Source organism: Pinus tabuliformis, chromosome 7, assembly GCF_031772625.1.
Source record: "Pinus tabuliformis cultivar Carrire ecotype Pingquan chromosome 7, CPIR1, whole genome shotgun sequence".
Taxonomy (NCBI): Eukaryota; Viridiplantae; Streptophyta; class Pinopsida; order Pinales; family Pinaceae; genus Pinus; species Pinus tabuliformis.
The window spans coordinates 2,023,276,931-2,023,349,019 of NC_142293.1; positions in this window are offsets into that span (position 1 = coordinate 2,023,276,931).

A 72,089-nucleotide genomic window follows, 5' to 3' on the forward strand; every position below is an offset into this window, starting at 1 on the left:
ATTGAGGCTGACTATATCCCTCTATTAGAATTTAATAACGAAGAAGAAAGAAGTAATCCTACAACCCCACGATATTCCCCTACCCATCCTTAAGGTGTTTTGAAATCAAGAGCTGAAAAGAATTAGGGAGTCTTTTGGATTCCCCACTCACACCCCATCCCCCTCCCCATACTTCCACTGCACCTCCACCTCCACCTCCATCTCCACCTAGACCCTCGAGAAGACATTAAGCTACATGTCTTTAGAGGACTGGGAATATAGGACCTTGACCATTTTTGGTCCGTAGTTGATGCAGTATGGATGGAAAGATAGATTAATAATGATGATGTAAAGAAGGCACAACTTGTCACATCGCTGAGGGAGAGGGCGCTGACATGGTATATGAAATAATCCACAAGTAAGACGAATTCTACATTTGATGAAATTAATAAAGCCTTGGTAGTAGAGTTTAAGAAGCAAAAATTAGAATAACAATGTATCATAGAGCTAAAAGAGATCAAGAAAGCACCGACTGAATCTATGTGGGAATTGGATCAGCGATTCAAGGTGTTGATGGGTCAAGTGAGCTTTGAGATACCCCCACAACAGCATAAGGAATGGTTCATAGTCACGCTACTGCCACATATTAGGTTACCATTGATGCAATAGAAGATCGCGACACAAGTTGAAGCATTGGAGATCGCGATGAAGCTGGAAGCTTCGCTGGTTGGAGATACTCATGTAGGAGTACAACATATATAGAATTAGCTAGCTACGTTGACCTTAGAATTGTAGGATCTAAATAAGGGTAAATAATTCAGACCAGAAAGATCAAAAGTGTGGTGTACGAAATGTAAATTGGAAGGTCATTATAAGGATCAATGCCCTGTGTTTAGAGATTATATTGCAAGTGGAGCGCCGAATCCAGTGAATCTAGGTCTGTGGTGCGAGATTTGTAGGAAGTGAGGTCAGCATCACTCTGAAGACAACTACCTGTTACATAAATATATATAGACCTCAAAGCAACTATTTTTTAACTTTTGTAGATTAGTAGGCCATGATGAGAAAAATTGTCGAAGTTATGACATAATGATGGAGTGCATTGCTGATAGTTATAAACTACAAGTTAAAGGGCACGCACATGAAGAGAAAGGGCCAACATGTTGGTCGAGGAGGATTTTGAGGATGAGGATCTTGTCAAGGACGAGGCCGGGTTATATGTTATAACTGTGGGCATGTAGGACACTTCGCAAGAGATTGTCAGAACCCCATGACAACCTTCAATTATTGTAAGTCTTTTGATCATGTCATAGAAGAATGTCTCGTCCTTATTGTGAAGATGCAGGAGAAGGGAAATTAGTAGCATACATCAAATGTCCAAATGATGACTGTTGAGCCAAGAGAAGATCAACCACACATTGGCATTGTGACAAGAAGCGGAACCACGATTGGGAATGATAAGGCCGATGGGAAAAAGGAAGTTGAAGCTACATGGATAAGGAAGACTACTGAAAAATCTCATGCATTTGATATATTGAATTAAAATAAAGCATTCATGGAGGCGAGGTGAAGCTTTATGGATGATGGGGCCTCAACCTCTACTGTGCAGCCGAATCAGAAGGATAATCGGGAGATAGTACTAGTTGTGACACAGGAGGTAGATACAAATGTCTTGAAGTCTTTTCTACATACCTGGATGAAGTTGTTGAGGAATCAGAAGGTTGTGGAGGGATTACAGGAAATGATAGACTCTTTTACTTCTAAGGAGGTACCACAGAGAGAGATGCGTGCAGTGAATAATTTGCATAGACACAAGAAGAGAATGGGGAAAGAAATGAGGCTTACAGTGCAAATTTGAGAGTATGACATGGATCAGGTTACCTTAGATCTGGGATCTGATGCCAATGTCTTACTAAGGCAGAATTTGGAATCAACGGCTAAGACGAAGCTACAATGGTCTACTATTCAACAGAATATGGCAAATCAACAGAAAATATTACGCCTAGGAAGGTTGTCTAATGTCATAATGGACATCGACGGGGTGTGCACTACCACTGAATTCGAAGTGATTGAGATAGTAGATGATATTAATCCTTACCCCACTTCGCTAGGATTGGATTGGGAATTTTCTAACATGGCTATAATTAATCTGCAAAAAAAAATGATATTCAAAGAAATAATTTGAGGGTTATTGTTCCATAGGATCCATCAGAAGGGGCGAGGTATATAGAGCCTATCAAAGAGGAATATAGCGTGGATGGCGTTGATAATATCTATCAAATCATGACGAAGGAAGAGGAATGGGTCAATCCACTGTAGATGGAAAGCTGAATTGGGAGCAAGATAGTTCATGTACCTTAGATTCAGAAGAAGAATTGGAGAACTGGAAGAACAGATTGCATGAAGTGTCTACAAGGCGATGCGCAAGGATTACTAAAGTAGTGCGTTGCATGACAACTGAGGTACATGACTTTCCTTTATATTATGGTTTGGGTGATGTGAATACTTTCTTTAGAGATTATGAAAGACAGGTACCAGAATTTCAGAGACTGTTAGCTTTGGATCAAGCGTTGAGGGCTATGCCTGCTACATGGTGGGGTACACATAAGAAGAATATAGGAGATTGGTAAAAATGTAGAAGGTTGATGTGGATAAGATTTGGACAAGTAGAAACAGAGCACGCAGACAAGTATGATGGCTAGAATGATCCTAGAGACCATATATAGCTCTGTATGCTAGCTTGGGGAGAAATTCCGCGAGAGGAATAGGTGCATGGCTCCATCCATACCTTAGAAACAATCCATCAAAACTGGTATTTGCAAACTGAACTTCGGCATGGCACTACTAGTTGGGTGGAGATGGTGGATGGATTTATTATGACATTCAAATTTGAAGAGGATTATCCACATATAGATGCAAATCTGAATATAGTTAAGAAAATGATTTTTGAAAATGAAGTTCTATTTATCTGGAAACCTGATTGGGTTGTGCAGGTACGAAATGTGATAGAATGTTATAATCTCACTACAGAAGAGGACCAAGATCCTCGCAACAATGATATCAAAGAGTCAGAGAGACACTGCGAAGTAAATGGACCTGAGAGAGATGCCCGATATAACAAAGCCATTGAAAACGAGAAAGGTGAATATAAGGTAAGAAGTTTGGCTGAAGTATGTGACCATAAGATATCACTGGGATGAAGACATTGTTAACAAGATAACATATTTGTTGCAGGAATACCAAGAGTTATTTCCCACCAAATTTTCAGACATGCAAGGCATCATAGAGGATTTGAGAGTTATGCGGATTCCTTTGAAGCATGATGTGAAACTTGTTAAGCAGAGGCCTTATAGACTGAACCCAAAGTATAAGGAAAAGGTAAAATAAGAATTGGACAAGATGTTAACAAAAAGGATAATTGAACCTGTCAAATAGTCTGAATGGGTAAGTCCCATGGTAGTTCAGGAGAGGAAGGTGAAAGGGGAAATTATAATTTGCATGGACTTGAGGAAGTTGAATGATGCATGCCTACATGACCCTTTCCCTACACCATTTACAGATGAAGTGTTGGATAATGTAGGAGGACAAGAGGCTTACACTTTTACATATGGCTTCTTAGGGTATCATCATATTAGAATTACACTAAAAGACATACATAAGACAATGTTTTCCATAGAATGGGGCTCCTATTAGTATACAATAATTCCTTTTTGGTTGAAGAAAGCGCCTATTATTTTCTTTAGAGTTGTAATTGCAGCTTTCAAGGAATACATACACAAAATTCTGGAAGTTTACTTCGACAATTGGATAGTATTTAGGCTATTAAAGAAGCACGTGGTGAGTTTAATATTGATGTTGGATACATGTAGGAAGTATCTGATATCTTGGAACCTAAAGAAGTGCATATTTTGTGCACCATTTGGAATATTGTTAGGACATGTGGTTTGTAAACAAGGATTGATGATGGATCTGTCGAAGATCGCAGTCATTTTGAACCTTCTAGCACCAAAAATAGTAAGACAACTGTGTACTACACTAGGACACACTAGTTACCATAGAAAGTTTACAAAAGGGTATGAGCAGATAACTGCATCAATGGAGAATTTATTGAAGAAGGATGTGATGTTGGGTCCCTATAATACTAGTGATTACCCCATTACTATTGTAGTTATACCCCTTATTTATATTGTTGTGCCACCATTTCCCCCATATTGTTATTAATGTGCCCATAGAATCCCTCTATTGTTATTTTTGTGGCTTTATATTATTATTGTTAGGTCGGCTAGATTATATTGTGACTCCTTAGACTCCTATATATAGAAAGGAGGTTTTTTCATTTGAATCATCCAAGAATTGTTCATTTATGTAATGTAAAGGATGTTGCCCCCTCGAAGTGGCTGAATTCTAAGGCGTGGATCTCTCTTTTCTATCTTTTTGTGAGCTGGTTTCATAACATTTGGTATCAGAGCTTTGGATTCTAGGGTTTCGCTGCTCCAAACAGGTCATCGTGGCATTTTCGCTATAACTTTTTTTCTGTGACGTTTCAGAAGTCGCAAAAAAAAACCATTTGAGAAGAAATCGCGCTGAACCTTGGGTCCGAACTTCAGAGCTTTTTGCACGACATTTTTGGAGATATGATCTGAGGAAGTTGGTCTTTTTGCAGACTCCTGAATTACACTCAAAAAAGGTGACCTGGGGAAAATCGTCATAACTTTCTTTCTGAGCATCAGATTGAAATTTCGTAAGAAGGTACAGAAAGAGCACGGACTGTAGTTTTCTTTTGTATATTTTTCATAGTCAAAGGTTGAAACAGTGACACGTGGCACTTCATACAAGTTCGCTCTACTGAACTAGTCTATAATCAGGTCACTGCGGGAGATTGTGCATAACTCTTTCTTGAAGAATCCAATTTGGATCAGACTAGTGGCATTGGAAAGAGGGCATAGAAGGCTACTACAGGTCACAATTTCAGAACTAGATGATTCGAAATTATAGAGATACATCAGATTCAATATCAGGCTTCTACAAAGAAAAAAAAAGGTGTGTAGTTTTTTTTTTTAAATTTTTGCATAAGCTTGGTTTGAAGGAATTCAAAGGGCATAGTAAAGCATTATTATCGGTAATTGATGCCCCGAGCAAAGAAAATGAAAACACCTAGTAAGGAACCTGAAAGCTCTAGCATGACTCATGAAGAAGAGGAAGAAATGCTACATGATATATCAAAATTACAAGAACAAGTGCAACAAATGTCACGCTCACAAAAGCTAACAGATGCTAAGATAAATGGCGTGGTTTCTAAGATAAAGGGCATGGAAGCTAAGATGGATGATCTGAAGGCAGATTTGAGGACGAATTTGAAGACAGACATGGCAGATTTGAAGACAGATTTGACAATTTTTCTACAAGAAATACTTACTAATGGTGAAAAGGTTGTAAAGGAAACTCATGATGTGAACAAAAGAAATGTTAATCATGATTCCATAGACTCTAATGTTGGATCGAAGACCCACCATATTCCAAAAATCGATATGAGGAAGTTTGATGGCAAGGATCCCACCACATGGATATTACAGATGGAGTAGTTCTTCGATCTCAATAATGTGCAAAACACACAAAAGGTACGTATGGCAACTTTATATTTGGAACCAAATCAGTTTGTATGGTATCAATGGCTTTGCTCTCGTAAACAATTTATCACTTGGGAAATTTTTATGGAAGAATTGATAGCACATTATGAGGATACAAAAAGCAACACTTTTTTTAGCCAATTGATAAGTCTCAAACAAAAGGGTTCAATAATGGAGCACATTGAGGAGTTCCAAAAATTGAACATAAGGGTAAAAGATATTCCAGAGGAGCATAGGATTGATGTGTTCATAGGGTCTTTAAAGGATAATATCCAACATGATATTCAACTTTGGGAACCCGATTCATTAGAGAAGACATTCAGGTTAGCAAGAAAAATGGAAAGCAACATTATGGCAACCAAGAAGCATACCACTCACAACTATAAAGACGGAAGTGCAGTTGCCCCTAGTCTTCCACAACCTATAAGGTTGACACCACAACAATTCGAAGAAAAAAGAGAAAAAGGGCTTTGTTATAGTTGTGATAGCAAATACACTAAAGGTCATAAGTGTGCTGAGAAGAAACTATTCTACATAGATTGTGAAGAGGAAGAAGAAAAGGAGCAAGAAAGGTCAAAAGAACAGGATATGCTCCAGGAACAAAGCCTAGATGAAGAACAAATAAATCCGACCATATCTTGAAATGCATTGGTGGGAATTACCACTCCTCAAACCATCAAGATAGAAGGACAAATCAAGAAGAAAAAGGTAATAGTGTTGATTGATTCAGGAAGCACCCACAATTTTATTCATTGTAGGGTAGCAAAAGAATTGAATTGCTTCCTATATCCAGCACTAGAGTGTCAAGTGATGATTGCAAATGGAGGAACAATAAATTGCTCTGGAAAGTGCCATAATATCAAGCTATCCATGGGAGAATATGTATTGACTAGCCCAATGCTTTCCATTCCAATGGGAGGTACTGATGTTGTACTAGGAGTCCAATGGCTACAATCCTTGGGTACAATAGCTTTTAATTTTCAAGAACTTTTCATCAAGTTTTCTACAGAAGGAAAGGAAGTTGAATTAAGGGGTATTGCAGGGAAACCAGGAAAGATAATCATCTCTAATGGTATGACAAAGCTTCTAAAAAAGGAGCAAAGGGGTGTAATTGCACAATTATGTTCACTAGATGTTTCCACATTAGAATCATCTATTTCTCCAGATCTCCAAAAAGTCCTGGACAATCATTCCAAGGTATTTGAGACTCCCAAAGGTCTCCCACCTATGCGTGATCATGATCATGCTATTCATCTGATTCCAGGAAGTGTTCCTCCAAACATCAGGCTGTACGGATATCCCTATGTCCAAAAAAGTGAAATTGAACGTATGGTTGCAGAAATGCTAGAGGCTGGTATAATTCAACTGAGTCAAAGTTCTTTCTCTGCTCAAGTAGTATTGGTGCACAAGAAAGATGGATCATGGCGCATGTGTCCGGATTATAGGGAGCTCAACAAGCTCACTATTAAAGATAAGTTCCCCATTCCTGTCATTGATGAATTACTGGATGAATTGCATGGATCAATTTACTTCACCAAGTTGGATCTTCGTTCAGGATATCATCAAATCAGAATGAAGATTGAAGACATTCCAAAAACGGCATTTAGAACTCATGAGGGTCATTATGAATTTTTGGTCATGCCTTTTGGCCTTACCAATGCACCTTCAACATTTCAAGGTTTGATGAATTCAATTTTCAAACCATTCCTTAGAAAATTTGTGTTAGTATTTTTTGATGATATACTTATCTACAGCAAGTCTTGGAAGGATCATGTTGAACATGTTGACAGGGTGCTACAACTATTGGAGGAGAAACAATTATATGCCAAAAGATCCAAAAAAAATTTGGAGTACAAGAGGTGGAATATTTGGGTCATATTGTATCTCATGAAGGAGTTAAGGTAGACCCTAGCAAAATTAAAGCCATTAAGGAATGGAAAAACCCCACATCCATAAAGCATTTGCGCGGATTTCTTGGGTTGACAGGGTATTATCCCAAGTTTGTTAAGAATTATGGGAGAATAGCAGCACCTCTAACGAAATTATTGAAGAAAGATGCATTTTCATGGACTCCAGAAGCAACAAAGGCCTTTGAACATCTTAAAGAGGCAATGTGCCAAGCACCAGTCTTAGCTACATCGAACTTCACAAAAACCTTTATTGTGGAATGTGATGCTTCAGGAAATGGAATTGGTGTTGTTCTAATGCAAGTTGAAAGACCCATTTCTTTTGAAAGTCGTCCAATCAAGGGAAAGTTTCTAAGAAAAGCTATTTATGAGAAGGAAATGTTGGCGATACTCCATGCACTTAAGAAATTGCGACCCTACCTAATGGGAAGACACTTCAAGGTAAAAACGGATCATGATAGCCTTAAATATTTTTTAGAACAAAGATTATCCTCTGAAGAGCAACAAAAGTGGGTAACAAAGATGTTGGGTTATGATTTTGAAATCATCTACAAAAAAGGGAAGCAAAATGTGGTGGCAGATGCACTCTCAAGAAAGGATGAGGATGTGGAAGCATTGTTGTGCGCTATTTCTATCATCCAACCAGATTGGGTAAATGAAGCAAGGGAGGAATGGAAGAATGACGAAGAAGTGTGGGCACTTATTCGAAAGCTACAACAAGATTCCAGTACGTCTGATACATTTAGCTGGAAAAATGATTCGTTATGGTACAAAGATCGCTTATACCTCTGTAAGAATTCCCAGCTAAAACAAAAGATTCTTATGGAATTGCACACTTCTCCCTTAGGAGGGCACTCAGGATTTTTAAAAACTTACCACAGGGTTAAGAAGGAATTTTTTTGGGATGGCCTTAAATCAGATATTCAAAAGTTTGTGGCAGAATGTTTGGTTTTCCAACAAAATAAAGTTGAAACAATTAAGACACCATGTCTATTACAACCTTTATCCATTCCAAGCCAACATTGGGAGGAGGTATCAATGGATTTTATCACAGGTTTACCCAAGTCTGAGGGAAAGAGTGTCATCATGGTGGTAGTTGACAGACTTACCAAGTATGCACACTTTTGTACATTATCACATCCATTTAGAGCCAGTACAGTTTCTACTGCATTTATGGAAACAATTCAAAAGCTACATGGAAACCCAAAGTTTATTGTAAGTGACAGAGATCCCATTTTCACTGGAAATTTTTGGACAGAATTATTTTCTCGTCTTGGTACTCAGTTAGCTCATAGCTCATCTTATCATCCTCAATCTAATGGGCAAACTGAGATAGTAAACAAATGTTTGGAAGGATATCTTCGTTGCTTTGTATCTGATAAACAGACACAATGGGTCAAATGGTTGCCTCTGGCTGAATGGTGGTATAACACTTCCTTTCATACAGCAACAAAAATGACCCCATTTATGGCACTTTATGGGTATCAACCACCATCCATCACATCATATTTAAGAGAAAATTCTAAGGTTCAGGCAGTGGAACATCACATCGAACATCAACAACAAGTCCTCCAACTCTTAAAGGATAACCTCATGTTGGCACAGAATAGAATGAAACAACAGGCAGATCAACATCGCAGTGAAAGAAGTTTTAACGTAGGTGATTGGGTATTCCTACGGCTACAACCATATAAGCAAATGTACCTCAAGCAAGCGAAGAAGGATAATAAATTATCACCAAAGTATTATGGTTCGTACAAGGTGTTGCAAAAGATTGGTACTATGGCATACAAATTGGAGCTTCCTGCAGCTTCTCGATTGCACCCAGTTTTCCATGTTTCATTCTTAAAGAAGGTTATAGGTGACAAGCTCCTAGTTCAAACAATATTGCCAGAACTTGATGAGGAAGGAAAAATTATATTGGAACCGGAAGCAGTTATAGAAACAAGAACTCGACAGCTACGAAATCGATCAATTTCAGAGTACCTTATCAAGTGGAAGAACTTATCCGCAGAAGATTCCACATGGGAGGATGAGAATTTTATGCAGAAATATCCAGAACTACTCAAGCGTTGAGGACAACACTTTTTTGAAGGAGAGGGGCATGTTGGGTCCCTATAATACTAGTGATTACCCCATTACTATTGTAGTTATACCCCTTATTTATATTGTTGTGCCACCATTGCCCCCATATTGTTATTAATGTGCCCATAGAATCCCTCTATTGTTATTTTTGTGGCTTTATATTATTATTGTTAGGTCGGCTAGATTATATTGTGACTCCTTAGACTCCTATATATAGAAAGGAGGTTTTGTCATTTGAATCATCCAAGAATTGTTCATTTATGTAATGTAAAGGAGGTTGCCCCCTCGAAGAGGCTGAATTCTAAGGCATGGATCTCTCTTTTCTATCTTTTTGTGAGCTGGTTTCATAACATGTGACCTTCCAGTGGGATGAAGAATGCCATAAGATCTTGGACGTACTGAACGAAAATATGGAAATTGCATCAATCCTAGTTTTCCCGGACTGGAAGAAAGCATTTCATGTGCATATTGATGCATCTTGCATAACTTTGGGAGTAGTACTAACGCAACTGGGAGCAGGGGATATTGATCATCCCATAGAATTTGCAAGTAGGAACTTGTCTAAGCCAAAAAATAATTACAGCACGACAGAAAGGGAAGGATTAGCTATGGTGTATGCACTGTAGAAGTTCAGACATTACTTGTTAGGATCACATTTTAAAATGTTCATAGATCATTATGCGTTGAAGTAGTTGGTGAATAAGCCTATTTTGGGAGGAAATATATGTCGATGGTTGTTATTATTCCAAGTCTAATATGACTTCGAAGTTATAGTGAATTCGGGAAGATTGAATGTTGGGCTTGATCATCTATCCAGGATAGAGAAAGGAGAAGAACCTACGAATATTGAAGACAATTTACCCAATGCACAGTTGTTTGGGATTAAAGTTGTAGATGATCACTTCGTGGATATTATTTAGTTTTTGTCCACAGTAATGGTGCTCGCGGAGTACATTACAAAATAAAAGAAGGAATTGGTGGTTAGAGTAGCTGATTTCTCATTGATCGTGCAAAACTTGTATAAAATGGGACCGGATGAAGTATTGCGCAAATATGTCGCTAAACATGAAAGACAGAGAATTCTGACAGAATCTCATGGAGGAGTCGTAGTTGGGAATCATGTAGGAAAATCCACTGTGCAGAATATTTTGAGAGTCAGGTTTGGTGGCCTATAGTGCATAAGGAAGCAAAACACTTTTGTCAAGCATGTGATGTATGTCAAAGGAAAGGAAATCCATCCAAAAGAGATGAAATGCCATTAGTACCACAGGTGACATTGCAGGCTTTTGAAAAATGGGCAATTGACTTTGTTGGACCTATCAGTCCACCGGGGAAAAGGATTTGTGTAAGATATATCATCACCACGACTGATTATTTGACAAGATGGGCCGAGGAAAAATTGGTAAATGATTGTAGCGCAAAAACCACTGTGAAGTTCATTTTCGAGTATATATTGTCCAGATTTGGTTGTCCGAAGATCTTGATGAGCAACCGGTGAACACATTTTTTGAATAAGATGATTGAAGCACTAATTGAGGAATTTCAAGTTTACCATCAAAAGAGAACTCTCTATCATCCTGAGGAAATGGGACAATGGAAGATTTCAATAAGATTTTGGAGAATGCATTGACCAAGGTGTGCAATGTAAACAAAGATGATTGGGACTTGAGGATTCCAACGATGTTGTGGGCATATAGAATGACATGCAAGAAATTGATTGGGAAGACACTTTTAGATTGCTATATGGATAAGAACTAGTTATGCCTATGGAATACATTGTGCCGAGTTTGAGAATCACAACTATCACAGATATGGAAGACCCTAACATGATGAACAAAAGAATGTCATAGATACTAGCTTTAGAAGAAGACAGATTCATAGTATGATTCCATCAGCAGGTGCAAAAATCAAGGGAGAAAGCCTAGCATGACAGACACATAAAGAAGAATATATTTTGCGAAGGGGATCTTGTACTATTATATGACAGTAAGTTCACGAAGTTCTCGGGAAAATGAAAAATGCATTGGTTGGGGCCATATATTGTCAAGAGCATTTTAGATGGTGGTGTTGTTCAACTTGCAAATTTGGATGGTCAGATGATTCCAGGATGAGTGAATGGTAGTAGATTGGAGATATACAAGGACTACTATGTCCTTGGAGCTTTGCATTGAAAAATAAAGGACATGAAGTCTTAGTGCCACCTGTAGTTAAAAGTGGGCATGGGACTATAAACTACTCTACAGGAAGGGACTTCGTCGAAGGAATATTGTTGCGTGATACTTAGAAGTATGATGAAGTCTGAAGGAGCTACGAGAAAGAAGAGGTGATTGTGCCAAAGTGGAAATATAACCGATGGAAGGAAAAAGGTCACCGTTAAAAAGAATTTACCATTGAGAGGCATGGGAGAAAATAATTTATTAAGCAAAGTTGGTTGTATCTAGCCCATACATGCATTAAATGAGCCAAATCTAAGCAAATCAAGAGCTTAGGAATTCAAAATTGTTATAAAAACCGCATCTTACGCCACATTTTACACTTGATTCCTAGAGAGATAAGAAATTACGCATAAGTGAAGAAGAGCTATTGCATCTCTGAGAGGATTTGGGAGGAGTTGGTGAGGATATTTACAAAGAAAGGGATAGCTAGCATCATGGAGTCATAAGCAGGAAATACTGTAGGGTGAATGTACCCATGTCCCCGATGTGTTTAAGGTCTCCAAGAAAGGTGCATGTATAGTCGCAAGCACAACCACAAATGCAGGCACACCCACAATCGCAGTTGCAGAAGATGAAGGAGAAGAGACCAGCGGAGCTATCTGCATTATAATTAAGAACATCATTGCGGAAGAAGATGTAGAAGGAAGTGCAGGTGAAGAAAGCGGAGGATAAAGGAAAAAATCCAATGCATAAAGGAAAGATACCGATGTAGCAGGAAGGACCTCAGTAGGTCCATGACAATGAGGAAGAAGTTGAGTTTTAGCGGAAGGAGATAGAGGATGTGGAGATTCCCTCTGTGCTCCCAGTGTACATGCCACGGAGAAAGTTGGGCGCAAAACCGGTTAGGGAGCCAAAAGAAGGGAAATTTGCTACCTACATGCCATTATTGCCAGAGGATGTGCCTTTTGAAGGAGAAATGTTGGGGAAGATCCCCTAGCTCAAAATGGAAGACTTGGAGTTCAATGACAGAAGAAAATTCCTGTAGTTTGAATCTAGTAGTTACCTATAGAAATTTTACCCAGATAGTGAAGTTATAAGATTGGAACTGCAAGAATGGGTTGTGGGAGTGCAGAGAGCAGGGCTTTTGAAAATGATAAATGTTCCACACTTCAGTCTAAGCCCATTTAGTACAATATGTGTGTGGAAGCTCCTCGCACTAGTGCATGATGATTTTGTTTGGCTAGGGACGAGGATCCTAATTGATGAGATGCTCATTAGAAGAATTACAACGCTTCCATATTAAGGAAAAGACACCGCAGATGAATTCATGGGTAGAAACAAAGACAAGGAGATGGCCCAGATGATGAAAGAAAATTTTGGGTTAGTAAAGAAATCCGGCGAATATGAGATAAACTCCATTGAGGATCAGGGTATGCACTTCGCTAAACGTATCTTAGCGGGGAAGATCATGAGGAAGTGCAGGTCCAGTGAGGGACCTACAACAGTAGTGTCATTATCAGAGAAGTGTAGCATAGGGGTCTAGTTCAACTAGGCTTATTATCTATGTATGGAGTTTTTGATGGATTGTAGGGAAGCATAGGAAGAAGACAAGACCTTCCATTATGCCTGGTTGCTAATTCTTATTGCACTTATTGCATGGAAGGAGCTGGAAGATTCGTAATTTTTTACTGCTGAGGTGGATGTATGTGAAGCATCAAGGTATGCTTCACTATGGTTTATGAAGGAGTTGACATGCGCAACAAAGAACAAGATTTTCTTTGTTGTCATGGAAATGGATTTGCATATGGTGGTGAACCAATATCCTATACTATCACCGAGCTTGTATAAATAGTACCATCACATCACGGAGTTCAAGGAAGAATTTCACAGGGCATATGTGAAAGCAAGGAATGATCTAATGGAGACATGGAATCCATTGCCATACATGGTAACAGAAGATGATCTCCTCGTGGTAGTGCAGGATTGGCCCGAGGAATGGATGAATCCACCCAGTGGAACGGTTGGAGCAGTTGGGACAAATAATGGTACTTTGCAAGGTGCGAGTATGAGTAGGAAGGATGCCAATGAAGAGACATAAGAAACAGGGTGAGGACAGGAACATGAAGAACACCTCAGCAATGCAAAGGTATCATAATATTTTCCCTTTGTGGTGAAAAAGCGACCAAGAAAGAAGAAAAAGGTGGATAAGAGTAAGGGAGCAGTGTTGCTCGTCCTCACTTATGGGGACATCAACGAGATAGTAGAAAAGATCCAGGAGATCAACACGAAAACTTGGGACGAGATTGATGATCATTATAAGATGATCTTAGCTGAGGTACAACAGGGCATTGTGGAGATGAAGGCGTTTCTACAGGTAGTGAGGTAAACAGAGAAAGTAACCCATTCGTTGCAGCTAGAACAAATACTGGAAACAACCTACAGAGTTAGGATGTTACACATGCCATTTTGGGCAATAAAATTTGAAGCAACAACAGATAGAGAGAAAGCCAAAGCATGGCATAGTGTCTAGATGAATTTCGTTGCGCTACCCCTCCAGATGCTACATGAATTTCACCAAATTGTCACCATATAATTGCAGGAACGAGAGCAGTGTATGTCATTGTTAAAAGAAAAGATGGAGTCAAAGAAGGAAACAATGCAAAAGGAACTGAATTAATTGGCCAAGGATAGGGAGGAAGTAAGATATCAATGCGAACAGTTGGAGAAAGCCATTGCTAAGAATTGCAGCACAGTTCCAGACGTGTAGGTCTGTGAGGATGAACCACCAACAGAAAAGGATGCAAATCTCGCCCTCGCGATCAAAGACTAAAATAATGTTATGGCTAAGTTGAAATTTGATTACAAAGTAAAGATATCAGAGTTGAAAATAAGGTTGCATCCAAGTACACCACCAGAGGATCAGGAGAAGAGACAAAGGGACTTGAACGCAACATTGAAAGGCATACCTGATATGGTGGTAGATTGTGGAAAGTTGCTCAAGGATAAGATGAAGATTTGGACCTCACTATAGGAGGATCCAAACATCCTAAAGATTGAGGATGAACTGCAGGCCAAGAAGAAGAAACATGATGAGAACCTGGCAGTTGTGAAGACCTTACCAGTCTTGTAGAGGCTTGCTAACATTTCCGAATGAAAGAACCTCCAGACGCAAATAGATGATCTTCGAAGGAAAGCACAGAGCTTGCAAGAGAGGACTCAACCATGGCAGGAGGAAGCCTTAGAACTTTCCTAGGTAGTGGACGAAAGGCTGAAGGAATTGAAGAGAAGAGAAGCATAGTTACTGCAGAAGATTGTTGGCCCTACTCCAAAATTTTTGCTGAAGGAAGTACGTTAGGAAGAATTTTTTTTGGTAGAAACACATCAGCATTACAATGCAGTATACAATGGGATCGCAGCAAAAAATCAAGGACATCGAGGCTGAGTGACTCAAGACAAGTCATGGGTGACTGTTGGGGGCCTATTAGGCATGGACCAACTTGGTCCAAGTTTTGGGTAAAAGACCTCACAAAAGGAGCAGGCCACGCGGAGCTGGCGAAGATATATTCATCGCGCGGACTTTTAGGACTTTGGGGATGGGATAAAGCCCTTATTTTGTAACGAGTATTAGGTATTAGTCCTTGTTTTGTGTATCCATGGTATGTGGACCATGGTTTTTGTAAATATGAAATGTATTTAAGGAGGTGTAATACCTTAGCGAAAGGCAATCATGTAATCAAATATCATAAGTGAATTGAATCTTTGTATTCGCGTCTGTAGTCTATAGTTTTGGGGAAGGCTCCACAACTGAGTGCACAGAGGCCTGGAAGAGTCTGCAGCTGAGTGTGCAAACCACCTGCAGGTGGTTGCACAGGTCGGAGACGTATTTGTACTTAAGACTTATATTAATAAAGAATTAGTTTTGGCAAAGAATTGTATATATTTCGATGTTTAGTCTATGTTGTTCATATCGTTATGTATGTTTTTCACTGAATTATATGAAGAACAGTAAGATATATTGTTGATTCATGATCCGGATTAACCACAATCTTTAGTTCATTCTGCCAACGTTGGCAGAATGAACTGAAGAGTGTGGTTAATCCGGATCATGAATCAAAAAACTCCCACAGAAGCCTAAAATCTAAGATATATTGTTATTTGTTAGAGTTTATAAGTTTAATGTGATTCTATTAAATTAATCATCTGCGTGAATTTCTTATGCATGTGAAGTTACACGATCAATATAGAGTAGAAGTAGACACACGGTGCCACTGCGCGGATATCCCTTCGGTTGCAAAAGCCTGGTTTTGTAGTCTCCCTGTTGTAACAGTTACAACCACCCTCCAAAATTTTGCCTTAGCTTTGTTTTGGAGCCTCCCTACCAACCATATTTGCAGCATGTCTTGCACTTTCAAGTACATAGGCTTCATTGGTTTCTCATCAGCTTGCTAGCATATGCATGTTAGTTTGCTTCACTCCCCTCACAGGCTGCCATTCCAGACTTGGGCTAGTTGCTGGCTAAGCAACTCCCTCAAAAAAATTGTGCAATTATGGAGGGGAACCAGCCTTCCCTCCAGAAATTACACAAATTTGCTTGGCAGCCTGTTGGGCTCAGAAATTGTGCAATGCAGTCAGACATTCTTCCTTGGTAAAATTGCGTAATTTGGCCCAGCACTGCAGCTCAACCCAGAAATTGCACAATTCTGGGAAGTAGTAACCTGCTCCTCCTAGAAATTGTGTAATCCCTCTGGGGTAGCCAGCCCAGCTCTTCCTAGAAATTGTGTAATTCTAGGCAGTAGTTGCATGTTCTTCCCAAAAATTGTGCAATCCCTCTAGGACAGCCATCTCAGTTCCTCTCAGAAATTGCGCAATCCCTCTCTCAGTCAAGCAGGTTGTTGTATGTGCCTTCAGGTTGACCAATTCCCTCTGGGACCGAGCAAAACTGATTCGCATGCATGGGCTGCTCTTCCCGAAATAGCAAAAGGCAGCATGCAAAAGGCATTCCTAGATCTAGGGATCTATTCATAGCAGATGGAGGTTACATGAAAAGCTCATTTTAGATACCTCTCGCTAAGTGTCGATTTTTCCTAGATTTGTGGCATGTGCATCATAACCTCGATCTTATCAAAAATTATGAGCCAGACGCTGCAGAGCTCATTCCTCACATCGATCTTGCAGCTCTGATATCCCACATCGCATCCAGGAGTCTTCAACAATTTCAGCTTAGTTGTTTTAGGGTAAGTCTTCTTTTCATTTCTTGCACTGCATTTCTGTCACTTTGTTTGTTTCACTTTGTGTGAGTTTTGTCTGCTTGATTTCAATGAGCACTTGCTATCGTTTCAATGTATGTTAGCTTGTAGAAGCATTGTTTCAATTTTCATTCACATCTCACTACTGTCACATGCATGACACTATTTTTGCACTGATGGTCGTTGTTACGGCAACTTGCTTCACACACATGCATGCTTTCCCATTTTATGAATCCTACACTTAATATTTGCATGCATGGTCATTCACTCTTGTTTACACTCAGTATCACAATGCATTCAGACTTCTCATGTTTTTAGTCGCCCATCGGCGGGTCTGGGTTACCTTAGCTCAGACCTTGACTTGCTCGGCTAGCATTTTGCATTTTTGGAAGTGAAGGTTCTGCCTTCCCTCCAGAAATTGTGCAAGTTTGGCCCAACACTAACCTCTAGGCTTGCATTGTGCAATTCTGGGAGGCAGTGGTTTGCTGGCCCTAGAAACTGCGCAATGTAGTTTGTTGGTTTGCATGTCACTGTTGACTGAAATTGGGCATTGTGCATTTTCAGTCCTCAGCAGGCTAGGTTGGACTATGCATTGCACAGTTCTAGCAATCAGTCAGCCTCCTGACAACCCAGACTATGCCTTGCTCAGTTTTGGCAGTCAGTCTCCCAGCTTCCCAGTGAAAATTGCACAATCTTCACAAACAGTCACACAGGTATGTTGCATGTCAGTCCTCCAATTTGTTTTGGTTTTCAACTGAATAATTGCTTGTCATGAGTGTTTCTATATATCCAGGTATCACAGGTGTTCATCTTCCTCTCAGAAACATAGGAACAATGGCTTTCAGGAGAGAAGAGTCAAAGACACCATTCAGACCACAACTAGGGATAGATTCGATCAAGTGTCTATGAACTTGCCTATCTATGAAGACATCAAGTTGTTCATGGACAAGGATATCAAGATGAAATAGCAGTGGCATCATCGCAAGCAACACCATTAGCAACAGTAGAAGGTAGCACACATGCATGTGAAAAATGCAAGAGGAAGGTTGTTGACGGTGCAGAGGCAGAACAAAGTTGCAAGCTCAAGCATATCCACTTGTGATGAAATCAGCTTTGGAGATTGAGGCTATGAGGCAACGACGCGACAAGAGGATTGCATGAAGGCAGATAGAGAAACAGAGAAGGAGTTGTAGGTGCTGAAGCAACAACTCAAGGAAGAACAAGAGTTGCACATACGAGAGGAGTTGTAGTAGGAATAGGCACAACGGGAGGTGCACAGACCGATGAAATTGCACCCATACAAGTTATGGACCCATCCAGTAGCTGGCATGGAGCAGACAGGGTGAGCAGTGTTGTCGATCACTTGCAAGGGTATCCAAGAGCATGGATGTCATTATACGCACGCATGCAATGCCACCCATTTGGCACACTCACCAAAGAAAAGACAAGAAGCAAGTCCGACTAAAGTTGAATATGTATTTTGACAAGTTGATGTGCATGGTCACCAACACACACTCGGAGATCAACACAGACACTATGCATCAATATGTTTCTATTCCAACTGCACTCAAGATGGTGATGTGCATATTATCAGACGAGTTGGATAGAGGAGCCATATCAGTGTACTCGGATGCAGCAGATGCAATAGTTCGCTTTCAGCAGGATGTCACCATTGAAGTGCACGAACACCATCACAAACGACCAACTTGGCATCAGTTCGCCACCGTTGATCATTGCAAGGATGTCTAAGAGTTCGTCTTACCACAATTGTTTGAGTGTTAGTGATGTCTTGCATGGCTATCTCAAGCCTATTTTGTCTCACATGGGTACATGTGCAAATTGTATGTAACATCTTGTCAAGTGGAAGTTCAAGTGTATATAGTTGGATGTAATAGTCATAGAGTAGTTCAAGAGTCATGAGGGTAGGTGAATAGTCACAAAGGGGAATGTTAAGGGTCACCCCACCCTTTGCTATATATAGTACCTCATAACTCATTGTAGAGGCTTTTGGTCATCGAAGCTTCCGATAGGAATATCTTAGAGAAAGCTTGGAGAGTATTGTAACGAGCTTTGGCTTCTCCATTGTGCAAAGCTAGTATATCTATTTGGAGGAACAGGCGACAATGACTGTAATGTTCCACTATCGGGACTAGTGGTTGGTCATGGTTGTACTGTATGATTGGAACTTTCACTTCTTAATATAACGGAACCAGCACGTTTCCTGCATATGTTGTTACTATCTTGTTTACTTTAATGATATATGTATCTGTTTGCTTACACATGCATGTATGGACTCTTTCTATATAAGTATGTATGAATATTATTTGAGATGTGTTTCTGGTTTAACCATCACTTTGGATTGTTAGCTTACTTGATTTCCAGTTTGTGATGCATCTTTGTTCGTGTGTCCCCTTCTTAGCCATGTGCTTTCACAAGTTTCCAAGGGGTGCACCCACCTCACTTTTCGTGTGTTGGAACCGTTCATACACTTTCCTTGGCTTGCTTCACATGTCACACCCTTGCTACCAATAGGGACATATTACTTGCCTCTGTGTGCAACCACGGTCAAGGAGATATTGTACGACCCATTGCTAGGACTCCTACACCAAATGGTCTGAGGTCTAGTTGGGACTTCTTACTGGGGAGATCCCCTAACATGTTGGCAAGTCCAACACCATCAACATTTTGGTGCTAGAAGGAGGGCAAGATGACAAGCATATTCGTCACAATATATTTTGAATCTTTGCATATCTATCATGACCAACTACAGAGTTTCTCTTTCAGAGTGTATGTATTATGGAAACAACTATGAAATCTCGGAAGAGATCTAGGATAACTTTTCACATAAAACATACGATGGTGGAGGCTACACAGCCTTTGCTAGGCACACGTTTGGTGTTGTAGGCTCATGTGAAAGACATAGAATCTTTAGAGAATACATGACTTGCACGTTGTTCGTCTACACGCTTTGAGGGCACCCAATGCACTAGTGTGCCATGCTGCCTAAAAAATATATTCATTCTCTTTCTCATCTGGTGACAAATATAGACTGTGCTTTCAATCATTTTGACTATAAAGCACTCAATAAAGAAATTCTAAAATTACAGAAGGCACCCGATGAATCCATTAAACAGTTTGACACACGCTTTTGTAATCTTGCATATTGATTTCCCAAATATGAAATTGATTAGGAATTTATCGATGGAAGATTGGAGTATCTTCTTTACATATTTGAAAATCCACAATTCTTGAAATCATCTGAACCTCGCTCAGCACACTTCGGTAATGGAGCTACGCAATCACAGGCAGGCACAGTTGCTGTCACAAGTGACTGTCTGCCTTCACCTCATCAAACAGCTCCACCACCGCAGAGTGATGTGGGAGAACATGCACACACATTTGTTGAATTGTCACATCCTCCCACCCCACTTGCTCTTGATATCTGCGTAGATTTGGCTTGTAAGCCTGTTGGTTGTCACCTGGATTCGGTCCCCCAACCTCCATCCCCACATTATGTTGATCCTCCAGATTGTACTATCTTGTGCTCTTTCATTTCGGACTCCACACTTGTTGTGAATGAGGATCAAGTTGTTGATGGAGTTGGTGTTGTGCAGCCAACTTGTGCCATCATTTATGAAGACTATGTGTGGGAATCTCAATAAGAACCCATGGTGAAGGATGACTCCCTTCCATCCATGCCTCACCCGCTCTATCCTAACATCCCTTGTGATTCTGCCACTACTGATTTCCCCTATGAAAACTCATTTCCAGATGTTTCTACTTCTGACCATTCACAGAACACGTTAGATGTCAGTCTGTCATTACATTGCGGAGAGGACACATCTTCCTCTGAAACTTTGTCCAATCCGTCATCTGTCATTTCTGAAAACATAGAGGGTGAGCATCCTTGCTTCTCATCTACCCCTATGCACGATTCATCAAATCATGAGGATGCCGACGAACATCCCGAATTTTCTAATCGTGCTTGTTGTGATCTCTGTACTTCTTCATTCGATCACGATGTTGATTCACTTGCTGTTAATTTTTCTAAGACACTAGTATACGATGATCTATTTGTTGATGAAGTTGAAACCCCATAGACTATCTAGGCACTTCAACCCGAGCTGATGGTTATGTCAGGTCCTCGCTGTCCTGAGGTTGATTTCACTCCCAATCAGGAAATTGTTGAAACACACAAGGCTCCTCATCACTCTTTTCTTTGCATTGAAGATCAACCAAGCACCCAGATTTCGCTTCCTCCACTCAAATTACATAATCCCATCACTCTTGCATTGGAGGAATCTTACATAGCAAGCACACTTGTGCAATGTAAGTGGTCTACCTTCCTCACGTTTTCTTGCATATCACAGTCAAGAGAATGCATACACTTAACATCTGCACATAGTGTAGCACAACACCATGGTAAGTCCACAGATTGCATGTCATGTGTTTGCACTCACTTATGTACTGTGGACACATTTAAACTTGGAATGCATTTGTCTTCATTGTTACATATTTTATGTTTGTTGTTTCGCACTGCTGTGATGTTCGTGAACCATACCTTCACCAACATGGGTCAATCAATGCGTCGATGGTTGCATTGGAAGTATCACTTCACATGAGCAGAACCATGCACTGTTAGCTTAGGATTAGGAGTAGTGTTTTCTTTTGGTTTTTTTTCTTGCATATATGTTTTGTTATTACCTTGCATGTTTGTTTGCTTGCATGCTTGTTTTCTTATTTGTTGTGTTTATGCATTTACTTATGCTTTTGTTTTGTTTTGTTACTTGTATGCTTGTTTCCGCCCATAGGTTAGCTGCACATGAAACCGTGTGCGAGTCTTGAAACAAGGTGGGTAAAGTACAAGAGGACTTGTATATTTATCAATACTTGGTTATCTGTCGTCCTGCCTCTGTATGAAGAACTTTTTGTCTTCAGTCCATGATACATCAATGGAAAATACGTATTGTTCGAAGTGAACCTTGGTGAAAACACAACGCTTGCACACTAACTAGTATCACCTACTCTAGTCAGTTGTTTTTGGGTTAATCCTTGTTAGCTCAGTCAAGTAGAGTAAGGTGAGGGGGAAAACCTTAACAAGCATGTTAGAGGTATATATAAACTACTTCTCTGAAGGAAAAACCTCTTCTGCTCTCAATAAGTCGGGATCCCTCTTCTGCCTATGAAATGAATAAGTTCTATGCACAGTTACGAAAAATGAAAAATGAAAATGTGAAAAAAAAAAAAAATGTAAAATGAATAATGTGAAAGAAGAGAAAGGTTTCCTGCATAGAGAGGTGATGCAAGTAACTCTGCTGGGGTACTGACCAGGCTTGCTGGTAGTGGAGTGATGTTTGTGTTCCTACGTGACTCCATCGGGGTAATATCCAGGCCTGTTGGCAGCGGAGCAACACCAGAGATGAAAATAAAACTCTGACGACCATAAAGATTGTGCACCAATATACCCCTCATCCCCAATTGAAACAACTGTATTGGTTTGTCTTGGAATGCGTGTCGATTGACCAAGAGCTTGGCAGATGCTACATATTACAATATAGCAAGTGTGGAAACCATGATGAACAAATAACTAAACAATACTTCCAAAGGTGTTAGACTTGCTTTTCATGAACAAGGTCCATTCAGAGAGCTGGAGTTCTACCAGTGTGTTGCCAAGTGTTGTAGCAGCTACAACCACCCTCCAAAATTTTGCCTTATCTTCGTTTTGGAAGCTCCCTACCAACCATCTTCGCAGCACATCTTGCACTATCAAGTACATAGGCTTCATTGGTTTCTCAGTAGCTTGCCAGCCTGTGCATGTTAGTTTTCTTCACTCCCCTCACAGGCTGCCATTCCGGACTTGGGCTAGTTGCTAGCTAAATAGCTCCCTCAAAAAAATTGCAAAATTCTGGAGGGGAACCAGCCTTCCCTATAGAAATTGTGCAAATCTGTTGGGCAGCCTGCTAGGCTCAGAAATTGTGCAATGCAGTCAAACAGTCTTCCTTGGGAAAATTGCGCAATCTGGCCCAACACTGCAGCTCAGCCCAGAAATTGCACAATTTTGGGCAGCAGTCACCTGCTCCTCCCAGAAATTGTGCAATCCCTCTAGGCCAACCAGCCCAGCTCCTCCCAGAAATTACTCTATTCTAGGAAGCAGTCACCCTTTCCTCCCAAAAATTGTGCAATCCCTCTAGGACAACCAACCCAGTTCCTCTCAGAAATTGCACAAATCCCTCTCTCAGTCAAGCAGACTATTGCATGTGCCTTCAGGTTGAGTGATTCCCTCCAGGACTAAGAAAAACTGATTTGCATGCTTGGGTTGCTCTTCTCGAAATAGCAAAATGCATCCCTAGATATAGGGATCTGTTCTTAGCAGCTAGAGGTTACATGCAAAGATCATTTTAGAAACCTCTCGCTGAGTGTTGCTTTTTCCTAGATTTTTGGCATGCGTGTCATAACCTCGATCTTATAAAAAATTATTAGTTGAACGCAAAGCTCATTCCTCACATCAATCTTGTAGCTCTGACATCCCACATCACATCCAGGAGTCTTCGACACTTTCAGCTTAGTTGTTTTAGGGTAAGTCTGCTTTTCATGTCTTATGTTGTGTTTCTGTTGATTTTTGTGTTTCGCTTTGTGTGAGTGTTGTCTACTTGATTTCAATGAGCTTTTGTTATCGTTTCAGTGTATGTTAGCTTGTAGAAGCATTGTTTCAGTTTTTGTTCGCATCTCACTACTGTCGCATGCATGGCACTGGTTTTGCACCAACAATCATCGTTGCGGTGACTCGCTTCACACACATGCATGTTTTTGTGTTTTCTGAATCCTGCACTTACTATTTGCATGCATGATCATTCACTCTTGTCTACACTCAGTATCGCCATGCATTCAGACTTCTCATGTTTTCAGTCGCCCGTTGACGGGTCAGGGCTGACTTAGCTCAGACCTTGCCTTTCCCAGCTAGCATTGCACATTTTTGGAAGTGAAGGCTCTGCCTTCCCTCCAGAAATTGTACAATTTTGGCCCAACACTGACTTCCAGGCTTGCATTGTGCAATTATGGGAGGCAGTGCCTTGCTGGCTCCAAAAACTGCGTAATGCAGCTTGGTGGTTTGCATGTCACTACTAACTGAAATTGCTTGTTGTGCATTTTCAGTCCTTAGTAGGCCAAGCTAGATTGTGCATTACATAGTTCTAGTAGTCAGTCAGCCTCCTGACAGCCCATACTATGCCTTATGCAGTTTTGGTAGTCAGTCCCCCAGCCTCCTGGTGAAAATTATGCAATCTTCACAAACAGTCACACAGGTATGTTGCATGTCAGTGCTCTAGTTTGTTTTGGTTTTCGACTGACAGATTGCTTGTCATGAGTGTTTCTATATCTCCAGTTATCATAGGTGTTCATCTGCCTCTCAGCAACACAGATACAATGGCTTCCAGGAGAGCAGAGTTGAAGAGCATAATTGGGGATACAGTCGATCAAGTCGATCAAGTGTCTATCAACTTGCCTATCTATGAAGACATCAAGTTGTTCATGGATAAGGATATCAAGATGAAATAGCAATGGCATCATAGCAAGAAGCACCATCAGGAGTAGCAGAAGGTAGCACACCTGCATGCGACAAATGCAAGAGGAAGGTTGTTGATGGTGCAGAGGTGGAACAAAGTTGCAAGCTCAAGCATATCCACTTGTGATGAAATCAGCTTTGGATATTGAGGCTATGAGGTGACGGCGCGACAAGAGTGTTATGAAACCAGCTCAAGAAAAGATAGAAAAGATAGATCAACGCCTTAGAATTCAGCCTCTTCGAGGGGGAAACCTCCTTTACATTACATAAATGAACAATTCTTGGATGATACAAATGACAAAACCTCCTTTCTATATATAGGAGTCTAAGGAGTCACAATATAATCCAGCCGACCTAACAATAATAATATAAAGCCACAAAAATAACAATAGAGGGATTCTATGGGGCACAGAAATAACAATATGGGGGTAATAGGGGCACAACAATATAAATAAGGGGTATAACTACAATAGTAATGGGGTAATCACTAGTATTATAGGGACCCAACATGCCACTCTCCTTCAAAAAAGTGTTGTCCTCAACGCTTGAGCAGTTCTGGATACTTCTGCATAAAATTCTCATCCTCCCATGTGGAATCCTCAGCGGATAAGTTCTTCCACTTGATAAGATACTCTGAAATTGATCGATTTCGTAGCTATAGAGTTCTTGTTTCTGTGACTGCTTCCGGTTCCAATATAATTTTTCCTTCCTTGTCAAGTTCTGGAAATATTGTTTGAATTGGGAGCTTGTCGCCTATAACCTTCTTTAAACATGAAACATGGAAAACTGGGTGCAATCGAGAAGCTGCAGGAAGCTCCAATTTGTATGCCATAGTACCAATCTTTTCCAACACCTTGTACGGACCATAATACTTTGGTGATAATTTATTATCCTTCTTAGCTTGCTTTAGGGACATTTGCTTATATGGTTGTAGCCATAGGAATACCCAATCACCTACATCAAACTTCTTTCACTGCGATGTTGATCTGCCTGTTGTTTCATTCTATTTTGTGCCAACACGAGGTTATCCTTTAAGAGTTGGAGGACTTGTTGTTTATGTTCGATGTGATGTTCCACTACCTGAACCTTAGAATTTTCTCTTAAATATGATGTGATTGATGGTGGTTGGTACCGATAAAGTGCCATAAATGGGATCATTTTTGTTGCTGTATGGAAGGAAGTGTTATACCACCATTCAGCCAGAGGCAATCATTTGACCCATTGTGTCTGTTTATCAGATACAAAGCAACGAAGATATCCTTCCAAACATTTGTTTACTATCTCAGTTTGCCCATCAGATTGAGGATGATAAGATGAGCTATGAGCTAACTGAGTACCAAGACAAGAAAATAATTCTGTCCAAAAATTTCCAGTGAAAATGGGATCTCTGTCACTTACAATAATCTTTGGGTTTCCATGTAGCTTTTGAATTGTTTCCATAAATGCAGTAGAAACTGTACTGGCTTTAAATGGATGTGATAATGCACAAAAGTGTGCATACTTGGTAAATCTGTCAACTACCACCATGATGACACTCTTTCCCTCAGACTTGGGTAAACCTGTGATAAAATCCATTGAAACCTCCTCCCAACGTTGGCTTGGAATGGATAAAGGTTGTAATAGACCCGGTGTCTTAATTGTTTCAACTTTATTTTGTTGGCAAACCAAACATTCCGCCACAAACTTTTGAATATCTGATTTAAGGCCATCCCAAAAAAATTCCTTCTTAACCCTGTGGTAAGTTTTTAAAAATCCTGAGTGCCCTCCTAAGGGAGAAGTGTGCAATTCCATAAGAATCTTTTGTTTTAGCTGGGAATTCTTACAGAGGTATAAGCGATCTTTGTACCATAACGAATCATTTTGCCAGCTAAATGTATCAGAAGTACTGGAATCTTGTTGTAGCTTTCGAATAAGTGCCCACACTTCTTCGTCATTCTTCCATTCCTCCTTTGCTTCGTTTATCCAATCTGGTTGGATAATAGAAATGGCACACAACAATGCTTCCATATCCTCATCCTTTCTTGAGAGTGCATCTACCACCACATTTTGCTTCCCTTTTTTGTAGATGATTTCAAAGTCATAACCCAACATCTTTGTGACCCACTTTTGTTGCTCTTCAGAGGATAATCTTTGTTCTAAAAAGTATTTAAGGCTATCATGATCCGTTTTTACCTTGAAGTGTCTTCCCATTAGGTAGGGTCGCCATTTCTTAAGTGCATGGAGTATTGCCAACATTTCCTTCTCATAAATAGCTTTTCTTAAAAACTTTCCCTTGATTGGACGACTTTCAAAAGCAATGGGTCTTTCATCTTGCATTAGAACAGCACCAATTCCATTTCCTGAAGCATCACATTCCACAATAAAGGTTTTTGTGAAGTCCGGTGTAGCTAAGACCGGTGCTTGGCACATTGCCTCTTTAAGATGTTTAAAGGCCTTTGTTGCTTCCGGAGTCCATGAAAATGAATCTTTCTTCAATAATGTTGTTAGAGGTGCTGCTATTCTCCCATAATTCTTAACGAACTTGCGATAATACCCTGTCAAACCAAGAAATCCTCGCAGATGCTTTATGGATGTGGGGATTTTCCATTCCTTAATGGCTTTAATTTTGCTAGGGTCTACCTTAACTCCTTCATGAGATACAATATGACCCAAATATTCCACCTCCTGGACTCCAAAGAAACATTTGGATCTTTTTGCATATAATTGTTTCTCCTCCAATAGTTGTAGCACCTTGTCAACATGTTCAACATGATCCTTCCAAGACTTGTTGTAGATTAGTATATCATCAAAAAATACTAACACAAATTTTCTAAGGAATGGTTTGAAAATTGAATTCATCAAACCTTGAAATGTTGAAGGTGCATTGGTAAGGCCAAAAGGCATGACCAAAAATTCATAATGACCCTCATGAGTTCTAAATGTCGTTTTCGGAATGTCTTCAATCTTCATTCTGATTTGATGATATCCCGAACGAAGATCCAACTTGGTGAAGTAAATTGATCCATGCAATTCATCCAGTAATTCATCAATGACAGGAATGGGGAACTTATCTTTAATAGTGAGCTTGTTGAGCTCCCTATAATCTGGACACATGCGCCATGATCCATCCTTCTTGTGCAATAATACTATTGGAGCTGAGAAATAACTTTGACTCGGTTGAATTATACCAGCCTCTAGCATTTCTGCAACCATACGTTCAATTTCACTTTTTTGGACATATGGATATCTGTACGGCCTGATGTTTGGAGGAACACTTCCTGGAATCAGATGAATAGCATGATCATGATCACGCATAGGTGGGAGACCTTTGGGAGTCTCAAATACCTTGGAATGATTTTCCAGGACTTTTTGGAGATCTGGAGAAATAGATGATTCCAATGTGGAAACATCTAGTGAACATAATTGTGCAATTACACCTCTTTGCTCCTTTTTTAGAAGCTTTGTCATGCCATTAGAGCTGATTATCTTTCCTGGTTTCCCTGCAATACCCCTTAATTCAACTTCCTTTCCTTCCACAGAAAATTTCATGAAAAGTTCTTGAAAATTAAAAGCTATTGTACCCAAGGATTGTAGCCATTGGACTCCTAGTACAACATCAGCACCTCCCATTGGAATGGAAAGCATTGGGCTAGTCAATACATATTCTCCCATGGATAGCTTGATATTATGGCACTTTCCAGAACAATTTATTGTTCCTCCATTTGCAATCATCACTTGACACTCTGGTGCTGGATATAGGAAGCAATTCAATTCTTTTTCTACCCTACAATGAATAAAATTGTGGGTGCTTCCTGAATCAATCAACACTATTACCTTTTTCTTCTTGATTTGTCCTTCTATCTTGATGGTTTGAGGAGTGGTAATTCCCGCCAATGCATTACAAGATATCGTCGGATTTATTTGTTCTTCATCTAGGCTTTGTTCCTGGAATATATCCTCTTCTTTTGACCTTTCTTGCTCCTTTTCTTCTTCCTCTTCACAATCTATGTAGAATAATTTCTTCTCAGCACACTTATGACCTTTTGTGTATTTGCTATCACAATTGTAACAAAGCCCTTTTGCTCTTTTTTCTTCCAATTGTTGTGGTGTCAACCTTGTAGGTTGTGGAAGACTATGAGCAACAACACTTCCGTCTTTATAGTTGTGAATGGTATGCTTCCTAGTTGCCATAATTTTGCTTTCCATTTTTCTTGCTAACCTAAATGCCTTCTCTAATGAATCAGGTTCCCAAAGGCGCACATCATGTTGGATATTATCCTTTAAAGGCCCTATGAACACATCAATCCTATGCTCCTCTGGAATATCTTTTACCCTTATGTTCAATTTTTGGAACTCCTCAATGTGCTCCATTATTGAACCCTTTTGTTTGAGACTTATCAATTGGCTAAAAAAAGTGTTGCTTTTTGTATCCTCATAATGTGCTATCAATTCTTTCGTAAAAATTGCCCAAGTGATAAACTGTTTACGAGAACAAAGCCATTGATACCATACAAACTGATTTGGTTCCAAATATAAAGTTTCCATACGTACCCTTTGTGTGTTTTGCACATTATTGAGATCGAAGAATTGCTCCATCTGTAATATCCATGTGGCGGGATCCTTGCCATCAAACTTCCTCATATCAATTTTTGGAACATGGTGAGTCTTCGATCCAACATTAGAGTCTATGGAATCATGATTAACATTTCTTTTGTTCTCATCATGAGTTTCCTTTAGTACTCTTTCACCCTTAGTGACCATTTCTTGTAGCAACTTATTCATATTTATCTTCAATTCTTCCATCTTATCATCCATGCCATCAATTTTAGCATCCATGCCATTCACCTTAGCTTCCATGCCATCCATCTTAGCTTCTATGCCTTTCTTTAAACAGTCCATCTTAGCTTCTACACCTTTCTTTAAACCATCCATCTTAGCTTCTACATCTTTCTTTAAACCATCCATATTAGATTATGTTCCTTTTTGTGCAAGGGACAGTTGTTGCAATTGGTCTTGTAATTTTGATATATCATGTTGCATTTCTTCCTCTTCTTCATGAGTCATGCTAGAGCTTTCAGGTTCCTTACTAGGTGTTTGCATTTTCTTTCCTCGGGGCATCAGTTACCGATAATAATGCTCTACTATGCCCTTTGAATTCCTTCAAAATAAATTTTCAAACCAAGCTTAAGAAAAAATTTAAAAAAATCTACACACCTTTTTTCACTTTGTAGGAGCTTGATATTGCCTCTGATGTATCTCTGTACTTTCCAATCATCTAGTTCTGAAATTGTGACTTGTAGTAGCTCTCTGTGTCCTCTTTCCAATGCCACCAGTCTGATCCAAATTGGATTCTCCAAGAAAGAGTTATGCACAATCTCCCAAGATGACCTGATTATAGACCTTTCCAGAAGAGTGAACTTGTATGAAGTGCCACGTGTACAATTTTCGACCTTTGGTTCTAAAAAAGATGTACAAGAAACTGCAGTCCGTCCTCTTTCTATACCTTCTTACGAAATTTCAATCCGATCCCCAGAGAGAAATTTATGACGATTTTCCCTAGGTCACCTATTTTGAATGTAATTCAGGAGGCTGTAAAAAGACCAACTTCCTCAGAGCATATCTCCGCAAATATCGCACAAAAAGATTTGAAATTCAGACCCAAGGTTCACCGCGATTGCTTCTCAAATGGGTTTTTTTTGCGACTTCTGAAACATCACAGAAAAAAAGTATAGCGAAAATGCCACGATGGCCTATTTGGAGCAGCGAAACCCTAGAATCCAAAGCTTTGATACCAAATGTTATGAAACCAGCTCAAGAAAAGATAGAAAAGATAGATCAACGCCTTAGCATTCAGCCTCTTCGAGGGGGAAACCTCCTTTACATTACATAAATGAACAATTCTTGGATGATACAAATGACAAAACCTCCTTTCTATATATAGGAGTCTAAGGAGTCACAATATAATCCAGCCGACCTAACAATAATAATATAAAGCCACAAAAATAACAATAGAGGGATTCTATGGGGCACAGAAATAACAATATGGGGGTAATAGGGGCACAACAATATAAATAAGGGGTATAACTACAATAGTAATGGGGTAATCACTAGTATTATAGGGACCCAACAAAGAGGATCACACAAAGGCAGATAGAGAAACAGAGAAGGAGTTGCAGGTGCTAAAGCAACAACTCAAGGAAGAACAAGAGCTACACAGACGAGATAAGGAGTTGCAGTAGGAACATGCACAACAAGAGGAACAACATGCACAGACTGATGAAATTGCACCCATATAGGTTATGGACCCATCCAACAACTAGCATGGAGCAGACAGGGTGAGCAGTGTTGTCGATCGTATGCAAGGGTATTCAAGGGCATGGATGTCATTGTGTGCATGCATGCAATCCCACCCATTTGGCACACTCACCAAAGAAAAGACAAGAAGAAAGTCCGACTGAAGCTGAATATGTATTTTGACAAGTTGATGTGCATGGTCAGCAACACACGCTTGGAGATCAGCACAAACACTATGCATCAGTATGTTTCTGTTCCAACTGCACTCAAGACAGTGATGCGCATATTTTCAGACGAGTTGGACATAGGAGCCATATCAGTGTAACCGGATGCAATGAAGGCAAGAGTTCGTTTTCAGCAGGATGTCACCATTGAAGCACACAGACACCATCATAAACGACCAAGCTTGGCATCAGTTCGCCACCGTCGATCATCGCAAGGATGTCGAAGAGTTCGTCTTACTACAACTGTCTGAGTGTTAGTGATGTGTTGCATGGCTTGCTTAAGCCTATTTTGTCTCACATGGGTACATGTGAAAATTGTATGTAACATCTTGTCAAATGGAAGTTCAAGTGTCAATAGTTGGATGTAATAGTCATAAAGTAGTTGAAGAGTCATGAGTGTAGATGAATAGTCACAAAGGGGAATGTCAAGGGTCACCCCACCCTTTGCTATATATAGTACCTCATAACTCATTGTAGAGGCTTTTGGTCATCGAAGCTTTCGATAGGAGTATCTTAGAGAAATCTTGGAGAGTATTGTAATGAGCCTTGGCTTCTCCACTGTGCAATGCTAGTATATATATTTGGAGGAGCAGGCGGCAGTGATTGTAATGTTCCGCTATCGGGACTAGTGGTTGGTCATGGTCGTACTATATGATTGGAACTTTCACTTCTTAATATAACAGATCCAGCATGTTTCATGCATATGTTGTTATTGTATTTCAGCTATCTTGTTTACTCTAATGATATATGTATATGTTTGATTATGCATGCATGTATGGACTCTTTCTGTATAAGTATGTATGAATCTTATTTGAGATGTGCTATTGGTTTAACCATAAATTTGTATTGTTAGCTTGCTTTCTTTCCATTTTGTGATGCATCTTTGTTCATGTGTCCCCTTCTTAGTTGCATGCTTTCACAAGTTTGCAAGGGGCTCACCCACCTCACTTTCCGTGTGTTAGAACCGTTCATACACCTTCCTTGGCTTGTTGTGCATGTCACACCCTTTATACCAACAGGGACATCTTACTTTCCTCTATGTGCAACCGTGGTCAAGGCGATACTCTACGACCCACTGTTGGGACTCCTACACCAAACGGTCTGAGGTCTAGTTGGGACTTCTTACCGGGGAGATCCCCTGACAGTTAGCGGCTCTAGCACCATCAACACTCCCATAACTACTTTGGATGAGACTTCATTCTACTTGCAGGTCATTGCTGAAAGGGGCTAGTAGTTGAGGGTTTTGTTGGTGCACATCACACTTTGAACTAGGGTCAAGCCCCCCTCATACCAACAATTGTGTCCCTGTTCTTTTACTCCTCCTAAGTTATCATTCCATTTTGGGCAGTGACCTGGGCTCTGGGCCTGAAAAATTAGCTCAAACCCTGGGGTCGCTAGCATAACACTCGAAAATTGGGTCTCTGGATGCTGGCAGGCAAGCCTGTGAGAGCGACTTTGGGTTTTTGGATGCTTTCATGCCTATAGCATGAGATCCACTGAGGCTTAAGATGTCTAGAACACCATTGGGACCCAGGGAAAGGATTTCTGAGTGGCTGGCATGTCTCCAGAGATTTCTATTGCTAATGTGGATAGGCTTGTTAATGTGTTTCATCGATTCTACTTCCTTAAGGTCACATAGGAGGTCGAATCCAATCATAGTAGTCTCTCGTCACAGGTTTTCCCTGGTTGGATGGTTACTTGGGTAGATGTGTGAGGAGGGTGTTACATCTTCCAAAAAAGCACATTCGCACAAGAGCATAAACAAAAAAATATTCAAAAAACTTGAAAGCTTCTTCCTCACAATGAACATTCTTCACACTTCCGCATGCCCTATAAACAAATCTTTTGCTCAAGGAAATTTGGTTTTGTAAACACTGCATAATTTTTACTCAATTGACTGCTAATATGCATTATTTATAACTAAAATATTAATAATAATATTAGTAGTTAGTGCAAAGTGTGTACATGCACACAAAGTGTAGACGTCGTTGTGCGGACCAAGAAATGCGAAACAATCATGCTCTGAGACAGAAATGTAGATGAAATGCGGACCTCTCCGCACAGTGTACAGAAAAAGTTGTGCAGGCATCGTTGTGTGGAGCAAGCAGTGTGGCACAAGCATGGACTAAAACAAAATCGACGAAATGGGGACCTCTCCGCATAATCGAGTTCTTCCGCACTTCCAGCACCTATGCCTAACTTGAAACATATAAGGAAATACAAAAAGTTGTTCATAATTACAAAGACAACCATAATTTACACTTAAAATATCACGAATAATATTGTATACGTCAATTGGTTACTAAAATATTAACAATAAAATCCTTTAATGCCAACATATTTATCAATTGATGATATGGCTGACCAAAAGGTGTTATTGAATACAAAAATAGCATCCATTGTATGAAAAGCTTTATGCAAAAAGAATAAATTAAATAGCAGTAGAGGTAGGGACTATGTTGCATCACAGTTATTCTTCTTGTTTATCCATATTGTAACATACATCATTACTCATTAACACACCTTTAATTATTTCCCTTTGGCTGAATTTTTTCATGCAAGCTTCCTCCCACTACGAATATGGCAGTTTTTAATGTTTACACAGTTGAACAATAGCGTGGGGTTATAATCTCATAATCTTCACACTTACGATGATTAAGTAATCTGGTTGAGCAAACATGGTAATTTAATTTGGATCTCTTTTTCTTTAATATATCAGTCTAAAGAATTGTAGGTTTTAACCCCGTACAGAAATTACATGCATACAGATTCTAAAACCAAAAAATAAACAAAGGCAAGAGCATAACACATAAAACAAATATATACAAATATTTGGATCCCAAAACCAAGACTACTAGATTAATTTTTCATTATGTTCCTTTCAATGTTACAATACATATATATACATGCGAAAGCATCCATAAACCTTGGATCAGAACATAAGAGTAGTTTCCTTGATCGGATCTACAAAATACCATGGATCGAAAACCATCCCGCCCAAAACCATGTGTGAAATCAATGCATAAAACCATAGGTAGGTTTGCCCACCTAATATAGGGTCCAAAAAAAATTTCTCTCAGGCGACTACCTTGGACTCGTAGAGGGGGGCTACCGCCCCCCTCAAAGCCCCCCCTGTGACCCCCTCGTTGCGCATCGGCACAAAGAAGGGGGGGCTCCACCCCTCCTCTAATCCCCCGGTTCGACTATTAGGGCTAGTTGTGGAAAGAATATAACACAACCCAATATTTTCCCACTTGTTGTTTTCTTTCCATAGGGGACCACAGGAGAGCTTAGTCATTGATCCAACCTTGCAACACCAATTGTTTCTCTACACCAAAAGAACTTCTCAGAGCTCATAGACTTTTTCAATGCATCTACAGTATTTTTCAAAGTGTCCACCTTTACCAACAACACCTTTTTATATTCTACCATATCCCTCACAAAGTGATACTGAACATCAATGTGCTTTGTCTTTGAATGATAAGCAGGGTTCTTTGCCAAGAAAATTGCACTTTGGTTGTTACATTCTATCCTTATAGCTCGTTGTACTAACTCCATACTTGAACACAATCTCTTCAAAAAAATTGCTTCCTTGCTTGCATGAGTGGCTGCCATGTATTCTGCCTTTGTAGTTGACAATGCCACTACAGATTGTCTCTTACTCATCCAACTAACTACACCTCCAAATAGGTTAAACACATACCCATTGGTAGATCTTCTCTGATCCATATCTCCAGCCCGGTCTGCATCAACAAAGCCATATATGTCCAAAACTCTGTCCAATCCTGGTATTCCTTGGTAGCACAAAACATAATCACTAGTGCCACGCAAATACCTGAAAACCCACTTCACTAAGGTCCAATACTCCTTCCTTGGTTTTGACATAACCCTGCTCAATACTCCCACTGCATGTGCAATGTCTAGTCTAGTACAGACCATTGCATTCATCAGACTCCCGACTGCACTTGCATGTGGAACATGGGACATGTCCTCTTCCTCTTCTTGTGTCTTGGGAACCTGTTCAGTAAATAACTTTACACCTACAAGAATAGGACCTTCATCGGTTTACTACCCTGCATATTAAACCTTTGCAGTATAGTCTCGACATACTTCCTCTAGTTTAATAGAGCTTCATCTTTTCCCGATCACTCTTAATTTCTATGCCCAAAATATAGTTTGCAACACCAAGATCTTTCATGTCGAATTTGGAGGACAATTGGGTCTTCAAATCCTAGATAATTTCTTTGTCATTTCCAACCAGTAACATATCATCCACATACAAGACCAGATAAATAACACGGTCACAAATTAATTTAAAATACACATAGTGATCTTCTTTTATTCTGGTGAAGCCAAGTCCCCGTATAAATGTATCAAATTTCTGATACCACATCCTTGGTGATTGTTTTAATCCATACAAAGACTTCTTTAACTTGCATACCAGTTCTTTCTTACCCTTCACCACAAAGCCTTCAGGTTGCTTCATGTACATCTCTTCTTCCAGATCCCCGTGAAGAAATGTTGTCTTCACATCCATCTATTTTACCTCAAAATCAAAAGCAACATCAACATATAAAAGTAATCTAATAGAAGCTACCTTGGCAATAGGAGAAAAAATTATCACCAAAATCAATTCCCGACACCTAGGTATAACCTTTTGCTACCAACCGAGCTTTTTATTTCTCCACATTTCCTTCTGCATTCGTCTTCTTCTTGAACACCCATTTGCTGCCAATGAGTTTCCTTCCAGCGAGCAACTCCACCAAATCCCAAGCCTCATTTTTGTGTAAAGATGCCACTTCATCAACCATGGCCTTTCTCCAGAGTTTGTCATCCTTTGAATCTACTACTTCCTTCATATTTTTAGGATCATCATCAGTAATAGATAAAGCAAAATTTGAACAGAAAGCAGATGGACTATACCTTTCTGGCTGCCTTATTTCTCGAACTGATATTCTCACAACAAGAGTTTGTGGCTCTTCATCTTCTGATTTCTCTTCTGCTATAGAGTCTGATTCTTCCTCCTTTAGCTCAAACTCTATCTTCTCAGGTTCCTTTGGTAGGACTTCATGTTTAATAACATCTTTCACCTCTCTAAACACCACATCCTAGTTGTACACAACCTTCCTTGTTATTGGGTTCCTATAACCTTTTAAACCATCCTTATACCCAATAAAGATGCACTTTTTAGGTTTACTATCCAACTTTGTTCTTTTCTCCTTTGGAACATGTACATATGCATCACATCCAAATACCCTTAGATGTGAAAGAGAAGTTTTCTTACCAATCCATACTTCCTGTGAATTTTTATCCTCCAACGTTGATTAAGGTGATCTGTTGACTAGGTAACATGATGTCTCCACCACCTCTACCTAGAATTCTTGTCCGAACCCAACACCACTGAATATGCTTCTTTCCCTTTCCATAAACGTCTTGTTCATTCTTTCTGTAGCTCCATTTTGCTCGGGTGTGTATGGAGTAGTATTCTGTCGTGCTATACCATACTTCTTACAGAACTCTTCAAATTCCTTTTTGCAAAACTCTCCATCATTATCTGTCCTTGACACCTTTATCTTCTTCTCTATCTGGTTTTCCACCAGAGCCTTAAATTCTTTAAACTTTTCAAAGACTTCAGATTTCTTCTTGAGGAAATATATCCATGTATTCCTTGAGAATTCATCTCTAAATGATACATAGTACACAAACTTACCTAGTGATGGAACCTTCACAGGTCCAGACACATCACTATGCACAAGCTATAATATCTGTTTCGCCCTCTTACCTTGTAGTTTGTATAGAGTTCCAATCCGAACTCCCCACAATAATACCAATGCTCCTTCAACCATCTTGCAGGTATCTTTCTCGAACACTGTTTTTAAACTTGCATCATCCAACTTGCTTATAGAAATCAAGTTTCTGGTTAATGCAGGAATCTGCAGAACACCCGGAAGTGTTCTAATCCTTCCACCTTGCAACTTCAACTTGACTTTTCCGCGACCAATGATTCTAGCCTTCATGTCGTCCCCTAAAAAGACATCACCACCATTATATTTCTCATCCTCGCAGAACCACTCTCTACGGGGAGTGAAGTGAAGGATGCACCTGAGTCAGTCAACCATGCCTCATGATCTACATGTGTACTTAAAGAAGAAGCCAAGTACACATCCCCACCTTCATATGAGGTGGTTTTCGCCTCTTCGGAAGGAGCATTATGAGATCCCTTTCCTTTCTTAGGAGATTTAGATTTACAGTCCCTTTTGTAGTGCCCTTCCTTTCCGCATTTCTAGCACACCTTTACAGGTTTTCCTGGAGATTAAGATCTCCCTCTAGATTTAGATCTCCCACTCGAGGACTTATTTTTGTTTCTGTTCTGGGACCGTCCTCGTACAGACAAGGCATCACCATTCTGGCTCTCCATATTTTTCCATCTCATCTCCTCCATCAGCAAGGCTGAGACTATTTCATCAAACTGCAAAGCAGTTGCATTCCTACCTATTGCAACAACCAGACTATCCCACAAATCTGGGAGAGAACACAACAAACAGATGCACTTATCTTCATATGAAATTTTAATATAAATAGATAATAATTGACTTACCACAATATTAAATGTGTTCAGATGCTCTGTCACCGAGTCTCCATCTTTCATCCTTATGCTATACATATTTTTCTGTAAGAACAATTTATTCACCAGAGACTTAGATTGGTACAAAGTCCCTAGCTTGTCCCATAAAGCCTTCGTCGTAGCTTACCCTGATACATTAAACAATACTGAATCTGAGACACACAATCATATTGTGCTTTTTGCCTTCCGATCCAACTTCTTCCATTCTTCAGCGGACATTCCCGTTGGTTTAGTACCATGATCTACCGTGATCCACTAATCTTTATCCACCTACAGATCCTCCATCTTGAGTTTCCACAACTCAAAACTCTCACCATTAAAATTCTCGTTCTCTATCTATCCATTGCTCGTCATCCTCTTTCACCACAAGAATCAATCCTGCAGATCTCCCACTAAACAGGATCTACCACAAGCCCAAGTAAAACCCCTCAACAGCAAAGGCGTCCCCTTGAAGTCGAAACAACTCTGATACCAAATGTAGGTCCTAATCCCGTACAGAAATTACCTACATACGAATTCTAAAACTAGAAAATAAACAAAGGAGAAAGCATAACACATAAAAAAAATACACACAAATATTTTCACCTAGATCCCAAAATCGGGACTACCAGATTGATTTTTCATTATGTTCCTTTCAATGTTACAATACATATATATACATGTCGAAGCATCCATAAACCCCAATCCATTAACCCTGGATTAGAACATAATTGTAGTTCACTTGACCGAATCTACAAAATACCATGGAACGAAAACCATCGCACCCAAAATCGTGTGCGAAATCCATGCACAAAACCATAGGTAGGTCCGCCCACCTAATATAGGGTCCAAAAAAAAATTCCCCGGGGTGCTGGCTCGAACCCCGTAGAGGGGGGCTGTTGCCCTGTTGTGCATCGACACAATGAAGGGGGGACTCTGCCCCCCTTAGTTCAACTACTGGGGCTAGTCATGGAAAGAATATAATACAACCCAACAAGAACATTATTAGAAAAAAGTGTACGTCATGGACTTTAAATACTAATCCAGAGGTGTATGTTAGATTGCCAACTATTTTCACCTTTGTAGTTGGTCCTTTCTCGACATTCTCCACTGATTTTTGTTAAATCCGTATTTTTGGGATTCTATTCCTCTACCGATATAACCATTGTTTCAACGTTTGATCAACGTCAGCATGGCCCTTCAACAACTTAAAAAACAATGGCGATAGGTCGTATTAATGGTGTTTGGCTCAACGAGTGGCCGAAGAATGCATGGCCGGAATCAAAGGTGAGAGAACATATCAGAAAGGTATAAATTGTTACAATTTAGGTTGTGTTTCCATTAAATAATGGAAAGAAAAGGTTGTGGTGTTTATCTTTAAGCATATGGAGGAGGCTAGTCTGGTGCTCTTGCTTATTATACATTTCGACATCGAACGAATATGGAGTAAGTTAGATGGTTGTATGGTGCCTCTAAGTTTATTTCATTGGTATATTTAGTTAATTATCCAACAGTTGAGTGGTTAATTTTTTTCAATGTACATTGCATACACATAATTATAATGAAAATAAAGGTGAACATGTAATGCTAATGATTCTAGTTACTTATGCATGAAGTTAAATAAAAGAGGAAGATGTCTTCTTTCTTAAAACAAAAGAAAAATAAAATATAAGAGATACAAATAAATATTAGTAATAATTTGTAAGCAATAGCCATTGCATATTTAAAATACTCTAAAATCTAATAGACATGATCGAAAAAGCATAGATACTTAATGGGGGTGTAGATCTCGAGGCCATTTATTGCGGTCAACTCACATGCCTTGGCCAACCTATGTCCTCATCTCCTAAATATGTGCATGCCTTCATGGTTGGGGTGGCAGAGTATAGTTGAGGAGAGACGCGAGGGTGAGGCATTCTCCCCCCCTTACACCCCTAACATTCTAGTTCTACTAAGTTGTGTTTGGATTACAATGGAGGGAGAGATATTCACCTGTTGTTGAGTTAGTGTTAGTGGTTTGTGGTCTAAGGACTTGAGGATGATGGGTCTGCAATTTTAGGTGACAGTTGGTGGTTTTTGGTCTAAGGAACTGAGGGTGGCGGGTCTGCAATTTTAGTGACAGTTGGTGGTTTTTAGCCTATTTTTGTGACGGTGGCAAATCTACATTTTTTGGTGATACTGTGTTTCTTAGGGAATTGTGACACCCTGCTCCTGCTTTAGGGTAGCGAAGTTATATTTCTCAATGGGCTTTGTTATATTGTGGATGGTGGAGTGTATATCTCAGGGTGCCTTTTATTTCAATCAATGGTCCTTGTAGTCTTCTTGCATAATTATGAACGAAGCCTAATCTTTGAACTAGTGGTCATTCTCTCTAGTTCTATACCCCTGGTTCACGACTCTAGTGGTATTTCATTCCTATGCGCCATCTTGGTTAGTGGGTGTTGGTACTATGGAAGTTTCTGTATATGGTATAAGGGTTGAGTTTTTGCTTATATTTTTTGGTTGACCCATCAATTGAACATATTTAGGTACCTTCTCTCTTGCAAATTCGTGTTCTTTAATAGCTTGGAATATTGGGTGTTTGCTAGTTCTATTGCTAACTTTTTGTCTTCTTTCACACTGTGTCACTCGGTTACCTCATCCATTGTAGATATTTTTTGGCTCCTATTTCTAGGTTGGTTTTAGTTTAGGGGTAGTAAGTGACCACTTTTGGTATTGTCTTCCCATTTTGGTACAAGAAATAAAGGATATATTTTCTTCACTCCTTGTCGTTCTACCATAAACTAGGCACCCTGTTTTGAATGGTCTTACGAGACAAATAGGTGAATAACTACAAACTCTTTGCTAGTGAGGAGGATATAAAATGAATTATATGTAACCTAAGGTATTGTTTGGACGATATAAATGCTCGGTTGGTGAGGGTGGAAGGTTGTGTGGCCTTTGATTATACATTGGGAGACTCGTCTGACCTCCCCAGTGGCACCATGGTTCCTTCAATTGACAATCTGCATAACCTAACAGTCATCTCTTCTTACTAGCTTTATCACAGGTTATTGGATTTTTGGACTTGATCTGATAGTTCAAATGGCTCCTAGTATTTATGTTTTTGTTATTGTTCAAGGATTTCAGTGGTAACAAGGTGACATACTCTTTTGGAAATGGTTTTAGCTCCTGTTGTTTATGTTTTTGTTCTTATTCAGGTATTCTAATCACTATAAGGCGACAAACACTAGGATCTTATATTTTTGCAGTTTCCTTTGAATCCAATACAAGCACTCATGGCTCAACTAGTTGTGACTTATGCTTATGCGTGGAATGCCAAATCTTTAAAGTCTCTCCAATGTTTCTTGGTCGTTGGATTCTGATACTCCAGTCTCTGTCTATGGTTTATATGTTGGTCTCCTTTGGGTCCAAGTTGTCAATGCATTACTAGGTTTATGTTTTTGCAAGCCCGAAGGTGGCTTATGGTGCCTATGTCTACACCAACACAATGGTGTTGTCAATTTATTATTGGGTCAATGGTTTTGAAAGTTCTGAGGTACTGTGCTCATGTCATGTTTCTAACCTCAAATTCTATCAAATGTATATGCAATCTTTTTTTATATTAATAGAAATCCCTCGTATTAGTTTACAAAAAAAAAAAGAACAAGTGTAGAAATCAGAGAAGCCATATCTATTTTACATTATATCTTCTTGCCATTTCTGCTTTGGCTTTTGGCAAACGCTGAAGTTCACACAATTTGAGACAATCATACAATGTGTAATAAAATGTGAAACGTAGGCCAATTGTTAGGAATAATGTTTTTTAGAAGCGTGGTTTGATGACTATTGGAGTTTGTTGAAAGATTTTCTCAACAAACAATCTCCTAATTTAAAATATTTTGGTTCGTATAAGCACTATATATATATATATGTATTTTTATTTTATAGGAAATATACAAATAGTATTTTGTGTGTAATCTCTATATTATGTTTTCTCCTTAAATTGCTAATACGGTATCAAAGTCAATTTTGGCTTAACTCCCTCATAAGAGTGCCACGAAAACGTAGTGCCATGATAACTAACCCTCCTGTGTAAATAAGTAGCTTAGAATAGAAGAATGATTGGTTGTGAGTGCTCTTTATGTAGTTAATTTCCTATGAACGAGCCACACTCATGCCAGAATTCTAGGACAACACGTCATCAATGGGACTATATGAACTGTGGTTCATGCAGGCACTACAAATCAGATCAAATGGTCGGGCTATCTAGTGATTAATAGCTCCAACGGGGGAATTCAATTTACAGTCTCATGATTCAATGCCACGGTCCTATCAATTGTCGCATACATTGGAGGTGGGAATAATATATATATGGAAAAATGACATGCTTATATCCTAGATGTACAGAGAAAAAACATTACAGAAATATAGTTCCCTTGACGAAAAAGAATGCATTCCAGAGCACTATGATCTCTGCATATCCGTGTTACATTCGGGTTATTATGATCAAATTAAAAGAGCATTATGTGGTTTTGTTTTTGCCTACGAAGGCGGTTGGAAAAGCCTCTGCAAATTTTCTGGATTTCGTAGCTCTAATTTTCATCCTCCGTTTTTTGTTTTTTGGGGTTGGAATGGGTCATAAATTATCATTTTAGGAAGATAATTACTTAATGAGTGGACTGATGTTTCAATAGATCTAGACTCGTTTAATTATTAATTATAATTAATTATAAATATAAATATAGCTATTAATTTTATATTTTATATTTTATTTTTATCAAATAAAAATGTTAAAGATTACAATATCTCTACTCAAATGTTTACTTAGTAGTTAATTTTACTTATAAATTTCAAATATAAATATTTTTTCTAATAAAAATTGAAATGGGTGAGGGGAAATTTTGGATAAAAAATAATATTACAATATTATATGTTACCCAATCTTTATTACCACTCCCATCCAATAAAAAGTGGCCATGGGTAGAATGAAATAATAATTAAAATGTAATAGTATTACATTTTACTCAATATTTCCCCACCCCTACTAATTTTATAGTTTAGTTTGTTTACTTTGAAACTTCAAATATAAGAAAAATTACAAAAAGAAGTGGACCACTAGAGGGGAAATATTAGGTAAAATGAATATTATTGCATGGAGAGGTGCTCTATAGACAAGTATGGGGGTAGATCTCACGTAAACATGTAATTGTTAACATTTAATATTTAATGATTTTTAATCTAATGTTGGTCCTATTTAAAAATCAATCACATATGGTAAATAAATAAAAATATAAATAAACCAAAGGTATGGTAAATAAAGAAAACTTTTAAATCTCAGACTTTTGTGATCCATATTGTAGATAAATGTCTTTTGGAATAATCACATCATTAGGATGAACCACATTGGTTGGTTCGAAACGTCTACCAAATCCTAATGATGTGATTATTCTAAAAGAAAACTTTTGTTTATACTTACTCTATAGGCACCGTAATTAAATAAAAATATAAATAAAATAGAGGTATGGTAAATAAATAAAAACTTTTTTTTATTTTTACGAAAACTCATAAAAGAGGTTTTATTTAGGTGAAGCCTATGGGCCAAATACCATGGTACAAATTATGATTAAAACTATGGGCCACGTACCATATTTATAAAAGAGGTATGGTAAAATAAATAAATATAAAGGAGATATGGTAAATAAATAAAAATATAAATAAAATAGAGGTATGGTAAATAAATAAAAACTCTTTTTATTTTTACGAAAACTCAAAAAAGAGGTTTTATTTAGGTGAAGCCTATGGGCCAAATACCATGGTACAAATTATGATTAAAACTATGGGCCACATACCATATTTATAAAAGAGGTATGGTAAATAAATAAATATAAAGGAGATATGGTAAATAATTAAAAAAATATCAAATATGATTAGAAATCAATATCTAATTATATACCAAAACTATGGGCCAAATTATTATTAATACCATGCAAAATAAACATTATTAACCCTAATATTAATATTATTATTAAGTCTAATATTCATATTATAATATTGATATTATTAAATTTAATAACTTTGGATTAATACAATACTAAATTTGCTATATTATAATATATATTAATATATCATGATATATATTAACTCTACATATATGGGAGGGAAGAACAAAGACATAAAGTGATACAGGTGGAGAGATAGGGGGAGTGACTAGGGAGAGATGGACATAAACTAAAAGAAAGGGGAGAGGAAGAATGAAAAGAGGGAGAGGGAGAGGAGTGAGAGAGGGAGAGAAGGGTAAGAGAAGGAGAGGGCGACACAAAGATGGACGAGGGAGAGAGAGAAGGAGAGAGCGAGGGAGATAGTGAGAGGATTGGAGGGGAGAGAGAGAGAGAGATGGGGGAAGAGAGTGGAATTGAGAGAGAGGAGTAGAGAGGAAGGGATAGAGAGATGCAATTGGAGGGGGGGAGAAGGAGGGAAGAAGAAAGACATAGAGAGTGAGAAGTGGAGAGAGAGAGGAAGTGACAAGGGAGAGATGGAGATAGAGAGAGAGTATGTTTAGTGGTGAGATAAAGAGAAAAATAAGGAGGGATGGAGAGAAGGGGGGAGATAAGGAGAGAGGGAGGGATATAGTAACATAGTTAGAGAGAGAGAGAGAGATGGAGGAAGAGAAAGGATTGGAAGGAAAAGAGAGAGAGAGAGAGAGAGTGATGGGGGGAGAGAGAGGGAGGTAGGAGAGAAAGAGGGAGAGAGGAATGATGAGAGACGGGACTTGAGAGAGAGGAGAAGAGTGATGGGGGAAGAGAGAGGATTGGAGGGAAAAGGGAGAGAGAGAGAGAGAGTGATGGGGGAGGAGAGAGGGAGGGATAGAGAGATGGAGTTGGAGGGGGAGAAAGGGAGGGAAAATGAAATCCATAGAGAGTGGCAAGTGGGGAGAGAGGGAGTGACAAGGGAGATATGGAGAGAGAGTGTGTATGGGGGTTAGATAAAGAGACAAATAAGGAGAGATGGATAGAATGGTGTAGAGAAGGAGAGTGGGAGGGATATAGTAACATAGTTAAGGGGTGGAGAGAGAGAGAGAGAGAGAGAGAGAGAGAGGTGGGAAAAAAAGGGAGAGAGAGGAAGGAAGAGAGAGAGATTGTGTTGGGTCCCTATAATACTAGTGATTACCCCATTAATATTGTAGTTACACCCCTTATTTATATTGTTGTGCCCCTATTACCCCCATATTGTTATTTCTGTGCCCCATAGAATCCATCTATTGTTATTTTTGTGGCTTTATATTATTATTGTTAGGTCGGCTGGATTATATTGTGACTCCTTAGACTCCTATATATAGAAAGGAGGTTTTGTCATTTGTATCATCCAAGAATTGTTCATTTATGTAATGTAAAGGAGGTTTCCCCCTCGAAGAGGCTGAATTCTAAGGCGTTGATCTATCTTTTCTATCTTTTCTTGAGCTGGTTTCATAACATTTGGTATCAGAGCTTTGGATTCTAGGGTTTCGCTGCTCCAAACAGGTCATCGTGGAATTTTTGCTATAAATGTTTTTCTGTGACGTTTCAGAAGTCGCAAAAAAAACCCATTTGAGAAGAATTGGCGCTGAACCTTGGGTCCGAATTTCAGAGCTTTTAACACGATATTTTCGGAGATATGATCTGAGGAAGTTGGCCCTTTTGCAGACTCCTGAATTACATTTAAAACAGGTGACCTGGGGAAATTCGTCATAACTCTCTCTCTGAGGATCGGATTGAAATTTCGTAAAAAGGTACAGAAAGAGTACGAACTGTAGTTTTTTTTTGTGTGTGTTTCAGATTCAAAGGTTGAAACAGTGACTCGTGGCATGTCGTACAAGTTCGCTCTATTGAACCAGTCTAAAAGCAAGTCACTGTGGGAGATTTCACATAACTCTTCCTTGGAGAATCCAATTTGGCTCAGACTTGTGGAATTGGAAAGAGGACGCAGAAGGCTACTACAAGTAGCAATTTCAGAATTGGATGATCCAAAATTACAGAGATACATCAGATTCAATATCAGGCTTCTATAAAGTGAAAAAAGGTGTGTAGTTTTTTTTTTTAATTTTTGTGTAAGCTTGGTTTAATGGAATTCAAAGGGCATAGTAAAGCATTATTATCGGTAACTGATGCCCCGAGGAAAGAAAATGCAAACACCTAGTAAGGAACCTGAAAACTCTAGCATGACTCATGAAGAAGAAGAAGAAATTCTACATGATATATCAAAATTACAAGAACAAGTGCAACAAATGTCACGCTCACAAAATCTAACAGAAGCTAAGATAAGTGGCGTGGAATCTAAGATAAAGGGCATGGAAGCTAAGATGGATGATTCGAAGACAGATTTGAAGAGAGACATGGCAGATTTGAAGACAGATATGGAAGAATTGAAGAAGTTGCTACAAGAAAGGGTCACTAATGGTGAAAAGGTAGTAAAGGAAACTCATGATGAGAACAAAAGAAATGTTAATCATGATACCATAGATGCTAATGTTGGATTGAAGAATCACCATATTCCAAAAATCGATATGAGGAAGTTTGATGGCAAGGATCCCGCTACATGGATATTACAGATGGAGCAATTCTTCGATCTCAATAATGTGCAAAATGCACAAAAGGTACGTATGGCAACTGTATATTTGGAACCAAATCAGTTTGTATGGTATCAATGGCTTTTCTCTCGTAAACAATTTATCACTTGGGCAATTTTTACGGAAGAATTGATAGCACATTATGAAGATACAAAAAGCAACACTTTTTTTAGCCAATTGATAAGTCTCAAACAAAAGGGTTCAGTAATGGAGCACATTGAGGAGTTCCAAAAATTGAACATAAGGGTAAAAGATATTCCAGAGGAGCATAGGATTGATGTGTTCATAGGGTCTTTAAAGGATAATATCCAACATGATGTTCGCCTTTGGGAACCTGATTCATTAGAGAAGGCATTCAGGTTAGCAAGAAAAATGGAAAGCAAAATTATGGCAACCAGGAAGCATACCACTCACAACTATAAAGACGGAAGTGTTGTTGCCCCTAGTCTTCCACAACCTATAAGGTTGACACCACAACAATTGGAAGAAAAAAGAGCAAAAGGGCTTTGTTACAATTGTGATAGCAAATACACTAAAGGTCATAAGTGTGCTGAGAAGAAATTATTCTACATAGATTGTGAAGAGGAAGAAGAAAAGGAGCAAGAAAGGTCAAAAGAAGAAGATATACTCCAGGAACAAAGCCTAGATGAAGAACAAATAAATCCGACCATATCTTGTAATGCATTGGCGGGAATTACCACTCCTCAAACCATCAAGATAGAAGGACAAATCAAGAAAAAAAAGGTAATAGTGTTGATTGATTCAGGAAGCACCCACAATTTTATTCATTGTAGGGTAGCAAAAGAATTGAATTGCTTCCTATATCCAGCACCAGAGTGTCAAGTGATGATTGCAAATGGAGGAACAATAAATTGCTCTGGAAAGTGCCATAATATCAAGCTATCCATGGGAGAATATGTATTGACTAGCCCAATGCTTTCCATTCCAATGGGAGGTGCGATGTTGTATTAGGAGTCCAATGGCTACAATCCTTGGGTACAATAGCTTTTAATTTTCAAGAACTTTTCATCAAATTTTCTTCGGAAGGAAAGGAAGTTGAATTAAGGGGTATTGCAGGGAAACCAGGAAAGATAATCAGCTCTCATGGTATGACAAAGCTTCTAAGAAAGGAGCAAAGAGGTGTAATTGCACAATTATGCTCGCTAGATGTTTCCACATTGGAATCATCTATTTCTCCAGATCTCCAAAAAGTCTTGGACAATCATTCCAAGGTATTTGAGACTCCCAAGGGTCTCCCACCTATGCGTGATCATGATCATGCTATTCATCTGATTCGGCTAGTATAATTCAACCGAGTCAAAGTTCTTTCTCAGCTCCAGTAGTATTGGTGCGCAAGAAGGATGGATCATGGCGGATGTGTCCAGATTATAGGGAGCTCAACAAGCTCACTATTAAAGATAAGTTCCCCATTCCTGTTATTGATGAATTACTGGATGAATTGCATGGATCAATTTACTTCACCAAGTTGGATCTTCGTTCGGGATATCATCAAATCAGAATGAAGATTGAAGACATTCCAAAAACGGCATTTAGAACTCATGAGGGTCATTATGAATTTTTGGTCATGCCTTTTGGCCTTACCAATGCACCTTCAACATTTCAAGGTTTGATGAATTCAATTTTCAAACCATTCCTTAGAAAATTTGTGTTAGTATTTTTTGATGATATACTAATCTACAGCAAGTCTTGGAAGGATCATGTTGAACATGTTGACAGGGTGCTACAACTATTGGAGGAGAAACAATTATATGCAAAAAGATCCAAATGTTTCTTTGGAGTCCAGGAGGTGGAATATTTGGGTCATATTGTATCTCATGAAGGAGTTAAGGTAGACCCTAGCAAAATTAAAGCCATTAAGGAATGGAAAATCCCCACATCCATAAAGCATCTGCGAGGATTTCTTGGGTTGACAGGGTATTATCGCAAGTTTGTTAAGAATTATGGGAGAATAGCAGCACCTCTAACAACATTATTGAAGAAAGATTCATTTTCATGGACTCCGGAAGCAACAAAGGCCTTTGAACATCTTAAAGAGGCAATGTGCCAAGCACCGGTCTTAGCTACACCGGACTTCACAAAAACCTTTATTGTGGAATGTGATGCTTCAGGAAATGGAATTGGTGTTGTTCTAATGCAAGATGAAAGACCCATTGCTTTTGAAAGTCGTCCAATCAAGGGAAAGTTTTTAAGCAAAGCTATTTATGAGAAGGAAATGTTGGCAATACTCCATGCACTTAAGAAATGGCGACCCTACCTAATGGGAAGACACTTCAAGGTAAAAACGGATCATGATAGCCTTAAATACTTTTTAGAACAAAGATTATCCTCTAAAGAGCAACAAAAGTGGGTCACAAAGATGTTGGGTTATGACTTTGAAATCATCTACAAAAAAGGGAAGCAAAATGTGGTGGCAGATGCACTCTCAAGAAAGGATGAGGATGTGGAAGCATTGTTGTGTGCCATTTCTATTATCCAACCAGATTGGATAAACGAAGCAAGGGAGGAATGGAAGAATGACGAAGAAGTGTGGGCACTTATTCGAAAGCTACAACAAGATTCCAGTACTTCTGATACATTTAGCTGGCAAAATGATTCGTTATGGTACAAAGATCGCTTATACCTCTGTAAGAATTCCCAGCTAAAACAAAAGATTCTTATGGAATTGCACACTTCTCCCTTAGGAGGGCACTCAGGATTTTTAAAAACTTACCACAGGGTTAAGAAGGAATTTTTTTGGGATGGCCTTAAATCAGATATTCAAAAGTTTGTGGCGGAATGTTTGGTTTGCCAGCAAAATAAAGTTGAAACAATTAAGACACCGGGTCTATTACAACCTTTATCCATTCCAAGCCAACGTTGGGAGGAGGTTTCAATGGATTTTATCACAGGTTTACCCAAGTCTGAGGGAAAGAGTGTCATCATGGTGGTAGTTGACAGACTTACCAAGTATGCACACTTTTGTGCATTATCACATCCATTTAAAGCCAGTACAGTTTCTACTGCATTTATGGAAACAGTTCAAAAGCTACATGGAAACCCAAAGATTATTGTAAGTGACAGAGATCCCATTTTCACTGGAAATTTTTGGACAGAATTATTTTCTTGTCTTGGTACTCAGTTAGCTCATAGCTCATCTTATCATCCTCAATCTGATGGGCAAACTGAGATAGTAAACAAATGTTTGGAAGGATATCTTCGTTGCTTTGTATATGATAAACAGACACAATGGGTCAAATGGTTGCCTCTGGCTGAATGGTGGTATAACACTTCCTTCCATACAGCAACAAAAATGACCCCATTTATGGCACTTTATGGCTATCAACCACCATCCATCACATCATATTTAAGAGAAAATTCTAAGGTTCAGGCAGTGGAACATCACATCGAACATCAACAACAAGTCCTCCAACTCTTAAAGGATAACCTCGTGTTGGCACAAAATAGAATGAAACAACAGGCAGATCAACATCGCAGTGAAAGAAGTTTTGATGTAGGTGATTAGGTATTCCTACGGCTACAACCATATAAGCAAATGTCCCTAAAGCAAGCTAAGAAGGATAATAAATTATCACCAAAGTATTATGGTCCGTACAAGGTGTTGCAAAAGATTGGTACTATGGCATACAAATTGGAGCTTCCTGCAGCTTCTCGATTGCACCCAGTCTTCCATGTTTCATGTTTAAAGAAGGTTATAGGTGACAAGCTCCCAATTCAAACAATATTGCCAGAACTTGATGAGGAAGGAAAAATTATATTGGAACCAGAAGCAGTCACAGAAACAAGAACTCGACAGCTACGAAATCGATCAATTTCAGAGTATCTTATCAAGTGGAAGAACTTATCCACTGAAGATTCCACATGGGAGGATGAGAATTTTATGCAGAAGTATCCAGAACTACTCAAGCGTTGAGGACAACACTTTTTTGAAGGAGAGGGGCATGTTGGGTCCCTATAATACTAGTGATTACCCCATTAATATTGTAGTTACACCCCTTATTTATATTGTTGTACCCCTATTACCCCCATATTGTTATTTTTGTGCCCCATAGAATCCTTCTATTGTTATTTTTGTGGCTTTATATTATTATTGTTAAGTCGGCTGGATTATATTGTGACTCCTTAGACTCCTATATATAGAAAGGAGGTTTTGTCATTTGTATCCTCCAAGAATTGTTCATTTATGTAATGTAAAGGAGGTTTCCCCCCTCGAAGAGGCTGAATTCTAAGGCGTTGATCTATCTTTTCTATCTTTTCTTGAGCTGGTTTCATAACAGATTGTGAGAGAGTGGAGAGAGAGAGGGAAAGAGAGATGGAGTTGGAGGAGGAGAGAGAAGGAGGTAAGAAGAAATAAATAGAGAGAGAAATATGGAGAGAGAGGGGGATGATAAGGAAGATGGAGAGAGAGCGAGAGATGACAACAAGAAGGAAGAGAGATAGAAGCGGGGGTGAGAGAGAGAGAGGGATAGATAAATAGATTGGAGACAACTAGTGTATGTTTTGCGGGTGATATAGAGAGACAAAGCGAGATACATATATAGATTGGAGGTGAAGAGAGGGAAGAAGAGAGAGATGGAGAGAGGGAGGGAGGGATAGAGAGATTTCTAGATATGGAGTGAGAGAGCGTGTTTGTTTGGTGGGGTGAGATAGAGAGACAAAGAAGGAGAGATGGAGGGAGATACAGATATAGATGGAGGGGGGAGACAAGGAAGAATATTTCTTGCACTAGATGCATTGATTTCAGTGTAGATGTCGATTTCTAATGATATTTGACTTCTTGCGCTAGATGCATTGATTTTAGTGTAGATGTTGATTTCTAATTATATTTGATTGCTTGTATTAGATGCGTTGATTTCAATGTATATGATTTCTAATCCTATTTGATTGTTTGCACTAAATGCATTGATTTCAGTGTAGATGGTGATTTCTAATCCTATTTGATTGTTTGCACTAGATGCATTGATTTCAATGTAGATGTTGATTTCTAATAATATTTTATTTCTTGCATTAAATGCATTAATTTCAATGTAGATGATTTCTAATCCTATTTGATTGCTTGCACTAAATGCATTGATTTTAGTGTAGATGTTGATTTCTAATCCTATTTGATTACTTGCACTAGATGCATTGACTTCAGTGTAGATGTTGGTTTATAATCCTATTTTCTTATTTGCACTAGATGCATTGATTTTAGTGTAGATGTTGATTTCTAATCCTATTTGATTGCTTTCATTAGATGCATTGATTTCAGTGTAAATGTTTTTTCTAATCTTATTTGATTGCTTGCATTTCAGTGTAGATTGATTTTTGATTTGATGTAATTGGATGTATGATGGTACATTAATTTTAAAGTGGTTGAATTAACATTGTGCATTGATTTCAGTATAAGCACAAAAAATTATTAACAATGTACATTTATTTTTGTGTCATAGTAATTCAACCTATTAATATTGGAGAGAAAGAAACACAAGATGTTTACTACAATAGCTCGAGCTAAAGATTTAAGTGGTTTATGATTTCAATTGTCCTTTTCATATAGTCGATTTGAAAATATGACAAAAATAACAAAGGTGACAATAAGACACAATGAAGACTATTTGTAATTGACTACATTCTTAATATTCACATTTTCTATCACCCCGATGCGGGTGCCACGCAGCATAAGGACGGCGCTCCACCTGCACCGCATGAGCAGCCTCATGTTTGATCCAGACTTTAACTACCCTCCGCCGCCCTGGATGGCAAGCGTGAGAGCTAAGGAGGGAAAGGACGGCAATTCATTGCCGAGGTCAGGCGCCATTAACCGTCGCAGAGAGGAGTTATGGCTTTCCAGTTTCGAGGCAAGCCAGCACAGTTTAAGTATGGCAGGCATTTGGAATGTTTTGCATCGAGCAAGGTTCGAATTGGGGATTTGGGCTTCTGGGCCTCCGGTTTCAGGGCGCAAACGCGAGAATTCCCTCTGGCATCTGAAGGTGGAGAGCGAGCATCACAGGGAGGCGAAGTTGGTTTCACTCCCTCATCGAACTTCAAGGAAGCCATGCCGCCGAGACAGAGGCTCATTAGTCGTCGAGGCACGGGACGAGGCAGATCCTCACGCCCCCCGGCTGCCAATCCATCATCAAGCTGCTGCCGCTGTCTGTGCCACCGGGTGGCTGAAGCAAATCCCATCCAGTCGCAGCAATACATGGACGCCAGAACGCCGGATTCAAGTGCTGCTCCGCTACCCGCATTTGGTTCAGCGGTGTTCTCCTTCAGCGGTGCCCAAGGCAATTCCAACATTCAAGCTCACGTCTCAGTCCTATTCCTGGAGGAAGCGAAAGAAGAGATTGCGGAGCAACCCAGCACCCAAATTCACATTGCTGAAAGCTCCAGAGCAGCTGAGCAAAAGGCAGAAGCACAACCTGAGCCAGGGGCCGCTCCACCTTCATCTCAACCAGCGCCCGCTTCAGGCAAGGCTAAGTATGACTGGGGACCTCCCCCAGAAGGCGAATACTGGATTTATCCGGAGGACTCGGACGAATAATTGCCGGCTCAACCAAGCCCCTGCCCTCAGTCAATGTTCAGGTTTTTTTTGTAGACTGTCTCTCTTTTCGCAAATACACAATGTATGCCGTGAATGTTTATGTTTGGCCTCACAATTATGCTGTTTTGTGCATAACCATGCCCCTGCGAGGGATTTTGCTGGAAAATTTCTTACTCTCCTGCCCCTGCGTGGGTTAGTTAATTTTGTTTTTTCTGGTCTTCAAAGCTCTACAGCCCCTGCGTGGGCTTCCAGTTTCAGTCACAGAGCCCATGTCTGGGTGAATGGTTTTAATGGTGTCGCCCCTGCGTGGGTTTTCAGTTACTGGTCTCAATGGTGTCACCCCTGCGTGGGCTTTCAGTCTAGATGAAGATTACCATCCTTCCAGAGCGCCACCCCTGGCCTCTGACGACTTGTTATCCTGATTGTAACTGTTTTTTGCTGATACTGTAAATAATAGAAGTAGCTTAGTTTTTAACGATAAAAAAAAAAAAAATTCACATTTTCTATCATTCAACACTATTACATTGTCACTTTGCATTGAAAATTTGCATTTCATCATTAAAGTTATTAGCAATATTGATCATCTCAACAAACTGAGGTAACTAAGTAAATTTAAAATTAAATTAACTAGAATCTCAAACATATTTAGCATATTTAAAATGATTATATCTCAAGTTTTTCACTCAAAAAAGAGGTTTGATCCCTCTCAGCACTTGAGATCCGGAGTTAAGATGGATCTAGGTTAATTTTACCCAATATAATCTAGTAAAAAATAGATGGAGGTAGGAAAAAGTATTAGATAAAATGTAATGATTACATTTTTCCTAACATTCCCCCCATATCCATACAAATGCCCAACGTCAATATATCAATAAAAAAGTTTGACAGGCTACATGGATTCATTGCCATCATTTTCTAAAGTTAATTATGTATCTAAATATAACATCAAACTAAGATAGATATAGGCTAGTTTAATCCCCCCTTGAAAGAGGTCATATTCCACATGAATACCATGCGTCAATACCATGGATTCTTAAAACCATGGGTTAATTTTTATTTTATTATTATTATTATTATTTTTAACGATAAAGTAACGTTATTATTATTAGTAACTTTACACATAACATCTCTTGCATATACATATATTAGTTGAAACACATTATATATATATATATATATATATATATATATATATATATATAAGGTAATGTTATGTGACAACATCTCCCTCATCTAGTGGGTTGTAAAGAGTGAAATTAGTCATAAACCCTATCTTCTATAGAGTATAGCTCTAAAATTATACTAAACTATATTTACAAATTTTGACCACCTATATAATGATATTTCTCCACAAATTTTCACTATATGAAACATTTCACAAATGAATTTATAGTAAAAATAAAAAGTTAACTCATTTGAGTGTATTTTTAGGATTATTCACAAACCCTAATTTCCATTAGCTTTATCACATGTAATTGTTTATTTTTCCTCAGTCTTCTCAAAATTTTGCTATCTAAAACAAAAAAAGGAGTCTAGCAACAATGCCAAGAGGTTTTGTTTGAGGAGAAACATCCTAGGATTGTTTCCTCTTCATATCAAATGTTATGATCCAAGTGCCTTGAAAATGATAAAAATTCAACTAATACAATCCACTTTGAGGAGGAAACCTCACTTTAAAATTAGTCCAATGCATTAAGACAAGATATGATGATCCTAAGCTAACTCTCCTTAGTAATATGCCCTAATTGCTTCTTTTCTTCCCCCATGGGAATGTCAAAGTTTACTTGTACCTTAAAAGGAGTGGTACCTCTAACTCTCCTTTTGAAAATATTTTTGGGCCTTCCCATTTATTTTTTGTGGGTTTTACCCCCATTGGTTTGCAAGCATGTTGGTTCATTTTTTATTATTTCCAAATAGCTAAAGAAAACACAAAATGGAGCTTAGGGTGAAAATTTATGATCTCAACATGGATCCTAGTTTTTGTAAACGAATCAAATTCTTCTAGTGCAATTTTCCCTCTCAACCCTAACATCATTCTAGTGTTAGGGTACTTGCATATTCTGGGATTTTACTCTTAAAATTGTGCATTATTATAATGAATTTTTAACTTCTTGTTATGGATTTTTTGTGAATGAAAATAGCCATCACATTTCTCATGGGAGATAAAGCTACCACCATTCTAGCCACTACATATTGCTATGTACCTTATGTTTTTCTATTAACTCATTAAAATAATTAAGTTTTTACTGTTATACTTGGCTTTGAATACTTCATCTTATGTTCTTCACCATTATTATGTGTTCTTCACTTCATTCTCAATGTATTCTAAATTAATGATATTAGAGTAATTCATTCTATGTTGTTTTTTTCCATGTTTTACCCAAAAGCTTAAGTTATCCAAAGCTGGGCATTGAGCTAACTAAGCCTAGTGAAGGTCTCCAACAACCTAAGAAACCCCACATGGTGGTTGAACTAAAGAAATATGATAGAGCAAGAGATTATGACAAATGGTTGCATAAGGAAGCTCTTAAGAAACATAGGAACACGATGATGGATCATTTCATCTAAATTCCCTTGTGACTCCTAAGTGACATCGACATCTCTGAGTAACGAAATTACTTAAGGGAAAAGTTATTTTTGAGATCCTTGAGTTCAAGGGAAATATATATTCAAAATATTTAGAAATATGGTTATTTCTTTGTTCACAAATTTTATTGTATTGAAAAGATACCTTTGAATTCTTGAAGTTTCCTCCCCTGTGTCAAGCATTAGTAGGATACTATTAATGTTGTTGGATCTCGCCAACATACAGGGGGTCTTCCTGATATGATGTCCTAATTAGACCTCACATCATTTGGTGTAGTAGACCCATCTGGAAATAAATCCCAACCGCCATGTTCTTAAATATTTGCCTTGGATTGAAAAATTAGCATAAGAGAGTAGCATGCATGTCCTTTTGAATAAGCAAGTAAGTGTGCCTTGTGAAGTGTTCAGTTGTAGACTGCAACAAGATTCTTTCACTTAAGGGAAAAAAAATTGAGTCTTTAGGAGAAAAGTAATAACACTAATATAATAAAGAAACATGATCATATATATGAAAGAATAGTTAGTCATCAAGCAAAATAGTTCACATATATGCAACAATCATTAAAACGATTACAACACATATTCAATAAGATGGGCACCAAAGCCACCGAAATAGTTCAATTTCTTTAGTACATATGAATGTGAACATATACCACAAACATCCAAAGAATAGTCTTAAAACATTCATGATATACTCATGAAAATGTGTTGGCCCAATAGGTTTTAGATATTAAGCAAAAGTTCCAAGATACATTGATACAGTGAACGCCACTAGCTCCAATAGTGGATAATTAGAGCCACTACTTTCTCTCCAAAAGGAATATATCTATCACTCTAATGCCTTGTGGGAGAAACTAAGGTGAAAATTCATTTCTTTGAGTAATGAGGCTTCTTTTATAACTAGAGGCATGACCTTTCATATTCCCATGGCTCTTGAATTTCCCTCATGACTCTTAGACTTCTAGTATGATCTTTGGACTTCTAATTATCCAAGTGGATATTGGTGGCCACCCGCCTATTCCACTTGGACCCCCACCATTTTTTCTTTCAATTTTTTAGTTTCCTTGATTATAGCACAGTTTACTATTTTTGGCAGTTTTTCGGGCCCTGAACTTCCGGCGTCGTTTTGAGGCCCTAAATGATGTTTGTTTGGAAAATCACCGATGGAAACTATGCTTTATTACCTCAAATTTTATTATTAATTGTTGTAGTCCTCGGATAGATATTTATAGCGAGGTATCGTGTGAGTCAAATGGAGATTGTATGCCAAAGTTACGATCTCGAGAAGTTGATGTACCAATTTACCCCAACGGGGCCCATAGTTTGGTGTTTCATCTCCTAGGGTTAGGTTTTTGGATGTTTGGGGTTTTCCATTGTTTCTCAATAATAAATAGGCCCTCAAGCCTCATTGTAACGTATTTCAGAGGCATGTACTCGCCACATCTCTTCTCATAGATAAGCTACCATTGCCCGAGCTAGTTTATTTCCATTCTGTATGTAAGCATATTTAATTTCTTTGATATTAATGAAATGAAGTTTTATTTTTGTTGCATCTCTATGTTTATGGTTATATCTTTAATTTGTTGTCTTCATCTTTAAATTCATATCAGTGGTATCAGAGTGGTCTGCTCTTTCTCGATCCTTCTTTGCATGTCCCCAATGAGGTCGGGGTATAAGCAATTAGGGCTCGATCTGGTTCAACCTTTGCAAGATGAACCTCGCAAACCCCAACAACCACCCATGGGGGAAGAAAAGAAAGATGAGGGAGCAGGAGATCCTATCAAAATATTGCTTAGGGAGGCCCTTGAGAAACAAAGGAACATGATGATTGATAACTTTGCCCATATCCTTCAACGGTTGCCCATTGGTGGCACATCCACATCCAGCAGCCACTCTAGAGGTACCACTCCTTTTAAGGTACAAGTAAACTTTGACATTCCCATATTTGAGGGCCAATTAGATGTAGACGTCGTAGATAAATGGTTACATCTACAAGAAGGATATTTTTCTGTTCATGATTTTTTTAGCTGGGAAAATATTACTTTTTCTCTTATAAAAGTCACCCCCCATGTCAAGGACTAGTGGGAAACCTACTATGAGCAGAAGGATGAAATTATGCCCTCACTATTTTCAGCCGCACCCACATGGAATTCACCCAAGATGCCATCAAGGAGCAGTACTACCTTGTCAGGAGCTATGAGATAAATACATAAAGTGGACCACTTTGCGGCAGGGAAGGGACCAAGACGTGCCGAAGTTTACCAATGTTTTTCACACCCTTCGCATGAAGTTGGGTATCAAGGATTTTGAGAAACATTTGGTACTCAAGTACCATGGCTGCCTACACAAGTGCATTGATCCAAATGGATCCTAGAAAAACCTCTCAGTCTTCAAACACTCGAAACTATCGCATGAGAATAACTTTTCAAAAAGTCGGATTACACTATCGGGAGGCAAAAACATGAAGGAAACACTAAAAAATAGGCTTATCAGCAGTCAAAGAAACTTTGAATCGGAGCCGTCGGATCTGGCCGATCAACAGTCCAGATCCGATCGGTGAATCACAATCGGTGGTGGAAAAGGGAGGCTATCGGCGAAGACCACAAGGAATACGTGACAGCGATCAGCGGGGTCAATGAGGACCGTCGATCAAGCGCGTAGATTGACGGCCCACATTGCATCGCAATATCGTGTCAACGAACCACAGAGGAGCACGGCTATATACATATACATATTTGTGATGCGATAAGCCGGACCCGATAAGGCTACAGGTGATATTGGATGTAATTTGAGATCCGCCAAACGACAGATTTCTATGTATTTCGTTTACTAAAAGAAATATAAAGGATAAAGCGCCAATGCGATGAACCGGACCCAAAAGGGTTTATTAATACTGTTGTATGTTGTTTCAAGTCCGGTATGAATGGGATTTCATGTTTTAATGTACTTTTTTTATATAAAAGGGAAATCAAAAAACAAGTAACATTTCGGGAGGACCAAAGGCAGTAAGTGGTTTTGGGCCGAGCTCTGCCCGAGCCCATACATTGGTTGCCACATGTCCAGGCTGAGGAGAGAGAAAACCACCCTTATCGGGCGGTTAACCCCCGTACGAAAGGGCTGCCCGAAATGAACCATAGCCGTTGGATCTGGATCTCCCAGATCAACGGTGGAGATGTGATGTCAACATAAAGGCAGATCCGATAGGAGTATAAGACGGAATTGTTGAGAATGCAACAAGATGATGGAGCTTAGTGGAAAGAAGTCACCTTCACTAAGTGGGCCCGTAGGCTATTTTTGGTGCAAATTCTATTTTTAGACATATGGATCATGGTCTATGAGTTGTAGGATGCTATTTGTGGATGATTGGTCATGTCGGTAAAAATATATGGACTTCTATTTTTAGACATATGGGCGATTTCTATTTTTAGACTTCCAGGCTAAAAATAGAACAGTCGAATATTATTGTCTCATAATAATATTTGGACTATAAACATTATCTTATCCTCTTGGAGCACTTTAGTTTGAGCTACAGATGTGGCACATGCAGCTGTCAGAAGGAAATACACTTTCTTTGTGGGTCAGTTGAGCTATTGCATGCAGGACTTTAGTTAGAACTCATGTGGTCGAGTTTCGGTGGAGTTGATGGAGTTGTGTTCAGTTTGACTTGGTTGAACTAGTTGTATTTAGTCTAACTAAAGAATACACTAGTGATGAGTTGTGTGAATTAAATATTAATTAATTCACTAATTATTAACTCATAAAGCAACTGAAGAATACATCAGTTAACTCTGTGCATGTACAGTTCAGTGGAGACAGGTGTTAGAGGTTGAGATTGCTATCAGTTGTGACTATAGTTGTGCATGAGATTTTCACATGCATGGATGGAGATTGCCCATGAGGCTTGCGTAGTATAACCAAAGGAATTCGATTTCACAGAGTGATTGATTCTCTTGCAGGATTGCGCAGTGGAGGCAGGCAAACAGTGGAGAAGATTTGAGGCATCAGATCTGAGCTAGTTTGTGTGTAACAGGTGGAGATAGTACTGAGTACTTGTGAGGAGTATTGTACTATGTATTGTTACATGTTCTCTATCATTATAATATACAGATAGTGTGGGGTTTTCAGTTGTATGCTTTCCCCGGGTTACATACTGTGTTAATGTGTGCATGCGATTGATGTTTCATCGTTCTTTATGCTGCTAAATTGATGATCAACGTAGAGGAGATTATGTATTGTGCATGTATAACGCAATGGTGTATAATCGGGATAATCTCTGTGAATAAGTGTCATATTATTCAAAATTTCTACAGGAATTATGGATGTTTGAAGTTTGATAAACAGTGTTTGGCGGACTTTTCCTATGTTTGAATGTATTTCTCTGTGTAAATAGAGAACGGCGATTTCGAAGGATTTCAAAGGCCCGATGTCCCATTATGTTACAGTACAGGTGACCACCATCGTTGAAAGCGTTTAGCAATGATTGCTAACGCTTAGAGGGGGATCTGAATGGACAGAGGTTGGGAAGCTAGAAAGACCAAGAAGGTGAAACGAACAGACATCGCCGATTGGCTTTAAAGCCACAGATTGATAGAAAATAGAACAGGTAGTGCTGAGACAGAGCAAAGACAGAGACAGAGAGTGATAGAGAGAGTCTGTGTACTCAGAGAGGCTTGAGGGGTTCAATAAAAACTCTTACTGTTGTATCTGTTGTGTGTTGAGACTCAAATTGAGCTCATACTTTTGTAAAAATCTGCTTCTGAAGACATAATAGAGAGGCCACCACTGAAGGCTGGACCAGGAGACGTAGCCTAGGAGTTTTGGGTGAACTCCATATTAAACTTGTTGCGTTTATGTGTGTTTTCTATTATGTTCTTTTACTCCTTCATTTTCTATGTATTTCGCAATCTTATCAATCCATTTCACAAAGTAACATAGACATATCCATGCGCATGAGTCTGTAATACCTTAATAATTGTCTAAGATCCCATTATCAGATCATGCATCTAGGATGATATGGAGCTCTTAGACATCTCCTCGCTCAGCACAACGTACTGATATGCTATCAAGATCGAGAAGAAGCTTAAAGAGATAAATTAGACTTTGGATCTATGAATTTGAAGGGAAAGTTGCCCCCAAACCGTAGAACAAAGGACAAAGCCAAGGTAGGGTGGCCCAGGACAACCTACCAAAGCCACAAGAAAAGAACAACACCGTGAAGCCAAATAAGAACATGGGAAAGTGGTGTGAGTTCCATAAGATCTCCAGTCACAACATGAGTGAGTCTTGGGCCAAGCAGTCATTGGTGGACGAGCTGAAGGTTTCTCAATCAGATGCATGTTCTGACTTTGAGTCAGAACCCGATAAGGGGAATGACAAAGGGAAGTATATTATCGATGTGGAGCCCTACACCACCATTGCCACCACGAAGATCCAAAAGGAGGAACACAAAGATCCAGAGCATAAGGAGCACCTCTTCCACTCCTAAATGTGGGTAAAGGGTTCCCTTCTATAGTTTATTGTCAGCAACAGGAGCCAAAAGAACCTCATTTTAGCAGAGTTCATGAGGCAGTTGGGCCTACCGACCATAGCACACCCACAAATGTACACCATCAGGTGGCTTCACCAAGGACACGATCTTCATGTCAGTCAGCAGTTTTGCCTTCCCTACAACATCAAGCCCTTTGCGGATGAGGTATTATGTGACATTGCTTCTCTTGATGTTTGTGATGTATTATTAGGCCAACCATACTTGTGGAAGTGACATGTTATGTATGAGTCAAGGCCTCACGCTGTCATTGTTACTTGGGAAATAAGTTGTACAAGATACTAGAGGTAGCACCGCCTACCGCCATCTCTTTGGATACTACAAAACAATGCAGTAAGCTCATTTCCAAAATTGAAAATTTTGTTTTCCTGATGATACGCCCTCAGGGAAAGAAGATGATGATGGCCATGACCTCCAGATAGGGCTCCTTCGCACGACAACAACAGATGAACAAGGTCATGGAGGAGTACGAGGACATCTTCACCTCCCCCTCAAGGGTGCCTCTACACTATTAGGTAAAGCACGCCATCGATCTGACCCCAAGTGCATCGTTTCCCAATGGACCAATCTATCAATGCTTTGTTATGGAGAACGATGAAATAAAGAGGAAGATTGAGGAGTTGCTGCAGAAAGGTCACATCTGGCCGAGTTCATTGCCCTGTGGGAGCTCGATCGTGTTGGTATAGAAGAAGGATGGGACTTGGAGACTTTGTATTGACTATCAGGCGCTGAAAAAGATCACTGTTTGTAATAGGTACCCGATCCCACGGATTGATGACCTTTTGGACCAACTCAAGGGGGGGGAATGTTTCAGCAAGATCGAATTGACGTCCATATATCACTAGGTACCAATCGAGCCCTCCGATGTGTGGAAGAATGCCTTCAAATCCAAGGAGGGCATTTTCGAATGGTTGGTTATGCATTTCGTGTTGACGAATGCTCTTGCAACCTTCATGAGGTTGATGGATGACATCTTGCAGCCATTCACCAACTCATTTGTAGTGGTATACTTGGATGACATCTTGCATCCATTCACCAACTCATTTGTAGTGGTATACTTGGATGACATCTTGTGATCGTTCACCAACTCATTTGTAGTGGTATACTTGGATGACATCCTGATCTTCAGCCATATTTGGGAAGAGCACCTCCACCACATCTGACAAGTTCTCCAAACACTAAAGCAACACAAGTTGTGTGCTAATTTGGAGAAATGCACTTTTGGCATGACCTAGGTTTAGTATTTGGGGTACATTATTGATGAACAAGGTGTCCATGTGGATCTAGCCAAGATCCAAGTCATTCGAGATTGGCTAGCCCCAACCACTCTGACAAAGCTCCACAACTTTCAGGGTCTTTCTAATTTCTACTGCAGGTTTGTGTTGGGGTTCTCTCATATCACTTGGCCCTTGAGTCAAGTCACCAAGGGAAGAGTGAAAGCAAAATTATTTTGGTTTGAATCTCAATAGAAGGCGTTCGCAGAGTTGAAACATCACCTCTACTCTACACCAGTGCTCACATTACTAGACTTGCAACAGCCATTTGAGATCGAGATAGATGCCTCTGACTGTGCTATTGTGGCAGCCCTTACTCAACAAGCGTATCCAGTGGCATATCACAGTGAGACACTTTCAGACACAGTCCAGAAGTATCCCACTTATGAAAAAGAGATGTATTCCATTATGCAGACCTGCCGACAATGGAAGCATTACATTTTGGGGAAGGAAATGGTCATCCACACAAACCATCGATGCATGCAGTTCATACAGACACAAGGGAAGTTGCAGAGTGATCACCATCAAAAGTGGTCCACATACTTGCAACAGTTCCATTTGAATATCAAGTACAAGAAGAGAAACACCAATAATGTTGTAGACTACCTAGTCAACCGTCAATCATGGTGTTAACCATCGTGTTCAAATCTTGTGGGCACGAGACTTATGACTAGCCACTTCTCTACAAAAGCGAACCAGAATTTGACCACACATACCAGACGCTCTTGAAGGGTCAGCAAGTTCTAGATTTTCACCTCTAGGATGCACTATTATGCCACCTATGACACCTTTGTGTTCCTTCAAGTGAGTGTGCCAAGATGATTTGGGAAGCGCACTATAGTCAGGTCATTGGGCATTTTAGGGTCGAGAAAATAGTGGCAGTATTGCAGAAGTATTTCTATTGGCCGAATATTTGACAGGATGTCGGGAAGTACATCAGATCCTGCACTACCTACAGCATTGCCAAACCGACCATCAAGAAGCAAGGCCTTTATACTCAGTTGCCTACCCCTAGCCTACCTTGGGAATCTATCTCCATGGATTACATGTCGGGCCTCCTTCTATAAGCATGGCAATGACTGTGTTTTTGTGGTCGACGAAAGATTCTCGAAGATGGCCATTATTGCGACATGCAAGAAGAATATCACAACAGAAGCCACTGCTAAACTCTTTTTTGAATGAGTGTGGGTACACTTTGGGATCCCACAGTCTATCATCTTAGATCAGGACAACAATTTTCTCAATACATTTTGGTCCAGTCTATGGTCGACGTTGGACACCAAGCTCACTAAGTCCATAGCTTTCCATCCACAAACTAATGGCCAGACAGAGGTCATCAATAGGATGATCTTACACATTATCCACATGTACAACTCAAATCATCCATGCACATGGGATGAGAGCCTCCCCTATGTCCAGCACAACTATAACTGGGCTCTCCACAGCTCGACTAGCCACAACCCTTTTTAGGTGGGATTGGGATTCCAGCCACTAAGTCCCATTGATGTGGCCATACCATTTGTAGCTACTTAGGCAGATTCGGCTCATGTCTACTCTGAAGCTAACAAGGAAAACAACTTCATTGAGCACATTTGGAACATCTACCAGCAGGTCCATGACATTCTAGAGAAATCAAATGCCAAGTACAAGCAGCGACATGATCAACATTGGGTGCCACACAAGTTTCAGGTGGGCGACACTGTCTGGTTGCATTTGCAGAAGGAATGCCTTACTGAAGCCTATCGAAAACTCATACCACTCCGATATGGTTTTTACACCATTACCAAGGATGTGGGAGATAATTCATTTGAACTAAGAATTCCCCCATTCCTTGGCCTACACCCAGTGTTCAATGTGGACTGCCTTTGACCATACTTCCCACCATTGTTGGACACATCAAACATTACAAAACAACTCACACCTACAGAGTTAAATCCAGACAGCATGGAACAAGCCACAACTGATCGTATCATGGACACACAAATCAAGAACACTCGATAGCAAAGGATCCAACTATATCGATTTGTCAAAGCAAGCCAACTCCTTCACGAGGGCAAATGGCCCACTAGGGACCAAGTTCGTCAAAAGTTTCCTCATCTCATGGAGGAACTCAACACAACGGGTCCATTGCTTCCTAAGGGGGGAGGAATGATCCATGTGGATATTGGTGGCCACCTGCCTATTCTACTTGAACCCCCACCACTGTTTCTGTCAGATTTTCATTTTCCTTAATTGTAGCATAGTTTACTATTTTTGGCCATTTTTCGGGTCCTAAACTTTCGGAGCCATTTTGAGGCCCTAAATGACGTTTTTTTTGGAAAGTCTCTGTGGTGAATGTGAGATTTCAACTCAACATTCACTAGCAACATTCGTAGTCCTTGGATAGATCTTTCTAACGAGGTACCGTGTGTGTCAAACGAAGATCATATGCCAAAGTTACGACCCCGAGAAGTTGATGTACCAATTTACCTCAACGGGGCCCATAGTTTAGTGTTTCATCTCTTTGGGTTAGATTTTTGGATGTTTTGGGTTTTCCATTATTTCTTAATAATAAATAGGCCTTCAAGCCTCATTATAACACAGTTCAGAGGCATGTACTCACCACATCTCTTCTCAGAGATAAGCTACCATCGCCCGAGCTAGTTTATTTCCATTTTGTATGTAAGCATATTCCAGCGCATTGATATTAATGAAATGAAGTTGCATTTCTGCTGCATCTCTATTTTTATGTTTATATCTATACTTTTCTGCATTCCTATTTAAATTCGGATCATCTAAATAAATTTTGAACTTCTAAATGACTTTTGAGCTTCTATATGTGTTGAACCTTGCAATAGGTATGTATTACTCTTGATTATTATCTTTTTCCTCATTTCTTATCCATCTTGTGCCATGATATAATAACAAATTGATAGGATTTTGATAAGGAATGAACAAAATTGCTCTTGATACAATTTGACCAACCAAACTAACTCTCATTACTTTTTATGTAGAAAAACAGTGGAAGGAACAGTTGTTGTTCCCAAGTCAGAACAACAAAAGCTAATCGAAGAAAATGAGACACGTCGGGTGCCATCAAACCAAGGAACAAGTCAAGGAGATCAACGTGAGATAGAAGAATTGTCTGAAGATAGAATTTAGTTGTGAATCTCTCAGGATCTCCTGATCTTGAGGGATCACATTTATCTTTTCCTTTTGACTATAAAAGAGAAGACTGAAGAGGGATCTCTCGTCTTTTACTTGGATTGCAATTTTAATTTACAGAAGGGTGATTATGAGGAACAATATCGTGTTGTAATGATAAGTGACTTTGATGATTAATATACAACTTGCGTTGTTGTTCGTTCGTATATTCTGAAATCGCTAAGCAGTGTTCACTGGTTGCTAGGGCCCAGTCACTGGTGGAACTTACTGTTGTTCCCTGTTTTATGCATTTTCCATTTCCTGCAAGTTATTTTGCTTTATATATTTTCAGTTGATGTATTTTTGTTGAATCGGATTTTTGGTATTCATTTCATTAATGTGCAGTCATAGTTGGTTTTATTTAATTCATGTCGTGGATTGAATTAGTTATCAGTTAAAGAATCATTTCTGGTTAATTGCATAATAGAGCATGATTGATTAAATGCTTTCTTTCTATCCAATAGTTTAAGTACAGCTGAAAGAGCTCAGTTAATACTACAATGCTCTCGGTTGATTGTCATTTGAATTTAGTTGATTAAGATTGAATTACGGTATTGTTTGAGATAGAGTCATGATGCTTAGATGAATTATTTCCTTTAGAGTTACAAGCTTGAGACTTATGATTGCATCCGTTTACTCTTGTATTGAATTTCATAGCTTAGTTTAAAGCATTATTCTCTGGATTTATAGCTTGCACATATTGTGTACATTCTTTGAATAAAAATACTTACCCAGGTTGATAATTAATGTGAGGCAATTAGGAGTTTTAAAAGACACCTTTTAGCACCCAACATTTTGGCGTCGTTGTCGGGGAGAGTGTTGCCATTTTACAAAGAGTGATGTTTGTCTGCTGAGAGAGAATTGGGTATTAAAAACGGGAGGTAAGAACCTGCGTAACGAGCGAGTAAAATTCTTGCTCCTCCACCCACTTTCCAGCAGAATTACGTAGGAATTTAAGATAGAAATGAATGTTTGTATTTTTGTATGAATGACTAAGAATAAAAGACCAGAAAAAGATATAATTCCTCCCCCCAAACCTGAAAAATCCAAGGGACCGGTGACCCTTGGACGATCAACCTTCATTGATGAAATCATAAGAAAAGTTGAGTCTCAGTCATCAGTAGGACCCCAAACTATTGCTACCAGACACCCTATTGTTTCCCTTCAGGCCACAGGATCACCATTTGTAGCTAACACTGAGATTCACAATAAGACTGAAGGGTTTGAACAGAGTTTTCAAGATATTGAAAATTCACGACCACGCCCTTCACAAGAAGGGAATTATTGCAACCTTCGTTAAGGAGAAGGAGAAACAGGTAATCCTGAAATTAAATCATCAGAACCTAGATCTCCTGAAGTAGTGATTGAACAGAGGACACCCAATGTTCTGGATCGAGGTAGCACTGTTAAAATAATTCCAGCCTCTTCTTGACATCCTAGGAACAACTCTCCAGCTCCAGAGATCCCTGAAGAATATTGGCATATTTTTTACCAAATGGCCAATAATCAGCGACAACCCCAGACATATACATTACAATACCCTGTTGTATACACAGCTGTCAATGCCCCCATGAAAGCTATTCCATTACAGAATATTCCTACCTTTCATGGGCTAACTTCAGAATACCTTGATGCATTCCTTTTCGAATTTGATGTCCTATGTAGGGGTTATGATTACACCACTGACCCCCAGAAGCTGAAACTATTCCCCTCTACTCTGAAGGGAGCAGCCCTGCGTTGGTTTATGGGACTTGGTGGAGGTACCATCAATGATTGGGAACATATGAAAACATCCTTCCTTAAAAAATACCAAGATTATTGCCGAACTAGAGAACTAAAAGATGAAATATTTCAAATGGTAGCTAAGCCTAACGAGACTCTGGAAGAATATGTGGAGCGTTTCCAATATAATCTGCAAAGATCTCCTTATGAAAATCTACCTAATAATGTTCTAAAAACCACAATGATTAAAGTTATGAAAGACTAATGGGTAGAAACACTGAATATAATGGGTAAGGGTGATATTTATCAAGAAGATTATGACAATATTATAGATTTTGCATCAGGTGCTCCAAGGTTAGTACAAGGTTGAAACCAGCCGGACGTGATGCGATCACTAGAGACAACAAAGCCTCAGGAGGAAGCATTACAAGGGTCGAAATTGGCAATCTATTGGAGGATTTCAAGACTGATATCCTGGGGACCCTGATGACACAATTGGATATCATGCAAGCTAAACGAAAACAGATCGAAGCAAAACAGAACTTGGCTATTTTTTGTCCCCATTGCATAAAAAGACACAATCATAAAGAATGCCCGCTAGATACAATACAGGCATGTTCCATGTACCAAGGAGCATGCCACGGAAAGTTTTCCATCACTCCCAGGATTAAAAGCAGTCTTCAAGGAAGTGGAAGAAGAAGTGGAACCAGTATATCTGCTGAACCAGTGTCGTCAATGGCAAGCATGTCAGATGGGTATGCCTTCCGATCCATCTTCGTTCTTTCCTCCCTCGCAATATAATTCTTAGCAATATTCAGGGGTAGCATGGTAGACCCAACCACCTTTTTCTACTTGGTTGCCTCAAACATTTTCTATGCCACCATGGCCCAATCAGTCAATTCCAAACAATAATTGGTCAATCCTTCCTACCCTCCACCATTCTAGCAGAACAATCCCTATCCATCCCAATGGTCCCCTTCCACCTCACAAAATCAGAACTGAAAATCAAATTGGAAAATATCCACGAACTAGCCTATGGGGAAAATTCCTCTGTCTCAACCTACTTTACTAGCACCTTAGACGTTGCAGCAGAATCCTCAACCTAATATACGACCACAACTCCCAGCCCAAACCAACCCAAATCCCAACAACATACCAATCCAGCTAGTACAAATCATTGAAGGTTTGGACTCTGAAGCAGAGTTAAGAGAGTGCAATGAACTCAAGGTAAGATCTGGATGCATAATCACTCCAGACGAGGATAAAAATTTGCAACCTGAAGAACCACAGCTAAATAAGCCTTTGGCTGTAAATGATCGACAAGGGGAAGATACAGTCAAGCAGAAAACTCCCGAACATATCATAACTACTTCCCCACCATTCCCAGAAATACTGATGATACCATGCCAAATTGAACACCCCGACTTTGATCTTCTGGGTGAACTCAAGAATATATGTATAAAAATACCCCTCCTCCAGGCTATTCAAGACATTCCAATATATGCCAAAACTATTAAAGAATTGTGTATAAAGAAGTCTGTGAGGCAAACAAAAATAACCCCAACTGTCCATGTTGTCGGGACTTTGTCTGATTTATTACTAGGAAAAGAGACACCTGTAAAATATGAAGACCCAGGAAACCCCATTGTCACAGTACAGATAAATGGCCGCTCTTTTCCCAATGCTTTAGTTGATTTAGGGGCAGCCATTAACATTCTCACAACAACAACTTGCGAAATACTTGGCATCATAGCCTTGGAACCAACAACTACCTTGCTGGAACTTGCTGACCGCTCAGTCATTAGGCCAGAAGGAACATTACCGGATGTGATTGTTTCTGTAGAAACCTAGGAATATCCGTCAGATTTTTTGATTATTAACCCTAGGAACCGGCTATATGGACATCCTTTAATTTTAGGAAGGCCTTGGTTAGCAATCGTTGATGCTTATATCAGCTGCCGAATAGGTGGTATGATCATAACCAAAGGGAATGATGTGAAGAATATAGCCTTATACCCTCCTGCTCAGCCAAGCCTAACCATTGTGAAAACTAGGAAGCAACCTGTAACATATTTAACAGAAAATATTCGGTCACCATTGACTATGGAAGATGCCCTTGAATTTAAAAACCAAACAGAAGACGATGTCATTAATACTTTTATCAATCATCCTGCTATAGTATCTAGTTTGAAATGTCACATGATTAAAGTAGTCCTTGACAATGAAATTGAAGAAGATTCCCTGAGAGATATCAATGACCAACCAATACCAACAACCACTGTCTATAATAGCAAACCTATTGAAATCAAGCCAGGGAAGATCCTGAATATTAACAGTAATCTGAGTGATGACCAGCAACAGAAACTTATTCAAGTCCTTAGGAAATATAAAGGATTTTTTGCTTGGGATTACCCAGACATGAAAGGGATTGACCCTCAGCTATGTATGCACCACATTTACACTGAAAAATATGCAAGATCCATTCGACAACCTCAACGTAGATTAAATCCTCACCTAAAGGATATTGTTAAAGAAGAACTTTAAAAACTATTAGATGTGAATTTTATCTATCCTATATCTGACAGTAAATGGGTTTCTCCATTAGTAGTGGTCCCTAAAAAGAATGGGAAGTGGTGGACATGCGTTGACTACAGAGAACTCAATAAATCAACACAAAAAGACCATTTTCCCTTTCCATTCATCGATCAGGTCCTAGATACGTTGGTAGGGAAGAAATTCTTCTCTTTCCTAGATGGCTTTAGTAGCTACAACCAAATTCAGATTGCCCCTGAAGACTAGGATAAAACTACTTTTACCTACCCATGGGGAACATTTGCTTACAGGGTATTACCTATTGGATTGTGCAACGCACTTGCGACATTCCAAAGATCCATACTCAGTATTTTTTCAGACTTGATAAATGAAGGTTTGGAAGTGTACATGGATGATTTCACACCCTATGGAGATGATTTTGAACAGGCATTACAGACATTGGAGAAAGTCCTCGAATGGTGTATCACTACTAGGCTATGCTTAAGCCGGTGCCATATGATGATGACAGAGGGCTTGATCCTAGGTCATTTCATTTCAGCATTTGGAATTCAGGTAGATCCAGCAAAAAAACAGGTAATCCTCTTATTAGCTACTCCCTGCACTCAAACAAAGGTACGTAGTTTTCTGGGATTTACAAGATATTATCGTAGATTTATAAAGAACTTCTCATAGATTGTTGCACCATTATATGCCCTAACAGGAAATGTTGATTTCATATGGACTGAAAAATGTGACATTTCCTTTTCAGAGTTGAAACGGCTACTATCAACAGCGCCAGTATTACGAGGGTTGAATTGGGATATACCATTCCAGAATTCATCAAACGCGTCAGATTCAACCATTGGAGTAGTTCTTGGCCAAGAAGATGACAAGAAACCCTACGCTATATATTACATTAGAAAAAACTTAACTCCTACTGAGGTGAACTATACAGTAACAGAGAAAGAGTTTTTAGTTGTTATTTATCCTATTAACAAATTCAGACACTATATCACTGGATACCTTGTAGTTCTGTATATTGATCACTCTGTTATCAAATATTTAGCTAATAAACCCACCATGAATGGAAGAGTGACACGTTGGTTACTACTTTTGCATGAATTTGACATAACTATAAAGGATCAACCGAGGAGGGAAAACCTTGTGGCATTTCCTCTCCTGAGTGCCAAGGATAGACGATGCAATGGCGGTAAAAGACCAGTTCCCGAATGAACACCTGTTTGTTGTGGCCGTCAAAACACCATGGTACGTAGATGTGGCAAATTATTTAGCAGTAGGAAAACTACCCAAACATCTGACACCCGAAGAAAGGAAATTAATAGTGCAATGTAGCACTCAATTCTCTTGGATCAGAGGATACATTTTTCACACAGGGGCCGATATGCACATCCACAGGTGTATCAGGGAAGACGAAATTTATGATATCTTAAAAGCTTGCCATGATGGAACTTGCAGTGGACATTTTGCAGACCGCAGAACTGGACATAAAATTTGCAAATGGGCTACTACTGGCCCACGATTTTTAAGGATGCTAAGAAATTTGTCCAGGCATGCGATAGTTGCCAAAGGAGGGGCCGCCTAGCCAATATGATGAGATGCCCCTACATCCACAGCTGGTGATAGAACCCTTTGAACGATGGGCGTTAGATTTCGTCAGGCCGATTAACCCACCATCCAATTAGAAATCATATATATTGGTTGCAATAGAATACGTGACTAAATGGGTGGAGGTAGTAGCATTACCAAGTGCGACAAAGGAAACAGTGATTAATTTTCTTTTCGAAATTTTTGTGAGATATGGCTTACCTAGAGAAGTAATCACTGATGGGGGGGGCACAATTTGTAGGCCACAAGATTGCTGCTACACTAAATAATCATCACATTATTCACAGAATTACCTCTCTGTATCACTCGCAGGTGAACGGGCAGGTGGAGAGTACCAACAAAGTAATTGAAGCTATTCTAATGAAGACAGTCTCATCGCGCAGATGAGACTAGGTGACTCGACTACCAGAGTCCTTGTGGGCATATCGCACAACTTGGAGGAACACAACTGGATACTCTCCATATTAGCTGGTATTTGGTAAGGAACCATTTTCCCCATAGAATTTGAGATACAGACACTAAGGATAGCCCATGAAGTGGGACTAGATTTAACTCAAGCTTAGATTAATAAAATACAACAAATAAATGAATTAGATGAAACTAGGCTATTGGCTCTACAGCATATTGCACTCATTCAAAAACAAAGAGCCAAGTGGCATGATTCCCTGATTAAGAAAAAAACATTTCATGAGGGTGGCTAGGCACTTCTTTATGATTCCAGGTTGTAAGACTTCCCTGGTAAACTGCAGACTAGATGGTTAGGCCAGTATGAAATAAAGGAAGTACATGAAAATGGCACTCTTACATTGGCCACCATGGATGGGTCTAGTTTTT